The sequence below is a fragment of the Pagrus major genome, chromosome 2 (assembly GCF_040436345.1).
Source record: "Pagrus major chromosome 2, Pma_NU_1.0".
Taxonomy (NCBI): Eukaryota; Metazoa; Chordata; class Actinopteri; order Spariformes; family Sparidae; genus Pagrus; species Pagrus major.
In genome coordinates, this window is record NC_133216.1 from 23,935,767 (window position 1) to 24,007,855 (window position 72,089).

The window sequence follows — 72,089 nt, forward strand, 5'->3', positions numbered from 1 at the left end:
CATGTTTCAGATAAGTGAATGCATCCTGACATCGAGGAGCCCATTCCTCTCAGTGAGTGCATGTAGCAGAACACTGCAAAGTACCTGATGAACTTGCGGTAATATGAACAAAGTCCTAGGAATGCTCTTACTTATATTGCTGAGCCTGGAGTAGGCCATTCTCGAACAAGCTGTTTTTAAATACAACTTGGCCCAAAATTCAACCTGATCCAGGATCAAAACAGCATTTTGATGGGATTTAGCTTGAGGGCACTGGACTGAAATCTGGATGGGATTTCTTCCAGGTGCTGGAGATGTTTGCTGGAAGAGCAGCTGTAAAATGAGGACATTATCCTAATACACTAGGCAGGTTTTCCACGGGATGCCACAAAGTACCACTGGCATAACTTTAAAAGCGTAAATTCCACTGCCTGTTGCTGCTGAATGCTGGTTTTTCACAGCCGTTTTCTTCCATCTCAATTTCCCAGTGGCCATGTTGGAGAGCCATTGTGGAGAACAAAGCAGAGCGGACACACAGTGTGCTGTCGGCTCTGGGAAGAATGTGGAATGCGTTTGCTATAGTATAGGCTGAAACGCCATGTCACATTTTTCTTGCACATTAAACCAACTTGTCCAGCCCAGGGATTCTTTCTTCAGTGTCATGTCTCGTGGCCTCACCAGTGCCAATATGATGCCTGATTATGCCTGAACTTGAGAAGGGGACAGGTTTGTTTCATCTGTCTGTGTGGGTGGAGCTGCATCATATACAGGTGAGGCTGTACTTAATGCTGTTAGCTAGAATCTTAGTGGGTGGTGGCTCAGACACGTTACAACAGGCGGCCACTTCATGTCCTTTAGGCAATATAGAAATTTCCATTTCCCTACGTTGCAGTGCTTTGTTTGTGGGCATGATGATTTTCCAGAAAATTTGAAACTAATATGACTGGCTGGTAAGCCCATGTGAGAACTTCAAATTCCTGCTTCCATGCCAGTTTTCCAAGTCTGATCCCAAGATGTCCAGACGCTGTCCACTGACCGATTAAGCTGGCACCATTGGGTGTCTGAAATATGGACAGAGAAGTGCTTTAAACCTGCATGCTAATAGCCAGCAGGGGACAACTCCACTGGTTTCAAAAAGAAGTCTGATTGCATGTGAGCTTATGAGGAAATGACCCTACTTCTCACCTAATTCATTACCTCAGAAAAACAATTTCTTGTTGAGTTTAAGGACCCATATGGAGTAAAATAGCTGATAGCAGGGTATGATTTAGGGCTTGGCTACCTTGTGATTGACAAGCGGCTACCACTGCATTGCCTCCCACTTCTACCTTCTCGCTCAAGTATGGACACATCTGGCAGCAAAAAAAAAAAACAAGATGGTGATGACCGTCATGCCAAACTCAAGGCTACAAAACAGTAGGCAATGTCACAGTGGGTTTACACTTGGCTCACACAGAGGTGGTCATGAGGTGTTTCTCGGGGGCAGGAGGAGAGTTCTGAAAAAAAAAAAATCACATTGGCAGTCAAATAAAACCCACACTTTCATGCCTTCAGCACCAGGAAGCATTATCAGGGTGAAGGAACTGGTGTGTCAGTGGAACAAAAGTACTTGCAAATTTCTTAGAATTCCTAAGTCAGTCAGCAGGTGAACATCGGGCCTTTTCTTCATCAAGGTTGCTTCAGTGTTCAAGACTACTTGAACTACCGATGAAAGACGTGTAGTATTTTCTAAATCATCATCATCTAAATCATCATTTAAAAGTGAAAGTCCTGTGACAACTGAGTTTCTGGGGTCGAGGCCGGCCAGCGTTCTCTCTCTTCCACTTTCACACTTTGACTCCCACTCTCTCTATCTCTCTCCAGCTTTGTCTCTCTCTCTCACGCACATGCACAAGCAGCCATGCAATCTCTGGCCCATCTCTCATCACCACTGTCTGGCAGGCTGGTGTTTCTTTGTTTCTCTCCAACTTTTCACTCCCAGACTCATTCCCATTTCCAACCGCCAGCCGCCCTCACTCACCCACACCTCGCTCACCCCCTACTCCCACTCCCACCTCTTACGGTGCAGAAACGGGGGTTATTTTTAGAGCTCAGTTGACGGTTTAAGGATGTGAAGTTCACATTGTGCCATGGATTTTCAGGGAGGAAACAGGCTGTTTCTCTTTTTGCCCCCTAACCTCCATTTCATTTCCTCCTCTGCATCCTCTCTTTCCTTCTCAGAAGCCCTTTCTCCAAAGCGCCCCCTTACCAACACACTTTCTTTTTCTGTCATCCCCGAGCTTCATTCTCTCTCTCTAACCACCCGATTGTCAACACAACACCACCACCGCCATGCTCTCACCTCCCTCCTCACACCTACACACTGCTCTCGTTTTCTCATTCTCTTTCTCGTCTTCGTTCGCTCTCTTCCTAGCAGCGAGCTTTTTTTCTTCCTCTACATGCAATCTGGGCCTGTAATCGTTGTGCTGCTCACCCACACTGCTGTCTGTCTATGGATGGAGGATGCTTTCACTATGCTTTGTTTCCGAGCTTTACAATATACAGTGAATGTTTTGGATGTAAGGGACATCCATAAAACAACCAAAAGTGTGCCCACAACAATGGATATCATAAAAGACTGAGAAATGTTGTAAATCCAGCTCTGGCTGTTCACACCTGTCACTCATGTTGCAGAGAATTTTAAATAAATCTATATATATTTCATTCACGTCAGCTGACTTCATAGGAAGCATAGTACTTGTTTAACTTGTTTAACTTGTTAACACTTATCTAGAGATACTACAAGGAGTGTTCATGTTGCGTTGCTTCCGGTGGCCGCTGTGGACAAAAGACAATGATGGTGAAGCAATGTCAACTTTATTTTAGTGCCATACCACCAGACTACAGAACACCTCAGGCTGTGAGACTCCTCAATTCATCCTCAGCACTCTGCTATAAGAAATTGTTTAAATTTTATGACCAAATAAGTCAGAATCTGACCCTGTGTCGGGCATTTAAGAGAAACTAATTGAACAGGAATAGCCAGTCTTCTCCCTGATGGCCTTGTTTGCTTATGTAAATCATACAGTGGCACCAGTATTAAACTGAGACTGACTTCTAACCAGTTTGAAGTTCCTTGTGGTACATTGAACCAAGATAGCTCCCATTGAGATTCAAAAGTCTCTTTTTTAATGGCGTCCTGGCCGAGACAAGCAGCAGCACAAGATAAAAATCAGTGATTACAACAACAAAAACAGACAGTATGACACTATATACCATCCAAACGTTGTTTTTGAAGGTTTTGTAACTTACTGAGAAAAGTTTCAATCACAAGCCTGACACAACACACTGCTGCTGCTGTCACGCTTGTTTCACAGCTCAACTCTGCCCTCTATCACTGGATCGCTGCAGTGCACATACACAACATCTAAAACTAGTATTTTTAGCAGCAGCATGACACAAACCAAAACTAAATGCCTGTCTGACTTATGTTGTGAAAATGTTGATGTTTTTTGGACTTTTTATCATTTGCTGTCACTTTGCCTGACTGAAACAAAAATCTCTAAACCTACTTGTTTTTTTTTGTTTGTTCCTGAAACACTACCTGACGTACTGTCGGAGCTGATGAGGCCTTCTGTCAGACGGCAATCAGAGAGCTGGCACGGCCACCTACAGGCTTCTGTGCGTCTCACCAGCCGTCTCAAATAGCCATCGCCATATGTTAACACTTTACTCCCCAAATACGACGACAGCGTCGCTCTGTCTCTTTAAGACCCGGCGTGGAATGCTGTGGTTTGCCTAGGCGTTTGGGGTAGTGCCCTCACCCACACATAAACACAACCCTAAAAGTGACTCACTCTCCGTCTCCATCTCTCTCTCTCTCTCTCTCTCTCTCTCTCTCTCTCTCTCCTCTCTCGTTCTGAGATGCCTCCCTATCCCCGTGCAGTCCTGTGAGGATGTTTCTAGTGTTGCTTTGTGGCCTTTCATTGTGCTTCACTTGAATGCTAAAAAAGAAAACAATGCCCTGCCCTCATCTGGCAAGCACTGTGTGAGTGCACGGTGGCGTATGTTTCCTGTTTCACATGTTTGTTTGTGCCACAGGTGAAAATGTGGGAGGCTGTTGTTGTCTTTGGCCTCAATAACCCCACAAGGCCCTCTTTGAAAGCCTCAAACAGGTCAGAAGAGGAAACAAACATCTTATCTTGCAGATGTCAATCTCTTGAGGTCGTATTTGTCGACAGTGTGTTGCCTTTGAAAAAATCACAGGTTAGCGTCTGAATATATAATACAAGAGGAGAGATGTTTCCTCAAGATGGTTTACTGTGTCGCCAGATCAACATGATTGGTTGGAACAAAAACATAAACACAAAAGTAAAAATAGTAATAACAATGAATCACCTGAACTAATTTACACACAAATAATAATAACAATCTTCCCAGCTTGTTCATAATGTTTCCCTTTTTGAACAAATGGGCACCACAGTCCTCAATGAGCCGCTCCTAGCTTGAGCCAGAGGGCCCTCCAGTGGTGACAGTTGGCAGTGGCTCTCCCCATGAATAGGATCAATAGGCAAGCTCCCTTTATTAGATCCAGATTTGACCGTCTGAAGGCACAGATGAATGATTTTTGTAGTCTGGTGAGCAGCCCACATCGAGTTCAGCCTGTCAGACATGTCTGGGGGGACGTGGGGGAGGAAAGAGAGACGCGGGCCTCAAAGTAAAAGCCTTGAGAATGCGGGACAGGGGTAAACCCTAAACCTGAGAGCTCAGCCCGGGCCAGCAGCCTTCCAGGGAACAACACTTTTCTTATTGAGCCAGCGGGCCAGACCCAAATGAGAGGTGACAGCATATTCATTTCACTCTGTGTTTTTCTTTAAGGGCTTTTTAAAATGCTGCTGAATGATGAGCGGTCAGTGGATTTATAGTCCAGGGGATGATTTAGGCTTTCTAAATGGCACTGCTTTTCTCCTGCTCCTGCTCGCCCTGCTTTTTTCCACACGAGCAGTCATTTTCAGGGGCTTTATTTCAGCCTCGTGTTATTCATGTAGGGATGACTCCCCCCCCCCCTCCGGCAACCGAGATTGATTTAAACTGTAAAGTGAGCACCTTGCCTCCAATGCCCAGTCTGGACTAGAGGCAGGGTGTGTCCACGCTTACAGCTGAATTGACATAAGATAAGTGGTCTGGGAAATCCATGTATATACCCTCAGAAAAAGAGAAATTCCCTGTAGTTTGTGGTGCTATGAAAAGTGATTATATGGACACGGACTGCAGTTGCACAGAGCACCTATGCACCCTCTTTCCTTTTGATTAAGTGCATACCAGAGCATATTGTATATAATGATAACATGCATTTTGTCTCGACACCACATGTCCCTCCACCTCTCCCAAGCTCTCATCTCAGCCTAAACCCCCCGGGGCGAGAATACCCAGACTGAGCAGATGAGGTCACACAGTGTTCGTATCAGCGCTTTGCTCTGGACCTGATGAGTGGCAACACATCAGGAGGGCATTGGGAGGTCGTTAATTTATAGGGATGCTATTACCTTCATAAATGCTTGCCTCATAAAATGACTGCCTTGCTTTAATTTAATACTTCCCCTTGCTAATTATCACCGCACACACAAGTGGGCTGCTGTCTGCGCTCTGTGGGAGATATTTTCAATGGACAGGCGGAGGAAGAGTTTTGATAAGTTGGTCCATGCTCCAAGTTGTGTTGTTTCAGCAAACCATCCTAACTTTGAGGCTCCTTTTCTAACCTTTTTCTTGCAACAAAAGAAGCCGTGCTGTCATCATTACAGTTTATTATATGTAAGTGTAGAGAGAGTGTGGTTAAGGCTTCCATGAGGAGTTAAAGTGTAAAGAAATGCATCACCACCAGGCCTTGCTTAAATCTTTCAAGCTGTAATTCAGTACATAAAAGTTACACAAATATTAAGACGTCCACTCGTTTGAACACGAGCCCTTTGCTTACATGCTGTTCCATGTCTGCCCAAGACTGCCTGGAAGTTTGCGTGAAGAGATTTGATATTCTGCCCTGCCTTCCCTGGTGCCACACTGCCATTTTCTCTCTCCCTGAGGAGCCAAAAAAAAAAAAAAGGGCTGGAATGGGACCGATTTCCATCTCCAGATCATCTCTCGGTAGCCCCTTCAACTAAATAAATAACTCATTACAGTTCAGAGTAAGGAGCTTCATTTACTCTAGGCGATGTAATCGCAGATGTCTGTATGTTGCCCACATCATCTCAAATACAAGTGTTTTTGGTGGAATCCCAAGAGAAGGAGCTCTGAAATGTTAACATACCACTGAGGAAAGACTGGCAGCGGGCTGCATATGGGAAACTGTTGATGGCAGATTGTTTGGCTTCACTGCTGATGGGATTAGGTTTGCTGTAAAAGTGCAGAAGGAGTTTGCAACAGCATTAAAGCATATATATATATATATATATATATATACATATGGGCTAAATAATCATGAAAGACAACTAAGACACACCAGAGTCTTACCAAGAGGCATAATCACCTCACAGCCACATTCCACATTTTATGTCAGTACCATGGCAAAAACAAGAAGTCCTGAATGCTGCAAGACTTGATGAAACAACCAGACGGAGGAGTTGAAGCATTTGCAAATATATTCTGGTTTTTTTTCACCTCCTTATAAAAGGAGCAGTGTTGCCACATAAGGCCGAGCAATCAGTGTGACAAAGTTGGAGACAACTGAAGCAAAACCTCTGAAAACTGACATGGTGCTATTTGAAATGTCATTATGCAGTGAGGGAATGTAACTAAGTACATTTACTCAAGTACAGTTCTTTTTTTAATTACATTTTCAGGTACTTGTACTTTACTTTAGTATTTCCATTTTCTGCTTCTTCATAAGTCCTCTCCACTACATTTTGGAGGCAAATATTGTACTTTGTACTCACTAAATGTATTTGATAACTTTAGTTACTAGTTACTTTGCAGATTACATACTGCATCAGAGCCAAAGCAGTGCATTTTGGATTTAATTTGCTTCATTAGCAGTCGGTAAAAAATATAGATTCTGATGCTGAATATCAAACACAATAATCGGCCAAGCCAATTATCGGTCGACCTGTAGTATACAGTATATACATACATGTAATAATGGTATAATTTACTTTTACTTGCCACCTACTGTTAATACTTAAAGGTGCAATATGCAAGAATTGGCCACCAGATGAACTCCTTACGCATCACCAGGGTAGCTAAGCTGCTGCTAACTATATACACGTTTATGACTGTAGCTACTGTTAGCTTGTTAGCTCAGTTAGTAGTGCAGCTAACCAGAGATTTGGTGTTTTACACGGCTAGCACAGGACCTTTTGACCACTTGGAGAAAGAGGGTTTTTTAAACCTGGGGCTAGCTGGTTAGCATGCCAGTTGATATCTCTACAACACAATACATTGATGTGTTTGTCAAAATGTCCAAAACTGTTATTTCTTCACATTTTGATGAAAACTGTCGTTAATTTTAGAACATTGCAAGCAAAAAATTCTCACATATTGCACCTTTAAGTACATTTAAGTACAGAAAATTACTATTGACACCAAAGCACTTCTAATATCAGATACTTTAAGACCTTTAGACAAGTACTATCTCTGTGGGTGAGTTTCACTTTTACTAAAGTATTATTTTAGAGCAAGATCTTTACTTTTACTCAGGCATGACTCTTGTGCCGGCTACTACAACACTGTCATTATGTTAACTGATGTCTGAGGTTAAACAGTGTGTTTCTAGTAAAGAACAGTGGATCTCATTTTAAGACAGATCCAGATGATTGTTTTTACTTTTGATGAATCATCTGATGCTGTCCAGGTAAACCAGCTGATGCCTCTTTCTATATTAATAATATCAGCTCAGTACAGTAGTATACTACATAGGCCCAGGGTGTCTTTCCTTTCCTTTTTGTTTTGTTGAGAATTTAATAGTTGCTGTTCAAATGTGTTAGAAAACTTCTTCCACTGTATCCTGAGGAAGGCAACACAGCAGGCGCTGAATGCCATTTTTCAGTAAAACGGATGTTGGGATTTCCGCCCATTGTTTCTTGCTGGGAACACTATTATCAGTGTTGTTGTTTTTAATCATTGCATTAGGAAACGGCGCAACAAACACAAGGTCTAGCCCGTGATGAAAGACGACCTTTTTACCAGATGACCCCAACACTGTAAAAAGTCAGTGAAGTCAGTCTATAATATTGTGTCTTAAGATTTGCACTGTGTTTGTAAGTGATTATTTTCAGTAATGGAGTGTCCTTATTTGATTTCTTCCAAACCTTTCCAGACATTTTTTTTCTTTTCTCTCTGAGACGGTTATGTCATTACCTCGCTATCTGCCAGAAAATGACCTAGGCCTGCTGCATTTCCACAGTCTGATCATGAGCGAGACGAATGCATCTTTTTTATGTCTTTTTTTTTTTTTGATGGATGCTTGATGCCATAAACACGTGAAATAGGCTTAAAAATGACAGCCAAAGATCCCACTTCTCTCACCCATCTCGGGCTCTGCGACGCACAGAGTTACAGGCGACTTCTTCTGCTTCACTTCGTTTGCTCTGCGTGAAACAGCGACCTTGATGAGGCTATAAAATGCCATGGTTGGGCGACTTTTTCCTCACCGTGAATTGCCCCACATCCTTTGGGTGTGGGGGGCGGGTGGGGGGGACTCTTTGGTCGAAGACGAGGGCAGCAATGTGAAGGAAATGAAGTTAGTGAAGTGAGTGGGGTCAACTGAGCAGGAAAAAGACAAAAACCTGCTGCAGAGGAACTGCTGGTGTAAGGCTTATTCCTGCGGGAACTGTCACCGTGAGGACGCACGAGAACATGCAGGAAAGCTGCTGATGGCTGGTTGTTGAAATGCATCCAGCTGATTTAAAGTCATTCGAAGTGTGTTTTGTGAATTTACTCCTAATATGACGGGTTGTTTTGCAGAGATGAGGTGTGAAACTCAAAGAAAGAGAGTCCATCTACACGCTGCTTGATCCCTGTGAATGGTGGTTTATTCCCTCGCCAAAATGTTCTTAATTTTCTTTTCTTTTCTTTTGGGAAAATGTGTCAAATAAAATGGTATTCTTAGTTTTAATAAAGCCGAAATGCGTCCATGAAAACACTTTGTCCAGCCATTAGTCAAGAGAAGCGAAGTGTACAGGTGAGAGGCGTTCAATGGCAGTTTTCTTGAAAAACGAATGTTTTTTCAGTGATGTTCGTGGTGCGTTTGAAGTGCGCACAGCAGTTTACCCACACCAACCACCGTTCATCCGACATCCACAGTGCTGTGTGAAATTAATCTTAAGTTAACACCAATAACTGGTGAAATATATCAAACAAAACAACAAATATATATTTTTCACATTCTTCCCGACACTTTGCTGTACCAAAAGGCTGCATAAAGCAGATTTACGACGCTCTTTCTCTCTCTGCTTTTCCCTTATTTCATGGTTCAGTGGCCTCACACGGCAGGCGAGGGGAGGTTTTCTCTCGCTGCTCATTGGTCGCGGCTCTCCCATCTCAGCAACATTTCCATTCATACACCGGGCGCTCCTTTACAGCCCCCTTTTTTTCCAAAATAACTCACTGTCATCATCTTCGGGAAACGGCTTTGCCTGGACGGGACTAATTATTTAAAAGAGACGGAGGAGTGATTAGGATCGAGAGGAAAACAACAAAAAAAGGATCAGACGAGCGACAGGGAAAAACGACAGGTGAGTGAGGACAGAAAATATACACGAAGCGGTTCCGAGTTCGCTGAAGTCCTGCTCGGTGCAAAGTCTGCAGCGAAGGTGTGCGTAAAGGAGGGAGAGAGGGTCGTTCCCACTTGTTTTATTGCTTTTATTGATGCTCAGTCACACTTTAAAAAAAAAAGTGAATTGCACGTTAATCGATCATAAAGGAGAGGAGGTGTGTGCCATGACAGCGTGTCTCTGTCAGTCTTTGTGTTGATGCGTCTTGTTTGTTGAAGTTTTAGAGTTAAATGTGAGTTCTGCCATCGAAAAATAATGATTTTTTTTCTCGTCACTCTTACTTTTGGGGAAAGTCTACATGTGAGGTTTTTAAAACAAATGAATAAATAAATTAAAAAGTGGACTGCGTCTCAGCTGAAAATCACTCGGCTCTCGTTTATGATGGATAACAGCAAAGGTAAGATGCTTAAAATGTAACACTAGAGGGGTCCCGGCCCACGGGGCTGTCTCGGAGGGAGGTTCACGCCGTTATTCACCAGTCCTCCTCCGCCTAATTGGCTGCAGATGCCGTATCCTATGCTCTTTTTTACCGCGTAGAAATTGGATGCATTTGGGGAACTTTATGAGGCGAGCCCTGCGTTTGCCTGCAGGAGCCGAGAAGACCAAAAAAAAAAAAAAGAGAGAGAGAAAAACATTGGTCCCCTACAAGTATTTAAACCGTGCCACGTTCATATATAAGCCCTCCTCCCTTGGCTAATTTATCATGGGGCAGAAATTCTTTTAAAAAATTGCGCTGTAAAAAAAAGAGAGAGAGGAGGGAGGTAAAAGCCTCCTTGTGTGTGTTTTTTATTTTTATTATTGTTTCATTTTTCTTTTCTTCGGTCTGAATTTGTCTGTCAGGTACTGGCTCGAGATCACAAGGGGGGCCCCGTGATCTGCATCCAACACTAATTACGCCCAAACTGCAGACTCGTTTAAAGGCTCCCTGATTGTGTATTTATAATCCCGACAGGTCAGAGCGCGCCGTGCTACTGCACAGCAGAGCCGCGTCCCTGCGGCCTTGTTAAGATATGTTAACGGTGCGTCCTGAATGCCAATATAGAGGTCCATATACGTTCATTTGCTTTATCACACAGTCTATATAACAGCCATCTGTGGCGGTATGTGCCACTGCCCTCCTCATAATTGCGCAGGGGAGGGAAGGGCTAAAGACACCGTCCTCTAAGTGCCCTTTCACCCGAGACTTTGTAAGCTGCACTTATTAAAGCGAAAAGTGTTTCAATATGTGGTAAGCTTTAGGGGGAGAACGTGATGGGGGTTGGGGATGGGGCCCTCTTCTTCTAGCTGCCATTGCAGCTCCTATTGGGCGACTTGGACTAACTCATCCATGTTAGCAGTGGGTTAGTATGGTGTCGTTTCCATCTGTTGGTGTTGTTAATGTAAGGACAGGCGGTGATTAAAACCTATCCCGTATCTAATACTTCTGAGCGCTCTGGAGAGAAATGAGCTCTCTATGAATGAATCAAAGGATTATGTGTGCAGTCAGACATACAGGAGAGGAGAGGAGAGGAGAGGAGAGGAGAGGAGAGGAGAGGAGAGGAGAGGAGGGGGGAATTAAGCAAATTTGACTTTCCCTTTATTTTGGTGGAAGTGGTAACCCGTGGTTGGCCCGTGTGGGATGGATGTTTGCTGTACAGCACGTAGCTGTCATGTCAAGTGTAAAGTGATGTGTGGGCGACAAGAAAGGGGCTTGAGTTTGAACCTTTTTTTTGTTGGTTGTCATGAAAAGAACACAGGATTAAAACGAAATCATATATTAATAATGAAACAAATAATAATAAATGGCCCTTTCTCAATCTTTTTTCCCTCAGGGCCCATTGGACACTGAGCACCCTTGGGCCTGTCTGCCAAGTAGACATGTTTCAAACTGTCCCTGACACGTCGTCTTACGTCAAGGTAAGACACCACCGCCTCTTCGATCAGGTAATGTTGGAGGGGTGAACTGGGGTCCTTTCTTTTCTTTCTTTTCTTTTTTTTCTTTTTTTACTCGGGCTGTGATCTTCCAACACATCTCGTTACATTTCCTCCATTTTTCACCCTCATACCGAGTGTTTAAAACAATCAGTAACCCGGAAACGATGAGCTTCCATCAATTTGCATTATAAAGAAGTCATAGTTTACAGTGCATTTTCTGAGTAGAATAAAAAAAAGACTTGTTGAAAACATTTATAATGCGAGTTCAACACCTGTAGCTTTACATTCTGTCGTCAAAAAGGCTGCTGTTGTGGCTCATTATCAAGTTTGACGTCATCTCTCTCTCTCTCTTTCTGTGTGTCTCGAGAATGTAAATAAAGCAAACAGCGCACATCTGGTTTTCGCATAGAAAACCGCGTCTCGCATTGCGCAGCATGAGTACCTGCAACTGCTTCACATCTGGGGCACTGAAACCCTTCAATATTTCTATTTCTAAATATATTAAAAAAACAAACATGTAAAGCCCGCACACTGCCAGCTTCAACGCGCACTTTTCACCCCCGCAGTCGTGTCAGTTCGTTCGGGAAAGGCTGTGCGTGACGCTTTGCTCACATCCATCATAATGATCCGCGAAAGAGTGACTGCTCGGATTGTGCCTCATTAAAAACGCGCCATTGTGCGCGAGGAGAGCTATGGTAATATCTTCATAATCAAGGTATTTTTCCAAGGGCGACTTTGGTTAATGTTTTGAAGACTTATTCCCCCTTTGAATAAGGGCTCTTTTCATGCAGCCACAGCGTTTGTGCCACTGCAGAGAGAGAGAGCCGGCGTCTCAGGGCCCAGAACAATTCCTGATTTGTTGTGTGAGAGTTGAATAGAGCTGGGAGTTTGAGGGGGGAATATGCTTTTAAAACCTTTTTTTTTTTTTTTTTTTTTGCTCCTTGAAAACACAGCAGGCAAGTGTGTGTGTGTGAGAGAGGGAGCTGTTAGTTTTACAGTACTTGCATCTGCAAGCAAGATTGTTTCTGTTTCTTATGATTCCAGTCGTGTTTTTGTTTTATCCTGCCAGGAATCGGAGATTGCGTGTATTTTTTTTATTGTTTTTTTTTTTTTTTTCCTTTCACGTGCAACTGCTCCACTCCCTCCCTCCCTCACATTCATGGAGATATTGGTCTGAATGTGGCACGCCTCGATACGAAATTTTAAAGAAATATTCCTCATTCAAGCGAATCCACGGCCCAGCATTTGGTTTTGTTTGGTTAAGGCCGGGCGAGACTGGAACTCTCCAATAAAAATAAATCTCAAATTAATTATGGCCTAGAGCGAGGGGCCAGACAGTTCGTGCTTATATGTGCTGCAGTGCAGACTCCACGTTTTTGCCCTCGGTATTTTGACTCGGGCTGTCTTTTAGCACGACAGGAGGAATGATCTGAATACAAGTCTGATAAACAGCGAGCTGAGGCGCAGGGCTCGTGTGGCTGGGACTATTTCTTTGTTGGAAATAACACTCCGCTGACAACAGTCGGTGCTGCAGCTTCCACCTCAAATGAGGTTCCCATGTATGAAATTCATCAGCTACACTACAAGAAATATTGTTTTATACAAGGAGGCAGAATCTACTCAGTACTGCTAACGAAAATGTCCCTGATTAAAGCAGCCTCTTTGACTTTATTCCCTGCTTTCACTTGTCTCAATCCTCACTTTCTCTCATGTCAGACTGTAACCAAATTCTCCCCTAAACCTTACTGATCTTCACATAAGCTTGAAAAAGAAAAGGATGTGCCCCACAATCGAAAGACTGCTAAAAAACACAAAGTGTGCACAGTGTCCGCCCCCCTCTGGCTGGTTGCCCCAGCGGAGAGACAGAGGAGCTACTGGCTCGTGGTGTAAGGAAGAAATGTCTGGCTGTCTAGTTCCAGCGTCAAGCCAGATGTTCTGTGGTTCACTGTGTAAACCGACTTGCATCTGTTTATTGGCCTTCCAAAATGTTTGTTACCGCTGTATTCATTATGGTCTTGGTAGGTCCTGGACCCCCAGTCTTCCTAATAAGCTGTGTGACTGTGATGGCAGGTATTTTAATGCAGAGAGGGGGCTGATCCTGTCAAACTGTTGGTGAGATGTGGTTAGATTAGAAAAGTCGGACTTCTGAGGGGGTTTCTATCACTTGACAAGCATCCTGCACAGTTTCCTAACGCTGCACTTCAATTATTTACACAATGTAAACTTATTTTGGACTCTTCAGTGGAGTAGAGTGTAAACTTGCCTTTCTATTAATGGAAACTGATGTTATAAATCCAAAGACGTGCATCACAGAATAAAACCAAAATAAGTGAGTATTTTAAGAGATGTGAAGTCACACTTTATCAACAGTCTCCCTTTAATAAAATGCATACATTAAAACTTCAGACACCGGAATGCATAGGAGAAGAAAAAAAAGAAAAGAAACCAAACCAGTCACTGAAGAGTTAAACAAGGTGTCTCCCTTAATTACACGAGTCTGAACTGGCCTCAGGCAGGAGAAGCCTTGACCCTTAGCAGGATCCAGATGTGGTGGTCCCAAGGGTGGGGGCCCTCAGCCCCACCAGACCCCCAAGTCGAGAGCAGACAGGCCGGCCCTGCTGTCAGTCGCTGCGGCGGCGCGGTCTCTGTTTGGCCACTCTGATGCCGCTCCCCGAGGCAGAACCCCAACACTGCAAGAAATATTCATCATCATCATCATCATCATCATCACTCCAGCTAAATCACGCTCCACTGTTGAACATTATAAAAATCTGACCTTTGTCCGAAATAAAGTTTTTATTTCTCAAATGTGACTTTCTTGACATCCGTGGAATATGTTTCCAAGCTTGTTAAAAAAGAAAAATCCATGAAACAATTTTCTGGGTTTAAAAGTGCAGCAAGTGTCCAAATCCAAGTGGTTAGTTTTTTACATGTTTCATTTGTGTTGAACAAAATAACACCGGCTGCTGAATGTGGCGGTGAATGTGTGAAAAAGTGACCTTTTCTTGCAGTGTTATCGGTCTGCTCACGCTCAGAGCTGGCTCCACGTCCAGCATGTGCACTGAAATTATGCTTGAATTGATGAGGGCAATTCCATAGGGCAGACGAAAAGAAAAAAATACCTATGTGGGGGTGGGGGATAAGGGGATTTCTTTCTTTCTTTTCTTGTTTTAACTCAGGCGTGTAGGGGGGAGCGGTGAAGAGCAACAGCAAACCCAAGAACAGTTAAAATGATGATAATAATCTACATTTTGTCCCGTTTTCGTGTGCGCTTTTGTTGAATCGGGCTGCGTTTCCACTCCATTCAGTCCTGTGCTCCACAGCAGACGCACACGTGTAGAGCAGACCCTCAGATTATAGTGCGGTTAGGAGCTGAATGCTTGGATTTTATTAATGGTGTCTCAGGAAAACTTCACAGAAGCTTCACAGAGAGCTGTAACAAAAAAAGGAGAGAGAAGGGAGAGAAGGTTGCAACAACTCCTGACATAGGTGTTCAGGTTTCTTTCCCATTTTTTTTTTTTTTTTTTTTTTTTATGATTTAGAGCTCCATCAGCAGCGAGTCTGAGAGGAACATCTGTCCACATCCAAAGATAAACTTTATTCAGCGTATGGCTTTCACTGTGAAATATAGGATAAAACGGAGAATAGGCTGATTTACAGAGGGGATGGAGGCATGGCCAGATGCAAGTCTGAAGCGTAGGCGTGAACAAAAAGCGCTCTAAAACATGAGATCGCGTAACTTAAAGAGTGTCCCGCCACGGTTAAACCTCATCCCCCGAAAGAACCTCAGTTAAATGTGTGCAGAAATAATTCATAAGTCGGACAAATAGTAAACCCCTCCACACCATCCGTGACAGGACTGGGAAAGCAAAAAACACACAGCCCCATTCTACAGCGGGCTACACCAGCTATGGCTGTGCACAACGCAGGCAGTCATCCTGTAAATATTTCCTAGCAGAAAAACATAACAGCGGAGCGAACACTCAATTGTTTTCCCTCCTTATCTCTCTGGGACAGTATCCTGCTTTTTTGAAGGCAGGGCTTTTTCGGTGACACACAGCTTCCTTCTCAACCTTCTCAACAGTGGTGACTTCACTTCCCAAATTTAGAGGAAAGAAAAAACTCAATCCGGTAAAAGTGTCTCTTTCTCTCCGCCACATACCGGGGGCTGGAATTAATTCAGGAGCGTGTCATGTTTGGGATATTGTCGGGGTCCGCTGAAAATTGCGCAAAATGGACGGAACTATTAAGGTAAGGGTGGAGAACGGGGTGTATGAGTTTGTGGGAGACTGCTTTTTCGGAGTTGCGCCTCCTTTTTTTAAGCAATGGGCTGAAATGCTCCTGTGTGTCGGTCTGTGAGCTGGGACCTCCAATCTGACGACGATGAGCGGCTTTTTTCTCTCGGTTTGAAAGCGGTAACCAGATTTCCTTCTTTTTTCCCCCTCTTTCTTTGAACGTTTTTCCACTTTTCCTTTTTCAATAAGCTGACCGCTTGTGAGGATACGCTACGGTTTGGATTCAAGGCGAAATCAGAATCACGCTTTGGATTTTTGGGGGACCAAGCGCACAATTACGCACGTCTGGGAAAGGCAGAAAGGAGTGGCTATTTGTTTCAGACAACGCGCTGTAGACTGTACTTTCGTTTATGTATAAGTTATCCACGAGTCCGACGGGTTGGTTTAGTCTGGGCTGCGGGGATTGAGCAATAGCCATGACTGGATGTACCGCTGGATACGATGTGTCGAGCTGCGCAACAGCGGTGTGGCACATCGCCCGGCTCGGTCCGAAGATCCTGTCGTGGGTGAAAAAACTGTGATGATTTGGTATTTACACATGAAATCATCTATTTGTCTTTGCTGCTGTTGATTTTTTTTGTAGTTTCTCTCCCTTCTCTTCCGCCGGCCGCACAGAGGTTTTGTCAAAGCGTAAGGAACGCTGTCATTTGGTAACTTCATGCGGTAACTGCTCAGTTTGCAACACTTTCAAACCACAAGGCTTCACAATGATACCTTGGCTTGTCCCTTATGTAGTTACACAACTATTTTGAAATGGTATGTTGGTCGTCAGGAGCTGTTGGTCTACATTAACACTGGCTACTGGCCCCCCGACGGTCAAATTCCAGATGCATTATGGCTGCAGCCACCAGATGTTGAATGGCAAGTCCCGATTAGTTCACCCTGCGATGCGTTCAGTCTGTGTCCTCCGGTTAACAAGTGTAAGCTCAGAAGAATGCAGCATTCTGTCTTATTGTTCCTGAAAAGTAGCGCCACTTGTTTTTCTTTTTGGACATTTAAAGTAGCGGGTTTGCGGCGGCTGGGTGTGGTGTGAGTTTTGGAAGAGTGTAAACGTCGGCCAGACAAAAATGTCAGGCTGCATATAGTCACTTAAATCCCGTCATTCACCGCTCACAGCGCTGTGATTGTTTTTATCGTGCGTATATTGGCTGGGGAGGTTGAACGCCATGCTGAACGTCTCAGCCTGGATGTTTGCGACAAAATCAAGAAGCTGTGACAACTAATGTAATCATAATTGAAATCCTCGGGTATAATTGACTGGCTGCTAGCTGCATTCATGCTCGCTAAAAGAAAGGAAGGGCTCTCTAGCCATGAGAGCTTCCTGTCCTACACAATCTTTTCCTGACAGGTTTCCTCTTCCTCCTTAAACAAAAGGCAGGAATGCCCCCCCCCCACCTCCCGGGTGGCTCCTGCTAGATGGCTGTGTGTGAACGTCAAACAATCACACGTGCAGTCTGGATGTGGTGCTATTGCATACATATCCAGTCCGCTCCAGACGCGTCGTGACGCATTTGGAGAGATAGACTTGGCTGATGTAAACAGAGCAGAGGTGGCTCCCAGCAGGTGTCACACTCACACAATGCTCCTAATGGGGCCTGCAGTTTAACAGCTGAGCCATGATTTATTTGATGTTTTCTTCTCTCTCCTTTGTGTGCAGAGCCGCTGAAAGATATATTGCAAAAATAGAGTTCAGATGTTATTTATGTTTTAGTTGTCTTTTATTTCTTTTTAGACTCAGAGCCTGTGTACAGGGTGTGTATGTTCAGATATGATCCTCCTTGGGAATCAATCCAAAATGTTTAAGAGTATCTGTGGACAGTGTGAGACTGACAGAAAACTGAGCTTAACCGCCTGCAGCTCCCATTGGCAGTATGTGTGTGTGTGTGTGTGTGTGTGTTCCTCAGAGATACTGGAAAGAAAACACAGACACTGGTCTGGCACTGGTCTGTCACCCTTTCAGCTTCCCTTCACGAGAGTGCTGTGCTCCTATTTTTAAACCCGCTCGGCAATCTTGATAGACACACACCACTTGCCAATCATGGTTTTAATTGCGCAGGCTGATATGTCACTGTAAATATAACGTGCAACGGTCAACAATAGTGGACTGAGTCCTTATCGAGCCGTAATGAGACATTCCCTCACTCTTCTACACTTTATCATCCGCAGACTAGCTGGTGTGCTCTGCTCAGATAGCGAGTTCGGCTGCCAGGGTTCAGACTATGATGGATCCACTGATGAAATCACTGGAAAATCTAATTCTGGCGAGATGGTTAAATACTCTGGAGAGGTTCAGCTTTTTTATCCACCCTTTACCCTGAGGAGTAATATTTTATTAAAGTAGTAGTATATCCAAAAGTTGTTTTTTTTGTTGTTGTATTTTTATGTGTGGCGAAGGCCTAGGTCTTTCTAACTGTGCGCGAAGAAAAGTTTAGCTTCAGAGAGAGTTTGTCTTGTTAATCCACGTCAGCACTTTGTTAAAACAGAATGCAGGTAGCTTTTATTCCACGGTGTTTACAAAGGATGGTTAAAACTTTATTTTTACCTGTGTCAAAGCAGCCAGCTGTGGGTCTGTAGCATTACAACAGAGGGCACTATAGTGCAATTACAAATGTAAACCATTTTGCAAAGGTTTCCATAACTTGTGATAACAAACGGTACAGGGTGAGGGCTTCACCTGCCACTAGATCAGTTCTCATGCAAAGTGCCTGTGATGGTTTCACATGTTTATCAAAATGATTGGAACTTTAAACATTAGAAGAGCGTTGATGGCTGCTAGTCATTATCAAATTATATTGTCCAAATATTTGATCAAATAAAGCAATAATCATGTTTTTTTTTGATAATCAAATACAATAATTTCCGTAATAATTTAATCTGGCTGATGTTCCCGGTTTGAGAACTCATACAAACTGTAAGTGCTAAAGTAAAATCATAGTAATTTTCTCTGTGTTTCAGTTATAAATTGTTGTGATTATGGTAGTTGAGGGAAGTTTACAAAACAGTGGAGTCAGGATAGAGATGGTGAGATAGTATCCCAGTTATAGTGTTGTTTTTGGTGTATATATACACACCACATACACACAGTATTATCATATAAGCCAGCCTCTGGAGGTAATGAAAAAGTTTGCTCCGAAAGGAGACATTTATCATCAAAGCGGGGATAAGTGAAAACGTTCGACTTGCATGAAACGTCTTAGAATGGAATGACATTTAAGTTCAGCGAGATCACGAGGATTTCTCTTTAATAAAAGTAACATTTTAGAGAATGCAAACGGCTACATGCTGGAAATATTGATCAATGAATATCAAGTAGCATTTTCCCCCCGAGGCACATATGTGGCATTTTGGAATGAAATAATTCAGTCCTGGGGAATTAGACACGTCTCAGTCTGCCATCAGATCCTATCAGATCCAGATGTGCATCAGACCCGAGCTTAATCCTGAGCAGAAGCATATGACTGTAATGATTTCATTTGATATTTTGACTTATAGTTTTTTTGTTTGTGTTTGTTCGATTGTTTAAAGATTGAATGATGTATGGAGCAATTCCAACAACAGCTGACTCATCTAATTATTGTTAAGCGGTATTATGTGCCAGCTGAAAGTTGCCTGGCACAGGTCTCAGATGGTGACATTGCCGACTCTGCTGACCGTCAAACACCGAGCGGTGACATCTGTACGTTAACATGTACATAATACATGCTTTTCTTCCAAGACATTACACAAGGAGCATGTTTGAAACCACGTAATATCTTGGCCGGCCCTGAGTTTCTGCGTTTGTTTTCTTTAATAAACTTACATTGCTCCAGCTGAGCCACAGCAGAGGGGTCAGTGTTGCTGTGACCCCCCCTGCTTCTGTTGAGTCTTCAGCTGTGGAGGGAGGCCCGGCGCTCAGACAAGACAGACACATCGGGGTATGACAGGGGATTTTTGGTTGCAGAGAAGTTAAGATGCTGACAGTGTGCGAGCGAAAACGATTACACAACCACATATCTGGAAAATTTTGTTGAAATATTTTTCTATTGCCAGCTCATGCAGTAAATGTGATAATTTAAGCAGATTTTTGTGTTTAAATCGTGAATCAAATGCTGGTAGAACAGCTGTATGTATGTACTGATTGACTGATGTCAGTACACCAGCACAGCACCTAGGCGCACAACACTGTCTCACTCCGCCGTGGGCATGATTGAAGTTGTCCTAACATCAACAGGAAGCTGCAGTTGCTACGTGGGCTGTAAACACAAACGACTTTGGATGCCAGACTGCGATATGACCAATAACTGCACATAATTGCTGTAAACAAAAATACACAAGAGATTGAAAATTTGACATCACAAGTTTCTGGGTTGTGTCAACTGAGAGGGTTGCATCTGCTCGTGTGCGTGAGTGCATTCTTATCAGTCTCATTACGAGACTACGTCTTCCCACTCGAAACAGTTTGACATTTTGGGATACATAGGCCTCTTCGCTCTCTTGAGTTAAAAGAGGAGATTGATACCACACTCTGGCTCTTAAAGTGTCCAGTTTGTAGTTTTAAGGGGCAGAAATGGAATATAATACTCATAATTATGTCTTTCTTTTGTGTATAATCACCTGAAACCAATAATTGTTGTGTTTTTGTGGCCTCAGAATCAGCCTTTTATATCTACAGAGGGAGCGGGTCCTCTTCCACAAAGTCTGCCATGTTGCGCCGCCATGTTTCTACAGTAGCCCAGAAAGGCCAAACCAAACACTGACTGTGGAGAGGGCTCGTTTTTAGTAACCATTGTAGGGAAGGATGACATGAGGGGTGTTCAGTTGGTTGTTATCTGCAACCATGTCGCCTCATGCCACTAAATCCTTCACACTGCACCTTTAAATATGAAACTACAACCAGGAGAGTGTTAGCTTAGCTTAGCACAAAAAAGCAGGGGGAAACAGCCTGTTCAAAAGTAAAATAAATCACCTGGCAGCACATCTGAAACTCTTTAAGTAACACATTATATCATATTTCTTTATTATGTACAAAAAAATGTCTCCCAGACTCCAGGAAAAAAAACTAAAACTTCATAAAGTTTATAAAGAAAAGTGTTATAATGAAGTGTTAGAGTTGTGTTTTGTAACAATTGAATTAAAACATCTGAATGTTTGCAAGAAAGCAAATAAGCATATTTCCCACAATATCCAAGTATTTATTTAAAGTGTGTTTTGGCTACAGTATCTTGAGAAAGACGTACCAAGTATTGTTCCTTCTACCTACAGGAGGCGCTATCAGTGGTGAGTGAAGACCAGTCCTTATTTGAGCCTCCATACGCTGCTGCTGCCCCTCTCCCCAAGACAGACATGACTGCATCTGGCGCACAGGACTACGGCCAGACCCACAAAATCAACCCCTTACCCCCACAGCAGGAGTGGATCAACCAGCCAGTGCGGGTCAATGTAAAGAGAGAATATGAGCACATGAATGGATCCAGGTATTTGCATGACAACCACTTCCTGTGTCTAACATTCTGAGTTTACATCTATTTTTATTAGACTTATTAGACATTTGGTGTTCATCACTGCCGCTGATAAATGTTGACATTTGTCACTCAACGGGCAATTTCTTTACCACAGCTTTTTGCTTCTAATCTTTGTTTACTTGGCCCTGGCCATTGTAGGGCTTAAATACCCATTGCCAAAGTCAATGACTGGAAAAGAAAAACCAACAACACCCAATTTGTCTGCTGATAATATTTTCACAACTTTCTTGTCTGTGTGTGTTTGTGTAGCAGGGAGTCTCCAGTGGACTGCAGTGTGGGTAAATGTAATAAGCTGGTGGGGGGTAACGACACATCTCAGATGAACTATGGAAACTACATGGATGAGAAGAATGCCCCTCCCCCCAACATGACCACCAATGAGAGGAGAGTCATTGTACCTGCAGGTGAGGACAGCTTTCTGACAGTGTAGAGCTGGATATATTCTGTTTATTCACTGCATATTTATGCAGGTGCAAATTGTTATGTTTTTCCTGTCTTGCTGCTGTGATTACAGACAGAATCACTCCTCTGTTTTGGTCAGAGTTTGCCAACACTGTAAATGTTTTATGAGTCCCAGTTCTATTTAGCTGGTTCACGGGGTAAAGCATTGTTCCAGTGCTTTACGTCACTCATGGGAGCAGGTAGAGGTGTCTGTTTGTCTGCCAGACCTATATATTTCTTCACTGGTCTCACGAATTTGATCCTTCAGTACGTAACATAACACAGTTGGGGTGGTAACAAGTGGAGTTTCAGGGTTATAGCCTGTAGAAAAGTGATATTAATGTTGATTAGGTTGTTAGGTTTGAGCCAGAGAGCCAAAGAGAATGACTGTATTTTCCCAAAAATGAGCATATGTGATTCATTTAATTAAAATCAAATGGAGCCCTGCTCAGTTTTCCATTTTAAGGGCTGTTGAAGTGTTGATGCCTGATGCAAAACGGCCTCTCATCTATTAACCTAATAGGAGATCCACATGGTGGCCACTCCTTAACCATTAGTGGTAAGTTTGGGGTTTGGATTCCACATTGGATGTGCAGTATTTCAGACTTGGCCTAGAAGTACTGCTTTTGTTTTTATATTGCTTTCTTGCCATATGGGTTAGGGTTAAGGTTTGGGACGGTGCAAATCATACCACAGATTTTGAACAATCACAGGAAGGGATTTCAGAGTGAAAAGTACTGCGAAAGATTATTTACCTGAAACCTTATATGAGTCATCCCACGAAGTCAAACCCTATCCATGTGGTTAAAATAAGATCAAGTTTTTACAAGTATCTGAACAAGGTCTGCTTCTGGTACAAGATTATGTTTCCAATTTGTTCCTGTCTCTCCCTCTCTTTACCTTAGTTAAATATGAGGCTCTCCCAACCGCCTTCCCTGGCGTCTGTCCAGAAGCTATTGTTTCGAAGTCCATTAACTTCCTCTCTTCTTCTTCTTCTTCTTCTTCTGTCTTCCTGCAGACCCGTCGTTGTGGTCCCAGGACCATGTGCGCCAGTGGCTCGAGTGGGCCATCAAGGAGTACGGCCTATTAGAGATCGACACATCCATGTTTCAGAACACAGACGGCAAAGAGCTCTGCAAGATGGGCAAGGACGACTTCCTCCGGCTCACCAGCATGTACAATGCCGAAGTGCTTCTCTCTCATCTCAATTACCTCAGGGAAAGTGAGTACACTTTGTGCAACTTTAAAAGTGGAAACAGACAACTCCCCTCCTAGTGTTTCCAAGCGGTATTATTGTTGGTGCTGCTGTCGCAAAGACAACTGGATCGTTTCCATTTTCCCTCAGAGTAGCAACTACCAACAACACAGGATAAACTGTGGGTCTATTCATTCATTGAGCGTATAATGGAGACATGAAAAGCAGATAGAAATGGTGCTTGGCTGGATCGCCAGTCAGCCTTCATTTTCCGTGTGATTTCGTGGCAGACAAAATTGCAAAGTGAAAGCGAGTTTTGTAAGGAACCAATCTAAATGCCAGTGGTGTCATTATTCTATAGCCTTTACATCCTGCAATCAAGATTTACTTAATGATATACAATGATACATGAATGAAAAGTTGTTTGAGAATCAAATGATAAAAAAGTCAAGAGAAAAATAATCAGAACACTGAAGATAATCAGGTTTTTGAAGTAATAGGACAGTATATTTGGTGAGAACTGCGGTACATCTTGCTGTTTGTGCTTAAGTTGAAGTCTGTGCTGGCATCCATCTTTGCCAAAGAATGGAAGTCAAAATCAACTTTCAGTCAATACACAAGCCTCTTTTCATATACTGTTCTCAACTTTTGGATGAGAAGTGAGAGTGAAGAAAACGCCAAACCCGGGCAAACAACATGACACTTTTTTTTTATGTCACCGCACTATTCTCACATTACCATCAATAAACAATGAAATTGCTTTTACTGGAAACTCATTTCTCCATAATGGCTACCCAGTAATAAGCCGAGTTGTGGAAACCAAGAGGGTTTCTTTCCCGTCTCGAGATAACCATCGACTACATCCCCCACTTGACTTCACAGCGCCTTACTCCACATGGTCCAGCGAGATGAAGCCCAGGTGCATTGCCTCAGGAATCGTGCCTGGCCTGTGTGTTGAGCACAGCAAAGAAAGTTGATCTGCAATTTGAAATGGAGGCAACTAAATTTGAGCCTCTTACCTTTGAAGAGTTCCTCGGTGCAATCCTGCTTCATATGTTTCGGCGGGGAATTTTCTGAGGCAGTATGCAAATTACGTTTTATTATAAGAAGTAACATCTGGCGTGGCTGTTGGTTTGAATACACAGTGATGTCTGCTTCAGACAGTAGGTATGCCCGATGTTTAATGTAAAAATAAGCAGATCATGAGTAAAGTGATTGTTGGACATACAGAGAACAGTTTGTCCCATCTTTGAATTCTTTGCATTCTGTGCTTTAAAATAGAGAGAGCTGCCTCTGCTGCGGCTGCAGAATATCATGACACCACGTTGGGTGGAGTGACTGATGGCTCGACTAAATTTAACATTGCTCCCAAGAAATTGCGATGGGCCTCGGCGTGATGTAATGGGAACTGTATTTTGTGGGTGTCAACAGTTTTCTCTATGCACAGCGTCTGGGCAGAGAGAGATGCTTGTCATGAGTATAACAGCCTCATTGTGCAGCGCTGCAGCGGGTGGATCTGTCTGACCGCCACTGGGCACGCTCCGCAGAGCAGTTTTCATTATGGCCACTGGCTGCGGGACTTAGCCACGGCTTAGGCGTGCTGCGCCGCGACTCTGCCCATCGCTGCCCTTTTTTTGATTTAGACCTTGTGTGTTTTGGAGACAGAAGAGATGTCTCGGGAATCCTCTCCACTTGCCAGTTGAAATTGCTTTGGATCTGTTCCCGACAATCAAAAAGATGAATGCTCCCGTCCCGTGCCTGGACTGACTGACCTGTTTTTGGGGCAGCTTCTCTGGGAAGCGAGCAGCGTGTATTATTGACACTGGGAGCCTAAGGGCAAGGGGAACCATGTTAGTAAATGAACATCTGAGGAAGGCCGAGAAGGAGGAGGAGAAGCAGGAGGAAGAGGAGGAGAGTCGAGGCTTTATGCAGACCCTGCAGGGCTGATGATTTGGAAACCAAAGCCGTTCTCTCTTTTCCCCCTGCAGCACAAACAAACACAATCACAGACGAGGAGTAACCCCGTCCAGAAAATAGACCTCTGGCTTCACTCACGAGAGCTGGAGCTTGGCCGAGCTTCCAGAATACAGAAAAAGAGAAAGGGAGGGAAAGACTGAGCCAAGCCCTGGAAGTATTAGTGATTACAGGTCACGTGATGTCTTCCTCCAACCCCATTCACCACTCTGCCCCATATTACCCCCCAACATCCTCTGAAGAATGGATGATCCAAGGGGGTACTGCAATCATTTTATACACATCTGTGTGCATCATGTGTGCTTTTGGTTCTGTTTATTGAACCTCTGATCAACATTCCTCAGAGTCATTAAGCCCTGTGTGTACACTCGGCACGGGGCAAGGACACACTTCCCCACCCTACAGCCATACCATAACAAAACATTCCTGCCACGTCATGCGCAGAAATATCGCCCAGACACCCACACTGGTGCAACCGCTGGCACAATCTGAACATCTGTCTGGCTACCCAGCTGCTTGCAGTAACAAGGGTAGTTGCCCATGCATTATTTTGGCCTCATTGTTGGTCACTTATCCAGATTTTTATAAGTGATGGCCGCCCGCACCCCAATGTGCTTTCAATTTGGGGTGCAATTTGAGAATTTGTTCAAATTAGTCTGTCAGGGAGGGACCGCGGACTGTTTGCTTTATCGCACCCATGTAGGTCGGTTTGATACCACATGTGCTGGAAAGGGAGCTGAGCAAAGAAACCTCAGACAACGAAAGACTGTATCCTCGGACACGCAGAGATGCAAGAGGAGGGAGACAGCAGTGAGACAGTGAGGAGGGAAAATAACGAGACGAGAGCGTTGAGAGCAAATCTACTGTGGATCTGAAGAAACATAGCAACAGGATGAAGAAATATATCCCTGACAGATAGATTTTACAGTAGTTATTTGAGGACAAGGGCAGGAGGCTGTGAGCAAGAGAAACAGTTATAGAAAGCGGGTGTGAGATCGAAAAAAAAAAAGTGGGAGGGGGGGTTGAACTATTTTTTTAGAAGTGCGTGGAAACGGTCCGAGGTGGTCATGATTGAGTGCCGTTGGAGAATAGCAATAGTTCTGTTTCCCAGCTGTCGCCGCTGCTTGTGTGTCTGGATGGATTTACAGCGAGGGAGTCAAGACAGAGAGAGGGAGAAAGAGAGAGGGAGCAAGAGAGGGAGAGTGATAAGTCTGGGCTTCTGCACTGCTGCTGCTGCTCGCTCCAGAGTGGGGGACATTCTCGAGCCCTCAATAGTTTATACAGACCATAAACATCTGGGCTCGAAGGCTGAGTAGGGAAAAAGGAGGTCTGGAGAGCTCTCTCTCTCTCTCTCCCCTTTCTCCCCTCACAACATTTTTATTGAGCTCCCCATGCATTAGTTCTTTCTATTGGCAGATTATCACTGGTGCAGAGGGGCTCAACTGCTTGGCTCTGCGCCCTTTACTGTTAGCTGTCTGCTGTTAGCCACCATTACAGAGCAGTTTTTTGTGGCTGCTCACTCGACTGCCTGGGTCCAGACACTTAGAGGAATGTATGTACATATCACATTAGCATAAGTGGAGGTGGATAATAAGCAGTTGCTATTCATGTAAACACTGTGATGAGCTCAGCTGTAATTTAAGCTAGCTGCTTAGAGGACCATTATAATTGGAGCTACTTTCAGCCCAATTGCCAGTTAAGTATGTTGATATGGGGCTATTCTGTAAAACCTTGGATTTCAGTCAGTGATGTTTTTAAAGGGACAGTCCATTTCCAAAATTAAACATACATATTATTCATGCTGTTCCTCTTACCTTTTGGGCTATTTATCAATATAGATTGTTTTGAGTTGCCAGATTTTGAAGATACCGGCCATAGAGAAGTCTTCCTTTAGTAATGGAAGTAGATGTCACTCTTGAGAGGCTCTTGCTTGTGACATCCTTGAGTAGATGCAAACTTCCTATTGTGCAATGCCCATCGGAAAGTAAATAGTTTCTTCTTAAACGACAAGGTCTGCGGATTATCTTGAGTAACAGGGTCTTTTTTTTCTTGAAAGAGGCTTTGCTGTTGAGTTTTTGAAATGTTTTCTTGTGGCTCTTTGAGCACCACAAGCTGAGTGATATCTCATACCATTATATTTGGAGAAAAGCAAGACATCTATACTACCATACTAAATTGTGGCGATGGCAAACAAGCTATGGTTAGAGTATTGTAATGGTGCCAGTATGCTCCAACAGAGATGCTTGCAAGATGGTTGAACTGTGCCTGAACAGATTTTTTTATTATGGATTTCTGTACCTTTTTCGTATCTGACAATCAGAAATTCAGAACCACTCCATGCAGTGATTGATCAGAGGGTGAGAAAATAAGCAGGATTAGATTTTTTTGTCATTCTACAAACAATTAGTTGAGGCAATTTTCAGGCATACTAAGGTCTTCGAGGTCAGGCAAATGTGTCTCTGTGTCGAGTTGATACAATTTGTCGATCCATCCCTCCACCAGAGCCTCCTTACTAAATGGTTTTGTTGAGCTACTGTATAAAAACATCATACTACATCATGCTGCATTTTTTTGGTCATTTTAGGAATTGAAGCGCACAACCCATTACGTCATTCTCTGGTGAGGACAGTCTTGAATATCCGCCTAGGAATTATGTTCATTTTGGACAATTCCACACCACAAGATTAACGTCCAATGCCAACACTCGATGCCAATGCAGGAAGTGGTGTGCCCTTTATGTAGCAAGGCGGAAAGCAAGGTGGAGGTCGTGGTGTGGGACGGGTGTGTAGTCCATTTGAATTTCATATGTGAGTTCATACCCAGTCACAGACCATGAATTAATGTTGGCTTTTTTAAAAACCCAAACCACAGTTGTTCTCTAACCATACCCACGATTTTGTGCCTAAGCTGAACCAAACCCTCCGTGGTAGCAGATCGGAATAAAGTCACTGACAGAGAGTGTTTGGCAGTAATGCATTACTTAGTAAAGAGTTAGAGTAATGTGATTACTTTTTGCAATACTGAATAGTGTAAGAAATAACAAAGTCAGTAAATACAGTACTGTCCGATCTGTTTGTCCAACATCTTACTGGAAGCACTGATCTCAGTTTGGTTTCCCTTCAGTGACAGACTGGTGCGCCACATGTTAGCTTGGTGCCAAAGAAAAAGGAGGAGGAGAGGAGTGATGTGACCCCAGGTCACTCCAGTGTTGTCTCATTTAGAAAATGTTGTGTCGTCATTGATAAGCTGCCAATGTTAGCCACTGGTGATTCATTCATGAATGCAATTATTCATTCATCACCAGCACCATTGGTAACCTTGCTGCTCCTACATTACTCTGTGACCCGGTCACATGGACTTCTCAGCAAAATCTTCAGGGAGAAAATACAAATCTTTTTTATTTGTTATCTGGCAGCAGTTTAAATCTTCAAAGGTATTTTTGTGACCTCACAAATGTTGAGGGATGTGAGAACATTGTTTCCTGTCATGAAAACCAATGTTTAAATCCAGTATTTCCACAGACTGCGCCTGAGGATGAAGCTCACAGCTCGTACAGTGAAGAAGAAAACAGCAGGGCCACATTTGTAGTGCTGTTGCTGAAAAGCTGTAGGCAGTCTGTGGAAATATTTGATTTAAACATTGGATCCGCATGGACAAAGATGGTCTCGCATGAGTAATCAGCAAAGTGATGGAAATACTTTAGAAATGAGTAACAGGCCTATGTAATGACTAATTAATTACATTTCTTAAGTAACTGCAAACAAACAATGTCATTTTTGACAGTAGGGTCTGTCAGCTGAGAATAGCCTCACAGGGGTCATTCTGAAAGGCAATGACTAATAATCTTTAAAAAAAACGTGAGGGAGTATTTTCTGGACTCCTACCCTCAAGTTTGTTCGAGGCACTCTTTGGACAGGGACACGTAGACATAAAAATCACAAGAAAACTCCAAGGCACTGTCTTTTTGAATAATTGAAATTCCTTTGTTGTCACCACATGGCCTTGTTAGTACTTTAAAACAACTATGATGCATTTCAGCATGTGAGTTTTGCGTTTGACCCCCTGACTAAGGCTCTGAGACAACAGTATCTTGGCGTTTTCTAGTGATTTTTATGACAAATAATCCCTTTTGGTTTGGAGGACTTGTTGGAAATTCTCTTGTGTGCTATTTAAGGCTGAAGACTGGCTACTCAGCTACTGTAGCCTTTATCCTATAGAGCTGAAAGGATGACTTACTTCTGGCTGGAGCCCATTTGGCACCCTTGAAGTGGCAAGATGCCTAAAAAACTGGGTGACTGGGACCCTCAGTTTGTTGACAAAGCTCAGACCACATGTCTGAGGCAATGGTATCATATAGCTCTACAGAATAAACAGCCGGGCCCCGATGGAAGACAGTCACAATGCTCAGCAAGCCCTTTAAGATCTCTGTCAATATTGTCGGCGTGCCAAACTGGAGGACAGGGCCTTTTTGAAAGAGCCATCAGTTATCGAAAGAAGAGAAAAGAAAATTGTTTGTGGATGTTATGTAATCGAGCAGACTGCGAGCAGATGTGGCTGAGGAGGGAAGAGAGAGAGAGAGAGTGAGGGTCTTCAAGGCTGAACACTGGCCAGTCCTCCCACTGTGCTGTCAGATTACCGGGACGTGTTTGTTTTCTGAGAGAGGAAGAAGCCGTCCAAATAAATAGGCAGCACAGCCAAGGCTCCCTCCGCCGAACTGTCAGCTGTGGTGTCTCTCTCTCCCTCGCTCACTCGCTCTCGTACAGCAGGCCTGAATTTCTCTGTGGGACGGTTTGAGGTTTTCTCAGCAATGCTGCCTGTTTGCCTGTCTGGGTCAGCCCACATATGTGGCACACAGTAGGAAAAGGGTTAACAGCCCCTTCCTCCTCCTCCTCCTCCCTCCTCGCCCTCTATTTTTTTTTTTTCTGTCTGTCTGTCTGTCTGTTCATCTTTCTGGTACACTTTCTCCCCCATTCCAAAGATGATGCTTTGGTGGCTCGCCCCCGCGCGCTTACACTTTGCGTGTGGAATTATTTTTGTACGGGGAGCTGCGTTTGATTGCTGTGCAGGGACCCGGCCTCATACAAAGGCTCCCCTGTTCTGAGGCCCCCAGGTTTCTAAACTAGACCCAGAGCCTTGGGGGTGCCGTGGAGTAGGTAGAAATGGGAGGGGTGGGCTGTTGGGAGGTTAGAATACATTTGTGGAGCACCCGACTCTCCCCACCCCCCCGCCACAGCCACCCCCTAAAAAAACAGACCCCTAGTCTGCCACCATGGGCCCCTTCACCCCCACCAACCCCGACAGCAGCAGCAGCACAGCGAGTTAGGTAAGCATCCTGCGTCAAATCTCGAGAAAAGCACATCACAAATTCCATTTTGCCTTCAGGTTTTTTTGTTTGCTCCATTCAGAAAAGGCATCCTCCCTTCTGAGAAGCTCTCCGTAGCCGTCTCAGCGCTAAATCTCAGCGCTCCCCGTGTAGTAGCTGCTCTTGTGTTTTCTCTGTGCATTTTTGGGTCTGTTTTTCCACTCGCTGATTTATGCCTGGGGGCAGCTAAAATTAAGAGAGCATTTTGGTGCCGCCCAGGGTGCCTGTGTAAGTGGAGGAATGCAGCGCAGAGTTCTGCTCCATAAGGTGAAATGAATAGGCAGCCATATGCAGTCTTGCCTCTCTGACTTTATTATTCAGGAGTAGGGTTTGCAGTTAAAATGCTGACAGGCTGTCTTGTTTTTTACTACATTTCATGAACTGAGTTTGTGCTGGATTTGCTTTTATTTGGGACTAGATTTATGTGTCAAGGATTATTTTCCTTCTGAGATTATTTTTCAAGACAAAACAGGAACACAATTCAAGAAATGAAAAAGGGCTCTATAGAGGTGCTTTACAGTGATTGAGCTGGACCTTCTACTGCCACCTGCTGGCTATTATAATGCCCTGTGAGCCTTTTGTCACAGACTTCAGGATAGTGGTGCATTCGGATTACGATGAGATACATTTTCCCTTAAATATTTATCATTATAAGGGCTGCACAATATCCAAAATGTAGATGCTGTGTTTTTTTAAAAGGTAAAATGTGTGACAGAACAGCATTATAATAATGAAGTACTGTAGTGCTGCAGGGATGCTGGGGCCTATAAAGCTTGTTTACCAGATGTGAGAAAAACACGTTTGTTTGGTTCAGACCCCAACATATGTCACTTAATCATGAATTAATGAGATTGATTCAGTGAAAATGAAAATTTGGATGCAAAAATGATCATTACCACTTATCACAATCGCAATATCAGTCAATTTTTCCATAAAATGCAGCCCTAATAATCATTTATATACACATTTGCATCTCTATATATTCTGCAAGATCTAATTCTAAACCACAGTTTCTTAGAGTATGGCGCGCAGGCCAAATTTGGCACCCTGAACGTGACATGAAATGCACGCATTGTAGTTTCATCATCTGCTGTTCGTTTCAGTACTTTCATTTTGAATCGCCTACATTAATAAACTACTGAGTGAATACTACTTTCTGAATTCTGTGCTGTTGAACTCATGCAGTCTTATACAAAGTCCAATAGTGTATAATGTGTGCTGTTAATCAATAGATACTCATATGCAAGTATTTATAAAAACAAGTATATCTCTCATCCAGTTTTTTATATGCTAGTTTTAGATGTAATTTATTTGTCTCTATGCTTTACACGACTGATGGATGGTATACTGTTTTGTCTTACTATACTCCTTTTTTATCTCATTTACTACAGGTAGCTCATCATTATCCTACAACACACCATCTCACACAGACCCATCCCCACGCCTGGCTGCCAAAGAGGGTAGGGAGACATGTTTTAAATTATTTATGCTTATTATACTATATATATATATGCATGTATATTCAAGTTGATGTAACTGTCTTATATCAAGGGAGCGAGTTGAGTTGTTAGACTGCCTGAGATGAAAAGAGGAATGGAAGACGTAAACACATTACCTGCCAGCTTCAGATAAACAGACAGCACACACACACTTGAGAACACAGACCACTCACACAAATCCAAAGCACTGATTGCCACAGACAAAGCTCTGCGCAGGTGCACCTTTTGTGTCGTTAAAAATAATATGAGCCAAGCGGCTGCTATTCACGGCTGCTACCTGAACGCTGTGACAACACACGGTCAGCTCAGAAAGGGCGGCTTCAGCACAGAGGCGTATTAGCAGGAAGACAAAAGCAGCGTGCTGATGAGTTCTGTCCACAGCAGCAGGGGTGAGAGCAGACGGTGAATGTGACGATTATGAGAAAAGAAGTGGGACGTGAGACACGTGAATGAGGCTGTTTGTTGGAGAGACAGGTGCTGAAGCAACAATGTGAGCTGTAAACATGGCGGAAGAGCCTGACTGGCCGCTTCAGACCAGACTAGAGTGTGTGAGTTTACGAGTGGGTCTCTGCTGTGGGTATGAGTGAATTAATGACAGGAGGTGAAATGATGAGTAACAAAACACTAATTCACTTGAACGTGAATCAAATTTACTTAAAGTCCCCTTCCAGTCAGAATGTGTTTTTCTTCTTGTCCTTAGATTCACTGTGTCGAGTCATGTACGTGCACAGTTTGACACTAGAAGGCTGTTTTCACGTTCAATGCTTTAACTGGAACATTTGAAAGTGAAAATCCTTCATTAAGAGGCTGGCCTATGAGCATGATTTGTGGCATCACAAATAGTTAGCAAGCCTTGGACCTGTATTCAACATACACAGCTGTTAAACTTGTGAAATGAGGATTCCAGTGGGGTAACAATGTCAGATACACATTAGAGAGTTTTCATGTATGCTTTAATGCATCTGTGGAGGGGATCTTTAATAATTTAACTCAATGCATATTGGGTTTTTTTTATTGTTCTTTTGTCATATTGATATATTTTTTCTTGAAAGGCGCATTAGAGAGAGAGGTTTTGTAATTCTGAATACGATTTTAGGGGTGAGTTAAAGCCTAAAAGACATGTTACTATGGATTTTCTGTTGGTGTTTTTACTGTGTGAGCTGCTCGGTGTCTTTGCTCACTACAGATATGTGGTAAAGTAAAAAAGCAGCAGTCAAATGTGACCTGTTGTAATGTTTCACTTGTCAAATCCTTGCAAAAGCCGAGCTGAGTCTCTAAGAACAACGCCCACAGCAGCTCAGAATGATTGTCTCTTTCCTCTGGATACCTTTTCACTCTACAAACATTACTTTGTGCTGACACAACCAGAACTAGGCGAAGGCTGCGCTGTGTATCTGTACAAGAAAAAAAAAAAAAGCTACACATCCTTTACATCGGCTATATAGTGTCACCACCAGAGACGGGAGAAAGGACTGCAATAACAGTGATAGCCTCGCTCACAGGATGAGGGGCCCTATCAAGGCAGGAGGAGAGGAAACAGTAGGTCTGATAAGTGTCCGAGAATGCCCTCGGCCTCTCTCTATCTGCCCCAGTGGTGAGCGTTAGCAGGCCGTGTGCTTGTTCTCGCCCAGCTTCAATACCAATAGACCAATGGGCAGGCCAGATAAGATTCTGCTCAGTCACCCCCCGACCCCGCTCTTCCTGGTTCTCAGCGGCAGGTATTTGGACTGGCAGGAATAGAGGGTCACTCCCTTCAACAGCATTTCCCTTTCACAAGAGGTGACTTCTATTATGAGCTCCTGTAACACCGACTGCGCCTCTAGTTGTGTCCCGTGATCCCAGTTAATGTACAGCTGAGGAAAGTCTTCAACAGGGTGACTTTTCAAGAATTGGGAAATACAACCAAGTTATCAGATAGATACCCATACAATATAACATTAATCATGTTGCTTATAACTGCTTTTTTGTATTCATCATAAAATGATGCAATTTATTTATGACGTATTTCTTTACTTGAGTAAAAGTAACAATAGCACGCTGTGAAGTATTAAATTAAATAGAGGCTTGAAGTATCAAAAAGTAAAAGTACTCATTGTGAAGTAAAATGTTCCCTGTCAGTGTTTTCCTATCATATCTGATTAACATCATTGCTGCATTAATGTATACTTTGCATTTTACTGCTGTAGTGTTCAAGGTTGAGACCATTTTTAACTACTTTATCTGCTATGTTGTAGTTAAATCTACAGCAGCACATAATATCCTTTAAGATTATGTGTTTGTAATGTCTCTCCTGTGAGGGCCACGGATCTCCCAAAAGTCGACAAAAACAGCCTGTTTTTAGCTTTCTGACGATGCATTTTCCAGCTAATTCAAGAAGGTTTATAAATAGTTTATTTACCTGAAGAAGTAGGGGAATTTTCTTCAGACATGAAGTGACCATTCATTCTTCAGTTTATCAGAAAAAATTGAATTCAGAAACTTTGGAGAGACTTTGTTTTCACTGGGCGGGAACGATACGAAACGGTGGATCTGAAAAGTCATTAGTAACATACAATGTTTGCCTCTAAGATGTAGTGGATAGAGATGGAAATACTCAGTACAGCTACAGGTAAATCAAAGTGGACAGTGTAAATTGAGTAAATGTACTCAGTTACTTTCCACCACTCCTTAATAACAACAGTCAATATTCCAAAATGTTACTGTCAATGATAATTAAGTGAAAAGGTGACGCAAGCTAAATATCAGAGTTGGGACGTTGTGACTCGACAATAAAAGCGGCCTTTCTTCGGGAGAAGCCTTTATCAACGTTTTCTCAGATCAGCGTTGCCAGATGTTCAGGTTCATATATTGCCTTTTGAGAACAGTCAAATACCATTCAGGCTCTTTGGGGTAGAGTAAGCAGGAGCATGCAGCAGGAGACAACCCTTAATCTGCTCCAGACTCTGCGGTGTAAAATGCAATGTTATGAATAAAAGAGAGCATATAAAACACGGAATGCAGCAGCTATGAAAGGGTGTGTGTGCGTGTGTGTGTATCTAAAGTCTGTGTCTACTACTTGCCTGTGGATAGGCATGTGTGTGTGGGTGGGTTCCTGTATGTCTTTGTGCAGACATGTGTTACAGAACGTGTTGACATTGCTTTTGACTGTGTGTATGTTGTAAATATATTAAGTAAGTGGTGTTAATGTTTTTTTATTATATAGCTATAGAATTTGCAGCGAGGACACTCATATTCTCCGCTGCCTCTCAGCGTATGAGGAGAGATGATGATTCACCTCTGCGAATGTATTTATTGGTGGCAGCACAACTCGAAGTGCGCCATTACGTGTCAAGCTTTTTTTTACGGTTACGACTTTTAGTTTCGCACCCCTTCCAAGAAAAAATATTAAATGAGAGACGCACATTTTGTCTTTAAAATAACGCCGATGAAAAAGGTCAACTAGTAAATAACCTCTGCCCTTCCAAAGCATGGATATGTTTTATGTGTGCTCTTTTTTCACTTTTCTGTTCTGGTGCACCCACTGTCTCCTCACTGTGTCTAACTCCTGTACTTTGCCATCAGTCTCCTCCTCCTATGGCTCCGTCCTCACACAGATGGCTTTTAAAGCACCTGTATTACGGGTATTAAAAAAAGTTTACCCTGTCTGGGTCTCTTTCCTTGGCTCAGACTCTGGGTTAAAAACAGTCCACGGCTCGACTCTCTCCTTCTCCTCTCTTTCTCTGTCTGTCTCTCCCTCTCTGCTCGGTTGTTCTTTCTCTCCCTCGCCGTCGCTCTCCACGTCTCCCCGTCTCTCTCTCCCTCTCTGTCTAGCGCTCGGGCCTTGTTTTGACTAACTGGTCCTGCAGTCGAAGTCTCCCAGGAGCGTGCACCACACCCCAGACCAGAGTGGAAACTGGCTCAAGTCGCAGTCAGAGCGAGGCCTGGAAAAATGAAGGAGGGAGAGGGGGGTTTGGGAAGAGGCAGCTCTGTGTGTGCACATTCGGGTCTGTGTCTGTGTTTGCGTGGCTGGCTCGCCCTGAGTACCCCCGACCACTTGGGCTTTGTTCGTTTTTACCTCTGCTGCTTCTTCCTTTTTCTGCGCTCTCGCTTCCACTTCCACTGCCTTTCGCTCAGTCCGGTTAACCCCCGAAACGGAGTGAATACATCGGTGGAAGCCTGGAAGTGTGTCTATTCTCGCTTGCACGCCGGTAAAGGGAAAATAGTTTAGGAGGTTAATGTAATGTGCTGCCAATAACTACCCCAAGGGTATCTCAAAATGCGGATGAGCCCATATTACTTGGCATCTAGCAGATAGTAGCAGAGTTTGCTGCCATTGTTTTCTTTTCAAATTCCAAAGTTGTGTTTTTGTCTGACTTTTTTTTTTTTTTTTTTTTTTCTCCTCTCACTCTTAAGTTTCTTCGTCTCCTCTTTCTCTTTCAAGGCCTTTTTTTATGCGCTTAGTCACTGTCTCCATCTTCTTCTGTCTGCTTCTCAGTAATCTCTCTTTCTCTTTGGCTGTGGCTCCTTCACCTACCCTCTCATCTCTCCTTCATTCTCCCTCCCCCTCCCCTCCATCCCCCTTGCTGTTTGTAGCCCGCTCGCTGCACGTATGGAGGTAGCCCCGTTGTGTTCTTTTCGGGGTGGTGGAGGGTGGATGGAGGTGGGTGGGTGGATGGGGGCTGGCGGTGAGTAGAGGGGAAAAAAGGGCCAGTAAAACAAAGAGAGGTTGTCTGCAGGCGAGGCAGGCAGGAAACGCAAGTCTCCCAGGACTCTCCCCCAGTCACTGCTCCTTGGCTATCCTGCCGGCCCACACCAGATTGAACCTGACAGCCCCGCTGAGCCACGGCAGCCCGCTTGTTATTTGTCCCTCCTTTCCCTCTTTGTGTCTTTCTCTCTATTACACTCTCCTTTCTTGCGTTCTTTTGATCATACTCAAATGTATTCACTTTTCTTATGCTTTGTTGTGGGTCCATATCCTTCATTTTACTTACCATAAGTTTATGTCACTTACGCATTTTGAACATCGTCCCTTTCAGTCACAGAGAGCCCGGCTCGCAGTCTGCAGACAGGAACGGGCCCATTGCTGAAACGTCAGGGGTTAAGAGTTGAAAAGTTAGAAATTAGTGAAAAGATCAAGAGGTCCCTGAGCAGCAGGAAGTTTTCCCATTGGTGGATATTCTGCTAGTGAGGGAAAGGGAAAACAAGGCAACAAAACATCCTTTGAAAGTAACACAAGACGCATAATTGGATTTGAAGTGTTTTTACACTTTCTTGAGTGGATTATGAAATAAGCAAAACAATACAACACAACATGTTTGGCAGATTACCAGGTGAACTTTGCTTTAGAGAGCTTAATATAGAGTTCAATTGTGCTGCTAGGAGAAATAGGGGTAACGTTTTATTCTGTGTATTTGATTATTTCTTGGGATTTTTTCAGACAGGCTGAGATGTCAATATGTCCCGATCCACAGGAGGGCAGTATTGCACAGTGTTTAGAGATGGCCATACATGAGGCGGAAGCTGATGGTGCATTTTATGTCACTGGATGTCCAAACGTGTCGTTGGAATGAAGACGGCCACCTTCATTTGTATGCGGCACTGAAAAGAACACCACTCTTACAACAAGTCATCTTTGAAGTGTTTAACATAACAAATTAATTGACTTTTTTGTTACATGAATTACCATACATAAGATCTACAAAGTTTAGATAAACACACAGAATATCAGTACAGTGAATCTGCAAGTATTTTGCAATGATTTATTGCTCATCAGCACATGAGTTATTTGAATGCACTGGTTAGGACACGGTGGAGAATAATTTGCAAAAACACATAAATATTAATGTTGGGTAAACAAACACCTACACACAGATACACACAGAGAATGCATTTATAGTGTGGGATCAACACACTCCCTCACTTCTGTAATGTCAAAACATATCATGCCAATGATCTATTGAGATAATTAATCATGCATATTGTGTAAAAACACAATGCTGTGAGATACACTTTCACCACATGAGCACATTATGCTGTTTATTAGTCACTCCATGCTACGTGTTTGCACAGTTTTTACACTTGATTCTGCAAAAATTTGGCGTCCAAGTCATTGCAGCAGAGTTGGGTCTTGCTCTTTTAAAATCTGGGGGATTCAAACCTCCAACTTTGATTGTTAATAAGCCCCCTTCTAGAACATTCCGCCTACACTGATGGGAAATGGGATTGCCTCTTGACCTTCTAACAGCTTGCTTATCCCAGCAACAACCTCTGTCATCACCATTACACTGTCTCTATCTGCTGCCCTCTGGGAGAAACACTGCTGACAAAAAGATTTGCAGATCATGATAACACTCTGAATAGCATGTTGCACACAACAGAGTGAAACGCCTATCTGGCTACAATGCGCATCACATGTCCCTGTATTCTGGCAACTGTTTGAACTGTTTTAGCCCACAATAATCCAGACAATCACGGGTTCTGGCCAGGTGCACTGTGAGTACACCGGGGTGTTTTTGAGACATTGCCAGGGGGAAGGATACATCCTCTGTTTTATCTGCTTGTGTCAGAGTGATTGATTGTTACTGGAAGCAGTCCAGCTTCACACTCAGTCAGGTTTGGACCGCAGCAGGTAGAACCCATGCAAATGGAGCCAGTTTGGCTGGTTGTCAAGGCCTCATAAAAGCTGCTTGTGTTGGGAGAGGGATGAGGGTGAATATCATGTGCATGCATTGTCTGTGTGTGCATCTCTGTTGTCCTGCTGTACGCTAATTTGCACCGGTCCCTTTATTTGTGGTCTGAGTGTTGCAAGCTACTCAACCAACTGTCCTCTGTCAAAGATTGTGCCATCTCTATTAAAACCATCACAACGTGCCAAACAAAACCACATTACCATGTCCAGATATCCGGTGAAGGGCATCCTAAACCATGTTTTGATAGATTTATTGATGCCGGTTGGCATTGGTCTCCCTGTTTTTGCTGTGGCTACACAATGAAATGAGACACTGACTGTAGTCTCATGCACAGGCGAGTTTAGAGATTGGACTCTGACTAAATACACAAACTTTTGGTCAGACACCTACAGGTTTTCCATAATATTTAAGTGTATCCACTGATCTTTGGTGACTTGCACATACTGTACCTGATTTCCAGCCTCTTTGAAAAAAGCAACTGGAATTTTTTTTAAACATACTCAAACTTTGTCTTCCCTTCTTTTCTCTCTCTTTGTCAGACTCTTCATATGATGCTGTAAGGCGGACAGGATGGTCAAACAACATGCACAGTGGCAAAGGTAAGGACACAAAAATATTGGTAAGCATGGCTGTAACAACACATCCTCCAAAAAACTGACGAGGTCCATTGTCCGCATCTCCCGAAGGGACATATATCACAGTTCCCAAAAAAACTATTGCAGTGTACGACCTTCATCGTGTTGTCATAGTTTGGTTAGTTTTAGGTACTAAAACTACTCGGTTAGTTTAGGCACTAAAGCTGCTTGGTTAGGTTTAGAAAAACATTGTGGTTTTACTTAAGATCGCTACATTATCTCAGTAACTTCCATTAAAAAACGTACCTACATTTCCTGAGTAACTTACATTACCTTATAAAAAGTATGTGACATTACTTCACTTTGCCAGTAAGTCAAAACAACTAACTGCTGACTTCTGGTTTCACACTGGACACGGAACAGCAGCATGAAAGCTTTGTACTTGTTTAACCTCGCTGTCCATCCCTGACCTCCTCTCTGTACAGACTTGTCGCTCTTTACACCACTCCTCACTTCCTCCTTTGCAGCTGTAATAATTTCTACAGACACTAGAGGAGCAGCCTAACAAGAAATGTAATAAGCTGCTTTCATTTTGGTGAACTTTATCATTTGTGTATTCTGTGCAGCAGATTATTTGCAGATGCTATTTAACCTAAGTCTACATCAAACTAGAGGCAGTTCCAACATCCACAGAGTCTAGACGTGTTGGGCGGACTCCTACAGATTACAGCCTCTGTTGTCAGAACATGAAGAGACAGTCCATCCAGCCACCAACTACTGCCTTGTTTACTTTGGACCTCTGCTGACGTGCCTTCAACTTATGTAGCCTGGTTATCTGTAGCCACCCTGCTGATGTTGTCTCTAAACCTTTTTTTTTATATCTAAGTCTCTCTCACTCACTCTCTCTCTCGCTCTCCTCCTCAACTGATTGCCTCTCTCTCTCTCTGCAGGCTCACCGGTGGTGACTCAGAATGTGACCAAATCCACTGAGCAGCCCAGAGCTCAGCCAGGTAATGACCTACAAAGTCTATTTCTTGATCTATGTGCTATCAGCACAAATCTTACGAAGATAGCTTAAAGCTAGTCTGTTAGCGTGGATATTGGCCTCCCTTGAGCATGATTATTCTATATTAATCAGATAATTATATTTTCCAAGCTGCTCTGTGTGCTCGGTTGCTCGATCGATTTTAGTGAAGCTTATTTTACAGGTGTATTGTGATAAATTGGTAATGTTTATAATGCAGCTAAGCACAGATCAAGAGTAAAGTGGTCCCAATTGTTTACAAGTGGTTCATCAGCAATTTAATAATGGACTGTTTGGAAGTCTACCAACAAGCTTCGAGTGTGTACTAGTGTTTGTATTTTTTTTTCTTACCTCCCAGCCACACACCTATTAGCATGTGTAATTGGTTTTCCTGGTCAGCTCATTATTCAGAGGGTGTGCAGAGCACAGTAATCCAAACACACTGAGACTTTACCACATAGTGCTTTCTCGTTTCCTCAGTGTTTCACATGTTAACATGTTTATTTACTCAATAAAGAGGTTTTCTATAATGATTATAATTAAATAAAATATCATCAGCTTTTGCTCAGTGACATGTTTATTTTGTCTTCAGTCTTCCATACTAATTAATGGTTATACTAATTTATTTTTCAATGATTTACTGGTTTGGCAGTCTCACTGTAAGATTACTGGCCACCTCAAAAGCACAGACTATTGTTTGGACCCTCAATATTTCCATCAGGGCAGAGTTTTAGTCTCCCTAAGGATAGCACCAAAAAATATACAGTAGATCATCTTTTGTTCCATCTGCTTTTAGTTTTTAAAGGAAAACTATAACTATAAACCTCCATGATCTATGGTGACAGTGTAGGACAGTGCCCTTGGTTTCATTAAAGTTTTACTCTCCTCTAATTAGTATGGGTAACATACCATTATATCGCCACAGTAATTAGATTGTAGATCAACGAAGCTCTCCTTTTGTCCACAGATCCTTACCAGATTCTGGGTCCCACCAGTAGTCGCCTCGCCAATCCAGGTGAGCATTTGAGCATACTCATCTTTATCTGCTCAGAAATATCCTTTTCTGCAGGCCTTACTGGATAGACAATCAATTTGTTAACAGTGAATGATAAGCTCGTAGTTGGATGAGGCTGCGTATGTGATCACTGTTTGTGTCCACCATCAGGTTCAGGTCAGATCCAACTGTGGCAGTTCCTCCTGGAGCTCCTGTCTGACAGCGCCAATGCCGGTTGCATCACCTGGGAGGGCACCAATGGCGAGTTCAAGATGACGGACCCGGACGAGGTGGCGCGGCGCTGGGGCGAGCGCAAGAGCAAGCCCAACATGAACTACGACAAGCTGAGCCGCGCACTGCGCTACTACTATGACAAAAACATCATGACCAAGGTGCACGGCAAGCGCTACGCCTACAAGTTCGACTTCCACGGCATCGCTCAGGCGCTGCAGCCGCACCCCACCGAGTCCTCCATGTATAAGTACCCCTCGGACCTAGCCTATGTGCCTTCCTACCACGCCCACCAGCAGAAGGTCAACTTTGTATCCCCACACCCTCCATCCATGCCTGTCACCTCCTCCAATTTCTTTGGACCCACCGCTCCGTACTGGAGCTCGCCCACTGCAGGCATCTACCCCAACCCAAATGTTCCCCGCCACCCTAACACCCATGTGCCATCCCACCTTGGTAGTTACTATTAGACAACCCCAGTCTGACCATTCACCACCCTCTAAAACCCACAACTAAGTCCACAATTGCTGACCTGCACTCCCAATGATGCCAAAACGGTGAAGACTGAGTTGATAGAGGAAGAAATTTTGCTCCTGAATGAAGGATGATAAATTTGAAGGAGATTTTTTTTTTGTTTATTTGTAAGAATCTATAAATAACTGGATGCTACGGTCCAAAATGGAATACTACTTACCTTTTACAAGACTAGCAACTGTTTGATTATGTTTTTTGGACGTGCGTCTGAGTTTCCTGTGCCTTTCACTTTCCCATCCTCCAAAAAAGCTGCACCTATGGGTGTCCTTTCCAAAACCTTCCCAAACCAAAGACTGAGGACAGGGAGAACAAAGTGCGTCTGTCTGCCTCATCACCACGCTAAAGTGCCAGACATGGGCCTATTATTTATGGGTCTCAATCTACATCCTCCACAGTACATTATGTACATTATGCTTTAAAGCAATCTTCGTCGGGGTTTCTTATTCCCACCACATCTAGCCTTCTGTTTCCACTGTCTGCTCGTCTGTCCATCTGCAACTCTTTTATGTGTGTGTGGAGAGTCTTCTGGAATTCGCTGGACAAGGAGGAGCTCTCAAAGAGATGGACTTTTCTCAGCACTGAATGAAATTTGGCAACTGGAATATGCCATCCATGATTTAATTTATCCTCCAAACTGGAAGGCTAGAGAAGAGTTAAATGCTGGAGAAGGAAGCGCTGTATGTTTTGCCTGACCTGGGTCAACTCAGTTACTGAAAATGCTTTCTGTGTGTGGAGTTCAACATGGCCGATGTGTACAGTTGACTCGACTGCGCCGGGGAAGCTGAGTCAACATGTAATTGAAGTAATTTGCAACAATAATTCAACCCAGGTCAGATGTTTTCAGGGGGCCCACACACCAGGCTATTAAATGTTTGCCATGTTGTTGCCTTTCAGCCATGCCATTTCCAGATGTTTTGTTGCTCGACCATGTCAGTATTAATGTGAATGTCTTCTGGTTTGTGAAACGCGTGTAAAAAAAAAATAGGGGATACCCTGCAGCGAAATCAAATTTTGTCAGATGTTTTCAATTGTTTGACGAAAAAAAAAAAAAATCATTCCTTGATTTGTAACACCATGTTTGCTGCACATATCTGAATCTAAAACACAAAAGTGCCTTTTCTCTTGGCAAAGTAAGACCTTTATCCCTTACAGTGCCATGAGTGCATCCAGTTTTAGTGTATGGCACAATGAGAAACCTAACCCTCACCGTGCCTGAACTGCTGTTTTATACCATATATTTTCTGTTCATTATAGACGAAACAGCATTACATCTTAAGATGCATAGCGAGATACATAATCATCATCTCCATGTTTCACTCAGAAATCTGACAGTTTTTGATTTTGAAGTGACGTTAACAGCTGCCACACTGTCTCCTTCCTCTTTGTAGGCCAGTCAGGACCGTATAGGTCAGCACAGAGAAGTGGCTCGGCAGTAAGTCACATTAATAGACAGTTAAGTTGCATTTTACCAGGGCTGGATCCTAGTTTGAGAGCAGCATGTGTGTTTGAATCTTAGTATCTCACTGATCTCAAGCCCAGCAAAAATGCACATGAATCTCAAGTTGGATTTCATCTTCGTGTAGTAATGTCATGTCAAAACATATCCATCTTCAGGTGTTCAAAGCTGTTAATAGCAAACGTATTCCTTTTAGAAAATAAATTACTTGGGACTAAGTAGTTTATCAGAGAACAAAACCAATAAAGTATGACGAGATGAAACAAAGAAATCCTCAGATTCGCAAGCGCTGTGCGTTTGTCAGACCTATTTTTTATTATTTTATAAGCATCAGACAACTAGGCATTAAAGCAACTTACTGTATAAATTATGCAGAGTTATTTTCATATGTGACAGTATAAAAAGTCAAGAGAATTAATACGAGTTGACCTCGGTCAAAAATGCAAACCTTTAAAGTCCATTTCTGCTAAGTAGTTTGTTCAGCATTTTAAGCGTTTTTTTGTTTTTTTTATATCTGTACATTTGGGCAATACATTTTAACATTTTTGTTTTCTTGTAAGTGTTATTATTTCTGAGATTCAGTTGTAACATCCTAAGTGCCTTTATGCACTCGAGGTATCTCCTTGTATTCCCCAAACCACAAATGCCTGCTTGAATCATAATCCAGTCGCCAGGGATTCCTTTACTCTGTATGGAACATGTGATTATGATGCATTATACCAAACGGCCCTGGAGTCGGTGGCTTTTCCTGTGCATTAAAGAATTTCAGGTATTTTATGCAAAATAATACAAACAATATTCATATCCACAACCAGCTTCTCCTGAAAAATTATAGCTTTAAAGACCAAATAAAAAAGGGAACATGTAATTTGTAGCATAAAGAAACTATTCTAATGTACCCTTAACTTCCATGTTTCACATGCATTATCAATGAAAAGGGATCTGTGCTACTTCGTATATGCAATGTATTTTGGATATTAAATATATATATATGTGTATAATTTTACAATTAACCAATGTATTATTATTATTGTCATTCCTGCAATGTATGAAGTAATACCTTTTGAAAAAGGGCTTTTGTATAGGAAAATGTGACAAAATAAATGTTTTTACCTCTCTTCCATTGCCTGCCTGTAGCTTCACTAGAGCACCGAGACGGATGAAAACACAGTCGCTGTATTTTTTCATCAGAACATTTTTTCTGAAGAACTACAAAAGTAGTACATTGTTGATGGCGACTTACCTTTTTGCGCAATACACGTCTCAGTTGTGCAAAGGTTTGAAATTTTGTGACTTTTCTGCTAACGCATTACATATTTTCATCATTTAATATTCCTATTTGTTCCTTTAAAGGAACAGTTCGCAGAAAAAAGAAAATTCAGTAATTATCGGCTCATCCCCATGCTGATGGAAAGTCAGGTGATGTTTCGTAGTCGACAAAACATTTCCGAAGTAGATGGTCACTTGTTTTAAAATGTAAAAAAAACATCATAAAAAAAATATCATTATACTGCTTGTCCGGCATTACTCAATTACTCAATTCTCTGATTTGAAAACATGTTATTTATACCTTTGAAACCCGGTCGAGCTTGTTCACCCACTTCAGATGGGGTGCGTGCTAACTCTTTTAGCTTAGCAGCTACAGTGACGATTTCATTTTAGGAATGGTGTAAATAACATCTTTTCAAATCAATTTGGGATCTTGGGGCTTCTGGAGACTTGGAGACATGCTGTTTTAAAATAAGTCCCCATCTACCTCAGTTGTTTAGGAGCATGCTTCGACGCTGTTTCACTGGGAAGCTCCAGAAATGTTTTGTGGATTATGAACCTTCACCTGACTTTCCATTGGCAAGGGGCTGAGTAGATAATGACTGAATTTTCATTTTTTCGTGAACTGTTCCTTTAAGAGAGCAGTAATGTGTTACATTTGTTTATTTCATACTACACCTGCAGATAGCAAACAGCTTTCTGCTCCTCCTCAATCAAGCCAGCCATGTCTGCATCTGCATCAATACAATATATACAAACGAAGCATGCATTAATACTCTGACACTTAATATCTCATTCACATGTGTTTCACAGAAAGATAACGTGGCCGTTACAGTTTGTGGCAACGCAACTTAATCTCGATCATCAGCGAAAGGCTTGCTATCAGATTGCAATGTAATGAAATTTATGCACAAACTAACCATGACAAGGTGCATCTACTTCAGTCCAATACAACACTCCTGCAATAAGTCTTACCTCCATTAAGGGTTCATGTTCATGGTGCTGCTGAATTGTATGGCATTCTACTTTGAGGTTCTTCAATTTTTTCGTCCACCCCAATCGCAGGATATTAACGACGCTAGAATAAACATTAGACTGTGTTAGTGCTCACTGGCTGTACCTGATAAATTAGCAGCTGAGTGTTTAATTTAAGCATTAATCATTTCCTGGGGAAAGACATACAGTACGGGTGGAATTAATAGTAGGGTGAGGAAAGTGCTCCATCTTTACAGGCTTTCTTTTTATCATGACATCTTTGTGCCATGATGATCACAAGTTACATTTTGACACCGAAGAAACACTGATAAACTACCCTTTACAGTTATTTCAGCTTGTGAATCGGGAGATCGCATGAGGCCAGAAGCTGTGGGAGCAGGGGAATTGTAGGTGTAAAATCACTTTAGACTGGTGTACAGTACTTCAATTTGAAAGCTTCCTCAGTATTTTTCGTCATTTAATTCCCTCTCCGTACACAGCTTCAAATGATCGCTGTTGGCGAGTTAACAACCCCTGTGTATGCATGGTGTCTGTGTTAAATGACAGCTACAGCCTTGCAAAGTGCTCTGTTAGTCTGCATGAACCATGCAGACAAAAATATGTGTCACAGACACAGTGAACAGCCATCGAGGGACAGTTGTGGGCTTATTTGTTTTATTTAAATATGCTTGTGGAGCATGCGTCATGTTTATGCTGCTGAGTGATTTCACATATTTGTCCATAATATTTATAATCCTCTAACCCGGCCTTGATTAACATCTCTAGGTGCAGACACACACATAAGACTCTGAGGATATGCATTGCATTAGAGTCAAAGTGGCGGGTCCATCTCACCACACCTGTTGAAGCTTTATGCTAGCACAGCGTGTACTGTTATTTCTGTAAATGGAGAGTTAGGGTTTCATGTTGAGAACCTGCAGGCAAATCAGTGGGCAATAAGCAACAGCTCTTATCTCCCAAACACTTCCACTCTGTTGTGTTTGGATCCATGTTTGCTGTCACAACTTCACTTTGTTTGCAGATGAAAAGCCATGATAGGGGTTGGCACCTGTCATTACGTCGCTTTGACCTTTTTGATCACAGTCCTTATATCCGGTTCAGTTAGGCAGAGAACACGATGACACAGACATTTTGAATGCAAAAATAGCCTTTATTTCAGTGTATTTTTCCCCTGAGATCAAATACAAAAAAGACCTTACAAACAGAATGTATTTTTGTACTATAGTCAGTGCTGTATGGTATGCAGCCATGTTATGTGTTTCCTGAGAACTTTGTTCTCTCACAATGTCTTCAATCATGAAGAAAACAGTAACTACATCACCTACTGTTTGAAAACAGTGGCCCCTGAGTCCGACTTCTTGGTAGTGCTTCAGTGTTTGAATAGCCTAATGGTTCAAGTCCAAGTGTCTCTTTGTGTACAACAGCTTACAGTAGCATGAATTATTCAGCAACCACTTTATCTTTTTCTCACCCATGACAATAGCATGCCCCTCCAACACTGCTCCTACAAGTAGATTTACACACAGTGGAATACATTTTGCTTTGTTTTTTTCTGCCTCTCCATACACAGTAAACCAAATGTGCAGTGCCAGAGGTAAATTAGAAGCCCTTGTCTTCATTTGAAGTAAGAGCTCATGTGTATAATCCACGTGTTCGTAATTGGGGAAAATGCTCTTTTTCTGCTCTTGAATTGGAGCTTCGCCTCCTTGCATGACCTGGCCTGACATTTGAAAAACAGGTTTTTGGTCAGCATACAGTGACAGGTGTGGTTTTACATACAAATGGTTCACAATAACTGACCTGACAGACGGCTTTCTTATCTGTGTTCAACACAATAGGATAACAAATAAGTGGGTTTACTTTATATTTAAATGCTACACAATGTGCTGTCTGCCATTAGGTAACCCCACCTTCCTCCAGGGCCTGTCTCTAGCAGTCTTAGATGCTAATGTTCATTGCAATGAATCCATCCTCACATCTTAGTGACATTTGGGGGATCATGGATATCAATCACCTCAAAGCCCTCGTTGTCATGTCCTTCTCTGGAGTGGTGATGGTGACCCTTGATGTTGTGGAAACAGTAGGCGCAGTGTGCAGTGGCCACTGGCACCACCTTGGAGAAGTTGGAGAAATCTACTCTGTACTTGCCCTCCTTGCTTCTAGAAATGATGGGCAAGAAGTTGTAGCCCCACATTACCTCCTGGGGAATAAAGGAGGTCCGGACTTGGCAGGAGGAGCTGGTGGACTCCGCGGTGCCGTCGAGGAAGACGACCAGCTCAAAGTCTTGTTTGTGGAGCGTGTCCACCGCCATATCAAAGAAGGGGCTGCTTTTGTCGATGATGTGGTAGAGCGTGAGAGGACATATGAAGAAGAGGTTGTCTTTCCCAGCATCTACCACAAAGTCAATGTTCACCTGGTCCATGATGATTGTCTCCCCGTCTGGTGTGTTGGTTGTCCTCAGCAGCTTACCATAGATCTGGCTTCCGATCATCAGGGTCTTGCGTAGGTTCCCCACTCTGATCGACAGGCAAAGTGAACCATTTTTGGGACTGATGACAGCCATATCACTGAATGTGATAGTCTTAGCTCTCTTTTTGGGTAAGGAGATCTTGGACAGGATGACTCCACACATGAAGCAGTTGATAATGGCTCCGAGGAGAGACTGGATGACAAGAAGGGCCACAGCACCAGGACAGACAGGGGTGAGTGCTCGGCCACCGTACCCAATCGTTGTCTGGGTTTCAAGAGAGTAGAGGAACGCTGTGGTGAGTCCAACAACATTATCAACGCATGGAGTGTGGTCTGATTGGGGTTTTTGCCACGTTAGGTCTCCATTGCTCCGGGCGATCCAGTACCACAGCAGGCCAAAAATGAACCAGCTGAGGGTGAAAGAGGCGATGAAGAGGAGGAGGACAAAACGCCACCGGATCTCCACAAAGGTGGTCCAGAAATCAGCCAGGAATGCAAAGTGTGTGCTGTACTTGATGTTTCCGTATTCGATGTTGCAGCGGCCATCTTTGGTCACTAGTCTGGTCCTGCGGCTTCTTCGCTCCGCCATACAGTTCTGGATACGTTTGTTCACAAATCCAAACATCTTCTACAAGCCCACGACCTGTAAGACAGGAAAATGTACTGCGTGTAAGTACATTGTAGGTAACCAGTCGTCAAGCGGTTGTGTGTATAAACAGATACAATGACAATAAAGATTTCTCCCAGTCATGAACAACACAATGAATACAAAATTTGGTATGTGACTAACTTGTCCTTGTAGAACAGGCACTGCACACTGGACCCCAGTCGGCTTTTAAAGCCCCAACAATGGCAGATAATGTCTTTATATGAATGTGCATTCAAGTTCTATACTTGACAGGGCTTTTCATCACAGGCCTGGTCATTTAACCAGTCAGCCAGTCACAGGCCATCTCAAAGTGTCAATCATCCTTAAATACTGTAATTCACCACGATCAAACAGCAAAATGTCAAGATGACACGGCCTGTCAGGTGCTGAGAGGGAGATGCAAAAAGGAGGATATGCTGCCACGTACAGTAACATGCCAGAGATGATCTAAATGTAAATGCTTCACTGCTCTTCCCACATAGCTGCTTCTCACTGTGGACTGCTTATGTACAGTCTCACATGTTCCAAGCAACTCTGTCCCACTGCAGTTTTAATCCTCACTGAAAGGCTATAATCCTGGGTGGATGCAGCACTGCAGTAAAGACCTGAAGTTAATGAGAAACAAGTTTCCACTGAAGTGTAGCACATAAGTGCTCTAAATAAACCAAATAATTTGGGATCTTTGGTCCCGTGCAAGTGTCTCAACACAAGGATCAGCTTTGTTTGCAAGGTTTCAATGCTGCAAAAATAAACGTGGCATTAAAATAATTTACGCAACCCTGCCAGAAGGCTAGCTGCTCAAAAGCATAACAATCTTTGACTTTATTCAAGCTCTAGGTTCTCATAATATTGGCGCTTGATGGATGGTAACTGGCAGTATTGGCTGTGCAGAGGTTTCCAAATAAGTATGGCCTCTGTTCTTGCCAAGTCATGCAAAGTAACCATTTGGATCATGGCGTGCTTGTTAGTGAGTGTGAAGTAGTACAAAACGATCAGTGCAGACAGTTTATGTTTCTGTTTTTCAACCCTCAAAGCTCACATCCAGTCATTTTGCCAAAAGAAATCTGATAATCACACTGTGTAGCTTGTTTGCAGCCTTTCATCTTTTTTGAAACCAACCACACCTAATCATTAGGTCAGCGTGTTTTCATCCCGTAACAAGATACGTGCTGGCATAATTTCAGGTATTTTGTATTTTAATTGTATGTATGAGAAGTTACTCTAAATTATTGCTTTGCATGCGAAAATAACTACCTTTATGCAGGGAAATGTCCAATGGGACAAACGTCAACTCTTGAGGAGTCACAGTCAAAATATAATAAATCATTCAACCAAAGACCAGCAATTGCTGTCTATGCAAAGGATCCTTGTGAGGATAATACATTTGTTGAGTTGTACTCGACTTATTTTTGGTGTTTTGCCTTTACGCAGACCTTTTGATTATACCTTACTGGTAGTCATTGACTGCCTGTAATGAGACATTTTTGCTATAATAAAGGTATTACAGACAAAAAGCACCAGCCCTGAGCCATTACAATAAATGTATTTCAGTGTGAGGTTAAATGTTTGAGGCTCTTCTGTCTGTACCAGCTTGAGATTCACCTTGAACACATTTGAGTTCTTACTGCAAACTGATTTTAAAAAAAATCCATATAGTAGAAAAAACTACAAAAAAAAGCCTATTAAAGGATAGTGCTGCCTTTGATTTATTAATTGCCATTAAGATGGACATATTTTCATTACATGACTTTTTCAGACTACCTATTTCTTTCTATTCATTATAATGCTGCATTTAATGCCCATTCTAATAACAGAAAATGGATATCTACTTTTGTTATTTGCATCAGTAAAGTGGCTTGTGACTGTTACATAATGCCACATACAGCAGGGACTTTGCAATACTTTTGATTTAAAAGGGAGATTAGTGGAATAAGTCTCTAATGAGCCTTAATGGCTTATTTGTAGTAAATGCTTTCTTTTGTCGGTGAGGTACAAACCAGCTAAATTAGCTAATTCATATGGTAACAGAAGACATGTAAACATTGATCCGTGTGTTTACAGCCACTTTGTTTTATTTATTTATTTCGTTTTTGGAAACCGTCATAGTGACAATTGCATATCCTATGAAATTACTATTTTAACGACTAACACAAAGAGATTATGTTCACTATATTCTATGCTATAATGCGGTCCGGCTGAAAATCAAACACGTCAACCAAAAGGTGAAGTTTTTTCAAAGTGTACTCACCTTAATGACTTGAAGTGAAGGTAGTTTGATGCAAATCCAGAGGTTAACTAATGACAAGCTCTACTTTCTCTCCTCTCCGTCTGTCTTCCTCATTCACAATTGATTGAGACAGTTTAGGTGTGTCCTCCTCTCATGCCTGTCCACCGATACCTGTGTGCATTTATACTGTCCTGTCTCGGTGTGCTGGAATCAGACAGGTGATGTTTACGCCCACAGACACATCAAGCACCCCTCCGCCCACAAACACACACACACACACACACACGGACACACACATGCATACCCTTCCCCCGGCTCTGATAAGTTGTTTACCCCACAGACACCTGGCACCAAGGGCCGAGCTGACCTCTATCCACCGCACTCCGCACACTCCCAGTCCACTGCAGGCTCTGGATTTACTGCTGGTTGTTTCCAATTCCTCATATCTGAATTTAAGCTTTAAACAATAGCACTCGCTCTAGAAATGAAGTGAATGTGGACAGTGTAATAGCAAAACCTGCAGGATTGCATCTGCTAATGGTTCTGGTTGTCTGCGTCTCTATGACAAACAGGCTGTTTCTTACTATTTACTGTAGACATACACACACGCACACACACAATTTTATTGGCATGTTTCAGGGAAATCACTTTCAATTCTTGCCAGCATTTGGCAGGTGCAGGAGTGGAAGTCTGAAGATGTGGGCTGCAAGGATGGTTAGAATCAAATGGGAGGGAATTACAAGACTTTCACAGTTAACATGTTTTGCTTACAATGTTGTCCCTAGAAAGCTGTGTGCTCATGATATAAAAAAAGAAGTACCCAACTCGCATTTGTTTATGCATGCATTCCTCCACTTCTCTGAGAATTATGACCAGAATAATGTGTTTAACACATCCTAGGCACTGCGTTGTCACTCTGAATCAAACATCAGTGTTTCACAGCTCGGTGCAGCACAGTTGTCTTCCTCCAAGCAACAAACACTTTCTCCTCTCCAACCACAAAGCTGTGCTGTAATGAAATATGGGGACGGAGAACATAAATAGGTGATGGAGTGAGACATCAGAGGCTGCAGAGATGAAAAAGAAGATGCTCCAGATCCAAACAGATAGCTCTCTCCAGGGCCGGCCACGAACCAAATCAGTTCATGAGTGGAAGATGTGAATGCTGAGGGGAGAAAAGTTGTGAATCACAACGGGAGTCGTTTTTCAGCTCCATTGTTCCCAGCAAAAGTGACGGAAAAGGCCGCAGTATTACCTTTCATGCCTCAGAATCTGTATTCTATTGACAGCCACAATACATTACTGTTGACACACAACAAGATTAGACTCGTCTGTTTTCTTATAAATACATGCTATTGTGTAAGGATAACAAGGTTTTGTATTTATTCAAGGGGTGATTTGCCTGTTTGTTTGACGGACTCCCTTGTTTTTAATCCCTTTTATATCCGACAAAAGGCCGGCGAACAGCCACCAGTCCACATAACTGCACTGATTGTCGGGCTAGTTTAGCAACCTAAGAGCCGTGGAGGCTACATTTGATTGATAGCAATGCAATCTGAGACTATTACTGAATAGTAATGACACAACAACCCCGGATAAGTCCAGCAGATAGGATGACACTGTTTTCATACCTTAGAGTAGACATATTGACAGAAGGGGTCACAAAGACCCTACAAGAGCACTTTTTAATCAAATTGCACAGATTGAAATTAAGAGATCTTGTTGACTATAATGTGCAGTTAATACAAGGAATTTGTAAGTTGCTTTTAATCAAGAGGGGATTTACGTGTTTGTTTAACCGAAGTACATGTGAACGTGATGAGCGGATGCAAAACTAATTTATTTATTTATTTATTTGGAATGGGGGAGAAATTGATTGCCAATCATGTCATCTATGGAGTCAAATTGCTCTTACTCTTCATTTAAAGGGGCACTATGTAGAACTCATTCAAACTCAGAATTTCAATTTAAATAATACAGACTCAGAAATATTTTTTTCCATAACTAAACAAACCAGCTGTTCTCAGAGGAAAATAAGGTCCTCTGGACACTGTTTCAAGCTAGAGAGGTGGCAGGGTCCACCACATATAAACAAAGTAAAAGTGTGTTGTCCTTTAAGGTCAGGCTGTTTATTCAGTCATGAAAAGGAAGAGGGTTTGTTTATTTAGTTTGTTTAGGCATTCAAATTCTGATCTTCTGATTAAAATGTCTTCTCCAAAACTACATAGTGCACCTTTAAAATTAAAAATGTGAATTGTACTGCATTATTGTGTACATACATAGTATTCTGTATTGGAGACTGATGTAGGATTAAAATCTTCAAACACAAGGATATGGGAGACCATACTGAGCATTGGTAAGACCTGTTTTTACCCATTAGTGCAAGCTCTGGTGATGGGTTCACTGATAAGAAACACTTGGTTATGCGATCAGCCCTCAAGTGCCCTTGATATTCAGATGTCCCAGAGTGATAGTAAACAATAGCAGGTTCACCCAGTTGCAGCTCTCAAATGAATAATACTGGTTTCTGTATGAGTTTCAGTCAATGGACTTTACGGCCATGAGGTTGCCAGCTGTCAGTCATCAGAGAGCAAGGCGAGGAAACAGATCAAATGGAAACGTGTCTCTACATGTTGCTGATGACACTTCCGCAAGATTACATTGTATGTTTGCGTGTCAAACAGACAACTGCGATGGTATTCCCTCGTACTGTTCAACAAATGTTATGGTAAGCAGAATTAAAAACAGACGTGACCAATGACTACCACCGTCACAACCTCTTTAGTCCGGGATTTACACAATATGCACTGTTGTTTATACTTTATATCTCTACCAGATTATTTATATCGTAAATATCATAGTTAAACATGAACCAAGCTCTGAAAAACACTGACATACGTATTATAGCTTTTAAAGTTAGCGCACTTGATAGCTAATAGTTGCTCAATCACACATCAAGAAGATATGGAGCAACATTATCATTCATTTGGAGTTTCTGTTTAGTTCAACTGGTGAATGTGAACCCAATATTAACTCTTTCTCCCTTTTGACTCTGTTTTTGGTCTCCACCAACTCCTGAGAGATATATCACAGTATCATAGTTCACAGTTACTCCGGCGACACAGTCAATCTTAAAACAATCCCAATTGTTTTAAGTCTCTCAAAATTAAATGTTGGTTGTCAGAAAACTTTCTTCAGTTAATTGACACCAAAACTGAAATCTTATCTTACAGCATTTAAATGACTTATGATCCACCATAATGCCTGTGGTCAGAAATAAATGTGTGATTTTTGACAGTGCCCCATCATTTGAGAAGCAGGTATAGAAATATTGATTGTTGTCAGGAAGCTTAAACAATAAACTCCTTTGAGTCAACATTTATTTATTTATTTAGACTGGAAATGCATATGGAATACATGCGTAATACGAGCTTTAAAGCAGATTAGTGGGAAAGAGGGGATTCAAAAGTCAGAGGAAGCATCCATGATCTTTGAACAGTGCGCCAGTGTCTATAAACAACCCTGATTCTGCTGAAGATTTGAAAAGTCTCCCTGATTATAAGTCACCTGGAGCTCAGACCCAGTTCGAAAAACTACTTTGTTTTCATTGTTTCTCATTTTCTTTTTTTCAAGTTTGAAGAAACCCATTGTTCTCGCTGCTGCTTCCGTGCCCATCAATTTACTTCTTTTTCATTTTTTTTTTTCTTTTAAAGACTGTTAAGTTGCAAACCACATCTGGCTGTTTGACAACAGAAAAAAATATATTAAAAAAAAAAATTGCTGTCAGAATGAATCATGAAATGTAGCCTTGAGCATTGGACTGAAACCTTTTAATTAATTCTGGTGTGAATAGAAATGAAGGCTTTGTTTTTTAATTTCTCTCCTTTTTGATTTGTGATTCAGGCGTGCTTGGCAATGCATAGTTTTAACATTCACCATGTGGCTTCATATTCTATGATCTGCTTGAGTTGAACTGAATAGGTCTATACTTTGGGGATGATGGTTGTTTGTGTGTGTGTGTGTGTGTGTGTGTGTGAGCAGAAAGGGGGGTGAGGGGGCTGTACACTGGTGACAGCCATTTTGCTGGGTCATCATGTCACTGAGTATTCATATTCCGTATCCATCATTCTGAGAGTAAAAATGGCAAAGTGCTAAATGCCAAGCATTGAAATCCCAAGCTGTGCAATGTGCTTGTAAAGCATTTGCCTCTTGTGATAATACAAACATAGGCTGCGAAGCATTTCTCAGAAGATGCCTGTGCACTTTGCTTCCTTATTGTCAGCATGCATTTGTACAAAACCATCTTGTCTGTAACATCCAGAGATGTACGCAGGCAGAAAAAAGCAAGCTGTCGTGATTATAATGATCTTTAGAGCCTTTCGGTGTAATGTGCATATCAATAGAGATCCTTAGGTGAGGACTTTGGCTGTCTGGCTGGAATGACGACAGAAATGTGAAGCCAGGCCGACAGGGTTTGTGGGGATTTTCCACTACAGGATTTACACTTTGATTGCTCGCCCACTAACTATTGGATCCATCAAAACTAATGAAATCATATGCCATACTTCTTCCCCTCATAACCATATTTGTTGTCCGAGACATATATAACCTATTTCAGCTTCATAAGCAGATGGTGCGGATGTGATGCAGTATGTACAGGCAATGAAGTGTAAGATGTAAAGCATGTCATAAACATTTAGAGTATAGCAGAATTACTTGTGTTATGCAGGGCTGCAGGGCGAAGCATTTGAGTTGTCTCTATTGTTTCTTGAAGAGTGGAGTGTTATTCGATTTGCCCTGTGTAGAGTTAAGGTGAGTGATTAGCTTGGTATTCCAAACTGGGAAGACAATATAAAATAATCTTATTTATGCTGCTCTCAATCTTATTTTATTGAACAAATAAATAAATAATACACCTTGAATGTGTATGCTGTCACTAGGGGGCTCTCTATTAAAACAAAACAAAAGATGTTTGTCGAGAATTGCATGGAGGGCTGGACGGAGCGAAGCTGCTCGGCTGCTTAGAGTCGGCTGGAGTAGAGCCGAACCCTCTGGAGAATAAACACCTGGAGTCACTTTGGATTCTGCGCTGATCCGGAACTGTTTACCGATGGGAGGAGGGCTTCAGAGCTTACTTTTAAACTTCTGGGATTAAAATGTGCATTTTTCTTCACTCCTGTTAATCAACCTGACTGCAGCAGCAATCTATACTTTCCAGGTGTTGAAGATATCCTGCCTCCGCTACAACCACACTTGAGGGATCATTGCATTGTGTGTTTATATATGTATATATATATATATATATATATATATATATATATATATATATATATATATATATATACATATATATTAACACACAATGCAATGATCCCTCAAGTGTGTGTGTATGTGTGTGTGTACATGTACAAGTGTACCTTTAGATATGTCTTGATATAATCCAAAACCCTCGGGAGCTGAAACACCCCATTTCCATGTTTTACCATCTACCTAACACAATGCAATTTTTTGTGCAAGCATGAGGTTTCCTAGCTGACTGTTCCGCTCATGAAACAATTGGGATCATGTAAATACACAACTCAACAAAATATATAACAAAGTTTTTGGTATTTTTTGACATTTTTAATGTAGAATTGCGGTGTATTATATCTTTAATGTACTATATCACTTCACATGACAGTAAGTAACTTTAAAGCTGTGTAAACCCAATGTAGAGGGTCTTCAGGGAGTCCCCCCTCTCCCGCTGAATCGCTTAGCAGTTTGGAGGTTGTCAAGGTCACCAGAGCAGCACACATGCATTTGTTTGTCCACAACTTAATACCTCAAGCTTTCGTAAAAGATGTTGTCTTCCACATTGCTTGAATGAGTAAATCAATGAAAGGGGAAGAAAATATGAAACCCCCCCTTAGAAGCTTAAACTCACACTCTCACTCGCCTTTTTTTCTCACCCAGCCACTCTGCTGCAGCACAGCCAGTGGCATGTGTGGAATGAGGGCGAATTCAGTTATAAACGATGTAAAGTGACACCTGGTGACAAAATCCACAAGAGAACACTGGCCTATTGTTCCACTTGAAGGATTATATTTTTCTCAGTTGTGGATACAGCCACTATATCACCTTTCATGCCTCTTTTCTATGGCTACTTCAGTATTTTTATTTTTTTTTTTTTTCTCAAAGGTTCACCAACTGGGAACAAAAATGGATCCCTGTGTTACAAAGACTAATCTCTGCTTTGCAGTGGTTAAGGGTGGCCTGACAGCACCTTTCCCTGCGTATTGAAATAGAGCACTGTTAGAAGAGAAGTGTCTCTACAGTTGCATATTAAACCCTTCCCATGAATGTCTTTGAGCTGGAAGGTAGAGATCTCAAAATTCTTACTGCCTGCAGGGATTCTCAGACTGTACAAGACTTTGTCTCTCAGTAAGAACTCAGCCTGACAGCAGTTCCCTTCAGACTATATTTTTAACACATAGTCATTAGAGGAGGAGGTTGCTCTAGTCTAAAGCATGGATGTCAAAGCTTTTTTGACATTGATTGAGGCATAGCATAGGCAGGGAAGAATGGGCCAGTGGACTACCAACTGAAAAAGTCAAGGAAACAAATTATTTTTTGTATAAATGGGCTTCCGGAAGCTTTATATGTGCCTGGTGTTTTCCCAAATTGTTTCTTAAAAAAAGTAAATGAGATCAAATATTTATGACTCCCTGAGGCCTGAAGCTATTTGCAGAGTCACACATGCAGTAAATGGCTCTGCTTTACACTCAAATAAACAGTCTCTCACCATAAACATCCCTTAATGAAATAAACGTTTCTTTCATTCTCGTCTGATATGATTTATCAATTTAATATCGCTGATGTCAGTCTGCTCCTCACCGAGCAGGGCACGTCAACCCACTGCGATGCCCAAGATTTCCCACAGGACTTGGAATGTGCTGTACATTTTGCAAATGATGACAAACAAGGCAAGAGAAATTCAATTAAAGTTTTAAAGTTTGAGCCCTTCATTTCAGTTAAAAAGGATCAGGCTGAAAATCGACTTGACTTTGTCAGCAGTCACCAAATTATATCAGCCACTTACTACACGTATAGCTCTTACAGGGAGAGACCAGCAGAGAGATACTGCTTTACACTGTCTGTAACTGATGGATTGTGACCAATAAAAAGCAGCAATCTGCTGTTTCATTATTACATCTTGTGCACAATTGTAACGATTCCCAAACGTCTCAGATCTGCTGAATAGGCGTTTACTCTTAATTCCAGATTAGCAGAGATTTGAAGATGCCCCCAAGATAGAACATTTCTTCCAAACATGCAGCCTCGGTTAATGATAATGTTTAATCACTGATTGCTGTACCTCTTTCATCCACACAGTGTCACTGTGTCTGGACTGTGTACCAGTGTTCAGGTAAGGATCAGTTATATTTTATTCATTCAGTTCAAAATATGAAATAAAAACAGAGCACGTATGCCTGATTCTTTAACCCTTTGTGTGTGCATTTTTAAATCACAAAGTTATCATTTTTTCATTTTTTTTCCCCTCTTTAACAAAATGTATTTTCAATATATGTTCTTTTGAAGGAGTTACGTAGATGTCCACTATAGTCACCATGCATCAGTGGTATAAAAAAATGTTTAAAAACATGCGCCAAGGTGTATATTCTGCCTACTGGACCTAATTTTAAACAAAATTGGCCTATAAAGGTCTAAATATACTGTATATATTTGGATCAAATCTAAAGACTATTTAATGTTGCTGTTTAATAAAACTACTCAAGTGTAAATTATATCACCATTTCAAATAAAACCCACAAAATAAGGAAGAATCTAAATAGAATATACTCTTTGGTACATAACATCCATTGGAGTGGACATTCAGTCACAGCAAAAAATGTTAAAGAAAAATGTTATTAAAATCTGCATATAAGTATTTCTGACACATTGTGTGGATCTTATAGTTATTGTTGTTGCTGTTGTTTTTATTACCAGTCTGGATTTCTCAGAACAAGAGGATTTAGCAGTTATTCCAGAGGTAATTGGTGTATCTCCTCCCTCCGCCATTTTGAATTTATAATGACATAACTCAAAATGACAAAGAGATACAAAAACAACAATCAACTGGAATTGTGGATGGGGCTTTGAGGGTCCGCTACATGGTGGCTTAAATGGTTAAAAATAGCTTCCAAATATCTGTCCACTGTGGTGCATGCATGCATAAAATGGACACAATGGCATTTTTACATGAGCTAAGGAAACACTCCCCTCTCACGTACTTCCAGATGCCTGTATCTGTGGAACATCTCTCATCTATTGGGAACTAATTCACAATAATTATGGTTACTCAAGATAAGATAAGATAAAACTTTACTGAACCCCCCACTGGGGTCATTCATTTGTTACAGCAGCTCAAAAGTCAGAAGCAGATGAACAGAAAGTGATTGAGTGATTGAAAATAAATGAAGCAAGACAAAACAAGACAAGAAAATAGAAAAAAAATATAACAAAAAGGCTATTTACACTATACTATACACCTTTTACATATACAGAAATGATGGACAATTGTACCCATGTTTGTACTGCACAGATTGTGTGTTTAGTATTATGGGGTATTGCCGTGTTGGTGTTGTTCATAGAAAATCATAATTAATGTTGTTCTAGGACAATCATTTCAAGTTAAATTAAGTGGCAATGACAACTGCATCTTGAGCAAGCTGTTGGGGTTGAGTAGGTTACTCATGGGACTCCTACTCGTGAAACTGGGGATTGAATCCTGTTTGGAACATATCATTGTACTGTTCACTTACTATTTGCTGTGTCCTCACAGTTTTCTGTCGCTGTTTGGTTACGTTTAAGCAACAAATATAATTAGTAAGGTTTAGGAAAGTTTTTGGTTTAAGTAGACCCTTTCACAATGTGAGGCAAAGAGTCGCTAAGCTGTGACATTACAAGAACATTATTGGTCAGTTTCATTGATAGGAGCAACATTAATTATGATGTTCCAGGAACAACAACAACATGGCAATATCAGATTGCGCGTAGCAATATAGTGACGGCAACATATTATAAATATATAAACACATCCTTGACTATTAGGTTGCAAATCAACACTTTTTCCAATGAACCAATGAGAACTATAGTCCAGGCTTTGTAGTTGATACATGTACTTTGATTCATACAGTAATTATGTTCACTTTAAAGACAAGTGAATCTATTTAAATGCGTTTTTTAACAAAGTGTTTACCATTTGATCCACTCCCATACAATGCCTGTACAGATCCGCTTTACTCCCACCACAGACACTTGAACATTCTGTGCACAAGATAAAAACATGCTACACCATTTCTAAATTATGTATTCACATATAACAAGCACAGTGGAGCGCAGTGCACACACACATAATTCATAATTTAAACGCTAATAGATGTGCTCATTCCCTAAGTTGAGCTTCCCTTCAAACGATACAGCATAACTGCAAAAAATAAGGAGTACACAATGTTTGCTGCTGTGCTGCTGAATCCTCATTTTGTTTTCTGTGTAATAATGTGTTGGACCCGCATGTTGACACTGATGAATTTGTTTAAGATAAAGCTGTACCAGCTCGCTCGGACAATTTAATAATTTACACATTTTCCATTGCAAACATACCTTGCCTCCTCATGCATTTACCAGTTCTGCATGCTATTAAATGCCGGCTTCCAGTTCTGCTCTCTGTGTAACACCAAATGTTAACATGTGCTTGGTTGAGCTGTTAAATATTTTAGACATTACCATACAGCAATGCACCATATAGCATTTCTGCTCAACCAGTCAGTACTGAGAATAACAATGTGGGGGCATTTGTCCTGTTTTGTAAGGAACATCTCAATGCACACACTCGCACACAAGCGACACCTAACTTTCTCCATTGTGCCCTTGCAGTGATATGTTTACTGTGGTTGTCCTCTGACTTCCATTCCCACTTCTTCTTGTTCCTGGCTGCTAGTAACAATGCAGTTCATCGCTGTGCCATAAGCTCTGACAAGAGGATCAATCAGAGCTAATGAAGCCTGGGAGGAGGTGAGAGAAAGCGAGGAGGGATGGAGCCAAAGGGGGAGTGAATGGCTGAGTACGAATGGGCGGTAGGGAATGGGAGGATGTAGGGGGTTGCTGAAAGAAAAAAGAGTACGAGAGCCAAGGGAGCAAGGAGAGGATTAAGAAAAATGACACTTCCTCCACACCTCCTCACGCCATGTAAGGAAGAACTAATTCCTTTTTCCTCAGCTGTGACCTCTGAAATGATCATTTCTTCACCTGATGGCCATGGCCTGACACACACTATGGCCTGTGTGGGGCGACCCAATCGCCAGAATACATTCTTGCAATTTGGTGTCTCTGTAAAACATGGTATTTGCAACTTCACATTTCTTTAGATTCAATTCTTAATTGTTTGTTGTGACAGTGCTGTGCTTATGGTCTGGTTAGATTTAAGTACAAAGATCACTTGGTTAGACTTAGGAAAAGAGCATGTTTTAGCTTACCTGCTTCTGTTGCCACTAAAATGGCTGTGACTTGGCCTGATGTCTTGTCAAAAATATGTTTTTTGTCCCTCTTGCAAATGTTGAAACACCAAATTGACAACTGTCTTGTGTAGCTTTGCCACTTCCATGCCCTCCACCTCCCCAACATTAAACTCAGCTCATATACATGTAGGCTAATGTGAAAGTGTACTTAACATATCCGTTGTTTGCAAAAACATAAAAAAAATTTCAACAATTTATTTTTGTGATAGGCTTGAGGTTAGAGATAAATTAACACGTTTCAGTGTGAAACCACTGGATAATTTACTCGAGGGACCACTGTGTTTCAACATTTGTAAGTGTCACACCACTGGATTTTTTTAAGGAGACCTCAGGACAATTTCCAGCCGTGTTTCTCTAGACCACAACAGTATTCCAAGCCGAAACATGATCTTTTCCTCACCCTAACCAAGTGCTTCTTGTGCCTAAACATAACCAGAGCATAAGCCCAGCGTTGTCAAAACATTAAGTTGAAAATCGATCCTAAAGAAACGTAAAGTTGCACCGAGATATAAAGTTTCAGCATATCTGTGGTTTGCAGAAACTATTGAGTTGGCATGAGAGTCCACACTGACCCAGTGATACTGTTATCCCATCTGAACTGCTTCAGCAGAATGTGTGTATAAGTTATTTACATCATGTGTTTACCTTGCACTGTCTCTACTATTTGTTGCCACAGTTTACGTGCTGCAGAAAGAATGCCAAGAATAGCACATACCCACAGTGTACAGGCAGATAGAGCTCAATTTATTTCATATGTTAATCTCTGCATTGATGAATATTAAATAAGGCTCAGAATATACATAACGCTTCACTATTCAGGCGTCTTCATACTGCAGTCCACTTTAGCAGGATAATCCACATTTTGATAAATTGTTACGAAGCGTTTATTAAAGGACCAATGAAGAGCCTAGTGTGTTGTATTACCCACCCTCCCTAACATTAGGCAAATGGATCTTAACTATACAAAAATTTCCTCCGAGCACTTGTAATAATGAATGTGCCAAAGAGCGTTATTAATGTGTGACGTGTGATTAATGTGTGGTGGTACAGTCAACAGAACAGTTTCCTCCACAGTGTGAACAGCGGAGGCAATAAGGTGGGAGTGGGCTCGGCTCTGATCAATAACGGTGGAACCTCAGGAGGGGGGAATAATTACACATGCCCTGGATGTGACTAGCCAACAGGGGCTGATCCGCACACAGGGTCCATGTGGCGCTGTCGCCTACGGACATGAATTTTTACAATTAAGAACACCAACACTTCGTGATCACTGCCGAGATTAGCACTTCCACCCCGGGAGCTGGTGTGAGCGTGGCCCAGAACTCGTATCCCTGAGCCAAATCCCAAGCTCCTCATTATTGCAGCCTCACTCCTTGATGTTCCATAATCCGCTGTCATTGGCTCCCCCGGCTGGTCGAGGAGGCTGGGGAGAAAAAGCAGTATCTCCCAATCATCTCGCTACGCCCCTGCAACCCAGCAGGGAGAGGGGAGGGGAGGGGGACAACATGCAGGAACAAAAGGGGGGCCGCAGAGTCATAAATCTCCTCCCAAACTCAATGCAGGAAGTACATGAAGAGGCTTTCTGTTGTGGTGATTGCCGCTTCTGTTGCTCCTCCCCTGCTTATCACCGTCTCCCTATCTCTCTCTTTGCTCTCACTCTCATTACTCCTCCTCTGTAATGTCAAGTCTACATTCAATTTTCTCTATGCCTAATAACATCTCAATGTCAAGCATCCATCCATCTGCCTTTGTCCACGCTGCATGTCCTCTCATGTGGCAGTTACCGAACAGAATTTTAAAAACACGGGGGAATAAACGAGCCTACGCACTCCATTCTGCTGCTAGAGCTATATGAATTTACTTTACACTTGAACCGTGCGTTATGGGCACACTGCCCGTAATCACAGTTGATGTGAAGCTAATGCGGCCAAGCTGAGGTCAATCCACTTTCAATTCAGCTCACTCAGGAGGCGGCGTTTACTGTATGTTAGGAGCCGCGGCTGAAATTCATGCAGTGAAAGTGACACCGAACTTGATTTGCAGGCCAGAAATTCTGGGTCAAAGTGTCCCTTTCCCCCCTGTTATCTCCGCCTAACTGCTGCTTCTTTGTACTCGCTCCCTATTACCTCGTCCTTTTCACTCTTTCATCGCACGTCTTTCGTCCTCTTCCGCTCTTTCTTTGTCTTTCTTGATTTTTTTTCCCAAGGACTCTTGTCTCTGCTTCCACTTTATATCTCTCTCAAACCCTTGGGGCTTTTTCTTCAACTGCAGTTTTAGAGCAATTGATTATACCACACTCCTCCTCACCATCGCTCTGTCCCTGTCTGCGCACACACACACACACACACGCACACACACTCATCTCTCTTCCCTACCTCTCACGACACCACTGTACTTGACTTTTTTTGATTACACATATTTCCCTTTGCCTTTGCAGCAGAGAGAAGGGAGCCATGTGCTAGATGTATATACACAAACGCACACACACACACGCAAACACATACACATACACTGATGCTGAGGCTCTGTGCAAATAAGCATAAACACACACTCTCTTAAAGGAAAAATCCCGAGAGACAAGAAGTCCAATCTGTGTGGAAGTGAGAAGAGAGGTGCATTCAAGAGAGAGCACACACACATATTTACATCCTTTCCATCTCTCACCCACTCTGCCTCTGCCTCTCTCTCTCTCTCTCTCTCTCTCTCTCTCTCTCTCTCTCTCTCTCTCTCCACACACACACATGCACAGACGGACCCCCCTCTCACACACGAGTAGATAGAGAGCGGTGAAGAGCAGAAGGAGCTGGGTGGCAGGAGAGAGGCAGGAGGGCTGTTGTTGATTGAACAAAGCCAGGGAAGGAGTGCGCAGTCCTGGGGAGAAGAGCAGCTGTGAAATGCCTCGAAGGGAGCCTGCCAGCTACTCCTGCAGAGACCTGAAGGTAAGCCCCGCGCACCGCTGATGGAGAAAAAGCAGAGGAAGAGACAGAGAAAGGAAGGCGAAAAAGAGGAGGAGGAGGAGGTTTAAAAGCCGCTGATGCATGGCACGACCATGGCTCCACGTACGAGCTGCCTCTCCTCTCAATTTGTCTGTGGATGGCATCACACGCTGTGATTGCATTATGTGTTTCATTGCACAACCCCAAATTCCCATCTGGAGTGGCTCGCCACATAAAAAGTGTGCATTACTTGAAGGAAGATCAGAAACTACGAGAGCCAGATAGCTAGGAACGGGGGAGACGAGGACAGATAGGAGGAGAAGATGTGAGACAATGCAAGACACTTCAAGAAAAGGAAAGTGATGCTGGTGGGAAAGTGGCTGGATTTTACCCTCCTCCGCCAGTTACGACCTTTATTATCATCACATCTCGCCTCCTTCGCCTCGTGTCACTGCAGAGATACATAGATCATCACCATGCATCTCGTTGCCCTCATGGCGGGGGCAGGGTAATCAAAAAGGCAATGGATTTCTCTGACGCAAGCAGAGAAAAGCCTGTCAACACGCTGTTCGTGCACACTCGCGCGCTGTGCTGTAGTTCTCTCAGTGCAATGCAGGAGTTTTACGAGCGCAGCAAGAGCGGGAGCAAACCTGCCGTTAATGTGTGTGTATCTGTGTGTTACTGTAAGTGCATGTGTGTGTGTGCGTGTGTGTGGAGGAGGGGGTCTTGTGCCAGCGACACGCAGCGCAGCGTGTTTCAGCTCTCGCACGTTTCATTTTTTTTATAGGTTCGACAAAAGCGGGAGATAAGGCGACGTTGTGGCGATAGCTGTTTGCGGTGTTGTCATGAATATTGCAGGCTACACCAAAAGCACTGAGAGGAAATCATTTATATTGATTCTCTTGAAACACTCTCTCTGGGCTGGGGATTAGGGCTGCTAGCTTTAATGTCTTGATGTACAGCGCTATAGTCTCATCTACTGTAGCTGCAGTTCGCTGCACTCGTCTCCAGAGTTGTTGCTGTAAAACTTTGATGACAATGCAGTGGGCTTAGCGGCCACATTAATTGAGCACAGTTCCCCCCCGGAGCTCCAGTCCTTCCTGGTATTGTCTCATCGAGGGAATGTCAAGGCGGTGAGCGGACTCAGGCATCATTATTTCATATCTGTTCTCGGGCACACCGTGTAGGATGTGCGAGCCATCTCCGCTCTCATCATTAACCACATTTTTTCTTACATATGGCTCATTTTTAACTCAAGGGAACGGAAAGGGAGCCAAGTCGGACAGAACGAGTTTTGCAGCACAACCTGCTTGTTTGCAACACTTGGGGCCACTTTTATCACTGTAATGGTACCATGACCCTGCTCGCAGCTGATTGAAACGCTATTGGCTATTAAAAGAGTGTAGATGGAAGTGCGAACGGCTAAGACGTAATGGTTTTTGATGGCTGGCCTTTTGACCTTATTATCAGCGCTCTGATGTAGCTGCAAGTCAGCGCTGTGCACCTCAGTTATTATCCTTGTCCTGATCTCCCTAACAAGTGGACAAAAGAGGGCAAAGGGCAGATGTAATTCTCAGCAGGAGGCTCTCAAAAGAAAAGACACTGTGAATAATTAATTGGATCTGTTTACTTAGTCAAGACTGAGTGTCTCCAGGGGATGTGGGGGAAAGCTCAGTTCTTGAAGCAGATCCACATTCTCTAATACCGCAGCGGCGCATTTGTGTCAAGAGCTTAGCCAGGCGTGAAGATTTTCCTTTTTCTTTTTTTGTATTTAGTGCCCTGGAAAATGTGTGCATGTCAGAGTAGTGCATAAAATACAGTATTTCTTTGCAGGGATGTCGATAAACCTACATGAAGATGCTTTATTCATGCAACTGAATGAGTTGTCATGTATACATTCTCCCTCAGTTCTACTTTCCCTCTTTGAAAAACAACTTTGTGCATAATTCAAAAGTCCTAGCCGTGCACTTTGTGAGCTGTTTGTGAATACAATCCAATCTCTTGGTATTTGCATGAAACCGACAAGCAGCATAAAATCTCTTACACAATCTTGTCATCCCCCCAAGGAAAATCACTCTGTTTATGCTCTCATAAATCCGTAACCAATGCAGATTCAACCCCCTGTGTTTACAGTGCTTTAAAGCGTCACCTACGATGCTCGTGCACCAGATTTATGGTGAGGCCCACTCACTGATTCAGCAAGGACTTCACGATGCACGGCCCTGTCACACATAAAGTTGATACAGTGCTTGCTCCAGCCTACAGGCAGCACAAACAAACCTTCACCTTCTGTTTGGGATGACTGTTTCAGAGATCGCCTCTTCTTCCTCTGTTTGACTGTTTGTCTTTACCAACGCTACTGGACATGAAAGCGTATGCATGCACACACACGCCTGTCAGTCCCCTGTCATGGATCTGAGACGAAGGCAGAAGAATACAATTTGCTGGCTCTTTGGGGTTTCGTGTACGTGGATGTCTTCTTCTATCAACAAATGCGCAAAACTGGCTGCTTGTTGGAGTCAGCATCGTCATCGATGTTTATACCTTGCAGAGGAATATAATTTGTGTAGAAAAACTACCTGGTTACCAGATATTCATTCTATCTGTCATGGATTGTGTGACAATGCATTCCAGTATGCATCCCATGTCCAGGTTAAATGTCTCTCAAGAATCTCCACATTGGCTCATCATCTTATCAGTCAGCAGGGGATGGGGGATGAAATGGAAGTTTTACAGTGTTTCCTGCTCCTGGGCAAGCCAGAGGGGCTAACCCAGCCTTATCTGGAGTTATTTTAACAAAGGAGGGTCCCTCATACTATTCATCTGCCCTTTTTTGTTAAGCAAGACCGACAATGGTTGAGATGCCCTGATATCTCATGTCCAGCTGATAAGGATTCAAGTCAGGCAAGTTTAACTAAATCACATGAGGGTTTGTGTTTACTGTGTTAAAGGATTCCTGCATTCACATAGATCGTGTACTTGTAAACATCATGCCTCAGACATGCAGGCTGATTTGGATGTTGGGATTTGGAAACAAAAGCACAACAGACACTTTAATTGGGCTGTATATCAAATGGGCATGAATATGATTCTCTTACACTGATGCACAGACACGCTGGCAGCTCAGCACTGTTTCATATGGACAAGGACAATTTAGCTTCACGTGCACTGCACATAGAGGACGTTCAACACGTGCACACACTTCATTCTGAACGTTTGATGAAAGAAGTGAGGTTGCTTATCACTGCAGTATCATTACGATGTAGGAAGCAAACACATTCATGTCTCCTCTACATCTGGAGGGATTTTTTTTTTCTTCTTTTTACAGGTTTTACGTAAGCGTCTATGAAGCGTGAGCATCCATCACCCGGGGGAGTCACATCCCTGTAAATTTGCAGCTCATTAACACGAGTAGAAAAGAGAAATACGGCGTGGTTAATAAGGCCTAAGGAGTGACAGCATGGATTTTTTTTTTTTTTTTTTTATTTGACGGGACTTTTCTTTTAAAGATTTTTTTTTTTTTTTTAACGATTAAGGGATTGCTGAGCACTTTTTTTCCCCAACACCATTATGCTTCACATTCACACCGTGTCATCTACTGTCGCCAGTGGTGGTTTAAGCTTGTCACTAAAGGACACCTTGTCAGAGAGTGCACTGAGTAAAAGGGTGCTTTACTCAGCTTTCTTTGCCAAACAGGCTGGTCTGAGGATTTTTAGCATGCAGCTGTGGGGCCATAATCTCATTTTATTCTGACATGGCATGTGATGACTATAGAGAAGGAGGCTCCTCAAAGGGACAAGCACGGGGACACAGTGAAGCATGTCAGGAATTCCAATCAAGACCGCTTGACCTTTGGCTCCACCAGAATTCGCCATGCGCTGCCTGGCTCTGCAACCCCGCCCCGCCATGCTCACGGCCTCCCATCCCCTCCCGTCCCATCCTCCCCTGCTGTCCTGTCCTCTACAGTGAGGTGAGGAAGAAGATTAATGAACCACATGCAGTGTCGTAGTACTGAGTCTGATGCAGAGGACTCGTGTGAGTGGATCTGGTTCATAAACAATTAATGTAGACTTTTTACTTAAGTGAAAATAGCTAGCTGCATTTAAAAGTACTGCATATTTACAAGTAAGTTCTACATTCCAAATCTTAATTTAGTAAAAGTATGTGAGTACACAAAAACAATTATGTATAAAATGGTTTCCAGCTAATTTTATTAGGGGAGACTGGGGTAAGATGAGCCATTTTTCATATTTAGGATCATTACATCAAGGCAATCATAGTTTTGTCGCGAACTAATCTATCTGCATATATTTCAGGATGTTGTGCATCCCTTCAAACAAACAGAATGAGTGTAAACATAACTGTTTCGATAATATAGCATGTCCAAAAAAAGTGGTCTCCTGGCACAACTTACCCCGTGTGTGGGGTAAGTTGAGCATAGGAGCGGGGTAAGTTGAGCCGTATCCCTACTCCCCCCCCCCCCCCCCCCCCCCCCCACTCTCCTCCCCACCTCCACCCCACCCCTCCCTCACCTTCTCCCTCCCTAAACAACACTTCTTCACATTCGTGTGTATTTTTATTTATTATACATAATTCAACAGGTACAATAACTGTTTTTATTATTATTGCATATTACTGCTAAACAGCTGTTTTGTAAAAAAAAACATTTTAACATGAGAATGCCTTAAAGTGCGCTTGGGAAGAGAACATTAACAGCTGTGTTTTTGGAAAGAAAACACTAGAACTGAATCCTTGGTCCAGAATCATAGTTTTTTGGTGTCCTTGCTGACAGTAAGGTCAGTTATGGACTAGTAACATATTTGAACAATCTGAACTGAAACTCTCATCCTCTCATCATCCTTCCTTCCTTCCTTCCTCTATCTATCCTTTCTTCTCCATCTTTGTTAAACTCCTCCCTCCATCTTCCTCTCGTTCCATCTATTCCCATCCCTCCCTCGATCCATCCATCTCCCACCTCCGCTTTTACTCAATATTCCACCTGTCGAGGTTGCAGGGGAATACAAACTGCTGGGACCTCCTTGCTGTGCCACCAACTCTGTGAGGTTTGGGGAGTTTTGCGATTCAATGTGAATAAATTAAATAATTAAATGAATGCAGACTACTCAAACCATATGAGTTCATTCAATTATTACATAAAAGTTTAAAGGGAATTTATACATCGACATGTGTTTATTCAAATACGATACGTAAAAGTAACATTTCAAATGGGTAATTCTGCTGCTGTAATGAATCGCACATTTTGTTATTCTAATTTGTACACATTGACGCAACATGATAGAAAAAGTTTGCACTAAACTTTTATGTACATGTAGTTAAAATACTTAAAGTCAACGTTTAAAGCAAATTATGTACAACTACACTGTCAGGAAAAACTATTTGTTTTTATTTAAAAAAGTTAGTGTTCAGTGTCCCAGCATTGGTCTAAAGTTGAAGCCGCTACCAGTTGACGTTTTGTAAATTGTAAAAGTATGAGGGGGTAAAGACCGAATCGAGCCTGACCTTTATCATAGCAGCGTACCGATTATCGTATATCTAAACGGTCATGACTTATCTCAAGATGCTGCCGATTAAAGACACTGCTGGGAAGTCTCCTAATATACTGATTACGTTTCTTTCAGAAGTTGACTGAACTCTTTACACTACATTCATCTGGCTCATCATTTCAAGTCAACTCATGTTTATAAGTTCTGAAGTGGTCTCAGAATAAAACCTAAAGATTTCGAGTATTAATTAAGTCCACATTTGCTGTAAAGTAACTATTAACTAAAGCTGCCAGATAAATGTAGAAGAGTAGAAAGTAAAGTATCGCCCTCGGATATATCGTGGTGTTGAAAAAGAAAGTAGCATAAAATTACAATACTCAAGTGAAAGTACCTTAGAATTGTCCTCAAGATACCTTTAAAATAAAACTTTGTGATGCATTACTATAATTAATGCAGATTATTATGCTCATCTCCACATACTTCCCTCTTTCTTCCAGTTTGTTTTTTTGCTTAGCCATCACTGCCTTCTTAGACAGAGCGGTGGCACTGGGAATCCGAGATCTGAAGCCATAAATCACAGCAAGAGCCTGACAGAAACGCCTGATAAGAAAAAGAAACAGGGTGTTGGGGAGCGTGCCCAGCCACCCAACCTCACACATCTCACATCTCAGCCCTCTGTCTCTTTCCATCACGTCTCTCATGCTCCGGGCCAGCAGTGGTTGAAGAGGGTGTTGCTTGGCTTCAGCAGGTGTTGGGTTTTAATCCCATCTTAGCTCCACTCAACAGCAAACATAAAAATGTTGGCACTCACTTTAAAAAAAACAAAAACACAGTCATCTTCGTGGCGGAGCGAGGAACATGCAGCAAATGTGATAGTTATAGTAGCTATTCATGGCTTGAACAACTGTACTTTTTTTCTAATGGTGTGTACACAATGTACTGTAAGATGGAGATTGAATGAGGGACAGTGAGTGAGAGAGATGTGTGTGTGTGTGTGTGTGTGTGTGTGTGTGTGTGTGTGTGTGTGTGAAAGAGAGAGTTGGACGTATCATTAGGGAAATTGTTTCTCCAGTGTGAGTCGAACGTCTCGGTGCAGCAGTGTCACTCCAGAGAAGGTCATCCATGAGAAGGACACAACTGGATACACTCAGCTCACTATCGGGCGTAATGGGGAATGGGAGGGAGAGATGGTATGAAGTCTGTGTGTGTGTGTGCGTGCGTGCGTGTGTGTGTGTGTGTGTGTGTGTGTGTGTGTGTGTGTGTGTGTGTTAGCTGGGCCTGGAGCCAAACTAGCTAGGGACGTTTTTAGTCATTTGACCCGCCCGACCTCAAAGTGTCATAAGTGAGCAGAGATAGGGATGAAGCCATGTTATTTTATGGGCCAATCTTAGCCCCGGACATAATCATGACAAGCCCGGTAACCATGACTCTCTTTCACTTAAGGGGAGGAGTGACGGAGGGGAGGGAATCGAGGAAATAGAAAGTTCTAGTACTTCAATGGCCAAGGAACACAGACAGCAGATAAGCTGAAACAGCTCTACCAGTGTAGATATCTATCTGATGCAGTGATTCGGTAAATATATTGCTGTTGCAATACTCTTAAAAGCTCAGCTTTCCTGCAACCTTTGTCTCCTTTTTCTTTTTCTTCCTCTTTTTGCTCTCGTTTTTGCCTCTTTTTCTCCCTCTGTCTCTCCCGTGTCAGCACTGTACTTGATGAACCGACAGAAAACTGCAAGCTGTGACCTCAAACTGTATGGATGAGTGCCCACTTATAGTCAAATTTTGTATTGTAAACTAAGGAATACTGCTGAGTTTGCAACATCTTACTGCCATTTGTAACCCTGTCATGCTCAGCAGCATAAGCACTATGTCAGGTCAGAGCCAGGTTACCGAAATGCATATATATGTTGGATATATATATCAAAGAAATAGTGCTGAATTTTTGCATTCCTGAAAAGTGAACAATTTTAAAAGATGCAAAGTTTGTACCCGACAGCAGCAAGCAGCATTCTCAGCATTTGCAAAACAAGCACGGCGGTGCAAATTTCAAGCAGGAAACAGTTTTTCTCCACAGGCTACGAAAACTAAATTGATTACC

The 72,089-nt window shown here is 42.5% G+C and overlaps 2 protein-coding genes across 8 annotated transcripts; one reads left to right on the forward strand and one right to left on the reverse strand.

Moving 5' to 3' along the window:
• Window positions 1–9,490: 9,490 nt before the first annotated feature.
• On the forward strand, window positions 9,491–44,503 carry fli1 (Fli-1 proto-oncogene, ETS transcription factor). Of its 7 annotated transcripts, none has more exons than XM_073484104.1 (10): window positions 9,491–9,683; window positions 11,534–11,645; window positions 21,173–21,384; window positions 21,685–21,836; window positions 22,892–23,095; window positions 31,796–31,864; window positions 39,111–39,170; window positions 40,097–40,156; window positions 41,138–41,185; window positions 41,336–44,503. In XM_073484104.1, the coding sequence occupies exons 2-10, from the start codon at window positions 11,580–11,582 to the stop codon at window positions 41,863–41,865; spliced, it is 1,401 nt and encodes a 466-aa protein (XP_073340205.1). In that variant the 5' UTR covers window positions 9,491–9,683; window positions 11,534–11,579; the 3' UTR covers window positions 41,866–44,503. The 7 variants fall into 7 exon arrangements, with proteins under 7 accessions (XP_073340205.1, XP_073340221.1, XP_073340198.1 ...); XM_073484120.1 differs by having other exon boundaries at window positions 9,492–9,683; window positions 11,534–11,618; XM_073484097.1 differs by having other exon boundaries at window positions 9,495–9,683; window positions 21,682–21,836.
• A 3,119-nt stretch (window positions 44,504–47,622) lies between these two features.
• kcnj1a.1 (potassium inwardly rectifying channel subfamily J member 1a, tandem duplicate 1) lies at window positions 47,623–48,744 on the reverse strand. The gene has a single exon (XM_073492828.1). The coding sequence runs from the start codon at window positions 48,742–48,744 to the stop codon at window positions 47,623–47,625; it is 1,122 nt and encodes a 373-aa protein (XP_073348929.1).
• Between the last annotated feature and the right edge of the window lie 23,345 nt (window positions 48,745–72,089).

Excerpts from the sequence above, each read along its gene's own strand:
- fli1 (XM_073484097.1), top strand. The coding sequence starts at position 11,580 with ATGTTTCAAACTGTCCCTGACACGTCGTCTTACGTCAAGGTAAGACAC. Across the intron at positions 31,865-39,110 it reads ACGCCTGGCTGCCAAAGAGG|ACTCTTCATATGATGCTGTA; the intron begins GTAGGGAGACAT and ends TCTCTTTGTCAG. Across the intron at positions 41,186-41,335 it reads TAGTCGCCTCGCCAATCCAG|GTTCAGGTCAGATCCAACTG; the intron begins GTGAGCATTTGA and ends GTCCACCATCAG.
- kcnj1a.1 (XM_073492828.1), bottom strand. The coding sequence starts at position 48,744 with ATGTTTGGATTTGTGAACAAACGTATCCAGAACTGTATGGCGGAGCGA.